We start from the raw sequence: 60,948 nt of genomic DNA, 5'->3' as shown, positions 1-60,948 counted from the left end.
TCGTGCCATGTGCCCCTCCTGTCCGCACCTGAAACATGCTGTTGTCCCAGCCCGACAGACTCCTTTGTGCCTCCTACCGCACTTCGCACATCTAGAGCTATCCCAACCAGAACTCGAACCCTCGCAAAAACCCATGCCAAACTTTACCCTATTCCAGAACTCTCTTTTCTTTGACCCTTTCAGGCCTCTCACTTTCTTTTTATTCTTTGCAGCAGCCTCACCAAAAGGGAAACGATCACTATTCTCTGGGTCAGGTTCTACACTCATATTTTCTGTCTGCCCTGGCTGCTCACATGCACTCTCTTTATGTTCCTTTAAGCTATCTGGACAAGCCCATCCTGCAAACTCTGTAGTAAACTGCTCCCAGGATAAGCTCTCTACCCTCGGGTCCACATACTGGGTGAACCATTTCCTTGCCTTCTCACATTTCACTGTGACCCCTGCCATCTGAATGGCTCTACTCTCACTGACGCCCAACTCATCTGTTATCATCTTGACCATTCTAAGATACTCCAAAGGGTCATCACCAGTCTCAAATTTGGGACCATCCAACCTCACATAGTCTGTCATCTGCACCATACTTTCCCCAGGTGAACTAGGCTTGGGTGTTTGGATAACTGGGGCTACTGATGTTGGAGGAGGTGCAACATGCTCTAGGTTAGGGTTTACTGACCCTGGGTAACCAAAGACAGGTGGGAACATGGGATACTGTAGATATGACGGGTAAAAGGAAGGATAGGGCAGAAAGGTGGGATATGGGTTATACCTAGGAAACTCTGATGTACCTCTCATCGGGTACTCTGCCCCCCACTGGTAGGGTGGATACTGAGGTGGAACAAACCTCGAGGCCTGAGTGCCTCCTTGGGACTCACCCATATCTCCTCCCAACCTACTCCTGCCAAAGCTACCATCTCTACTCTGCTCATCCTCCTCTATACACCCTGACATACCACTCTGGACAACTCCCCTTCTACTCTCATCAACAGACCTTCTAGGGTCCCTTGATGTACCTTCTCTGCTTATACTATCTGATGTTGCCCTTTGCAGAACGGGGAGATGAGCATCCATGTCCTCATCCTCCGGCGGAGCTCCTGTCAATCTAACAGATCGACGAGTTCCTCTCATCCTGCCTCTGACAAGCACAACATCACACATATATATCAGGAAATGATCCATGTGAGAATACATGAATCCACAACACATATAAAGAACGTATCATTAAACATGCAACTCATCATGGCATTTCACATCAGCATGCAAGACAGGACTCCACATCCTATCCTAGTGGACATGATTTTAACTTATTGTGCTTTCCTTCCTATACAAAACAACACCTCTTTCCGATGTGAGATAGCTCAACACACCGTACTCTTGAGGCCCTATGCTCTGATACCAATCTGTAACGACCCGGAAACCGGTACCCCTCAGTAACGGTCCGAACCATCACTGGCACTAGGATCCAGATCGGCTTAAGGCCGCCGGGACCCGTAGCAAGCCGACTATACTCTCTGTGTACCTGATAAATCCCAGACATGATACAAATAGACTCAACAATCCTGTAAAACTCTGTAGGTTTAACTGCTGCTACTCAGATATGTCAATCTGAAATGGCCCTCAGGGCCTATACCAGGGACTACTATCTGCTGTGGGTCATGGAAATGAAACCCTTTTAATCTGTAACACATTCCACTGGTATCTCATCGAAGCCATACATTAAGCCTAACTCACACATTTCTCATCAAGAAACGTAAAACAGGATTCATGTACAGGGAATTAAGCATACATCATGCAACAGCAAAAACACTAGGAAAAGCACAAGTCTATCCGTATATGACAGTACAGATCTAGACATTACATGACAGTTAATCTTTTAATTACATCATGTCCACTACACTATTACAGCATACATTCAAGCACAACTTTCCTCTGTACTCTTGCTGACTTTGATTTCCCGTAGCTATCTCAGGACCTGCAAAACTGGGGGTAAGGGAGTGGGATGAGCTCTAGAGCCCAGTGAGGAGGAACAATAAAACAGTTCATTCATTACATGTTCGCATGAAATGCATCACATCACAATCATATCAGCTCAAAGATGAACTTGTCACCAGTAGCCCTCAACTACATGTTAGAATCCAACAGTGCCAAGGAGACAATGTCATCACCTGGTCTTCCACTTATCTCTGCTCTGATCTCAAACATAACCAATTGTGCCAGGGAGACGATGTCATCACCTGGTCTTCCACTTATCTCTGCTCTGACAGCCCAGCTGTCTCACTCACTCATAGTACCAGGAGCGACCTGGACTATCCAGGGGCGACCTGGTATGGCTATCTCATGCCATAAATCTGTATCTGCTCTCTGTCAAGGGCTAAGGATCATCCAACATTCATCCACAGGAACAACAACATATGCAATGCATCATATTCGTGAATTCTAGTGCAACACAACCTAAGATATAACATGGCAGTGTATGATGCATGGAGCATGCTAGAATCGTGTCATTTCTCAAAATAAAATATTTAGTTTAGTTCCACTCACCTGTAGCCACTGCTTGGCTAACTCTGGGCTACCTCTACCTCTGAAACAGCTACGACGACTGCTAAACACCTCGGTTCCTCGGGTCCAATCCTACAATGGAGGACGCAAATGAGGCACCAAACATACTCTATACAACTGAGAAACAACTCCCCAAAACCCCTCTAAACCTCTGAAACTAATCACATAACTCATGCAAACGAAGGCTGGTCAGAACACATTCGGCAGCAGGTTCGGCGGCCGAATGTCCTTTCCAGAGCCGAAACTCATGCATGTTCGGCGGCACCTTCGGCGGCCGAATGTGCATGACAGATCCGAAAGTCCATTCTTTCGGAGGCAACCTTAGGCAGCCGAAACTACCTCCACAAGGGGTTCGGCGGCCGAATCTTCACTTCGGCGGCCGAAGCTGGGTTCTCCAGAAGGCAGAACCTTGCTTCCTCTCATGCACAACTTCTCCAACACACTCTAATATACAAAACTCAGCGTCTCAACTCACATATACTCTAGTATATGCACAAAGGGGTCCCAAACTACCTATTAACCCCAACAAAACAACGAACACAACACATCATCATGCGTTCACCATTAACACATCAAAACTAAACTCTAAAACCTAAACATGCAACGCTACCCTTAACCTCTTTAAAAGCTGTTAAAACCATAAAACAAGTATACAGACCTCTCTTACCTCCTGAAACTAGTAGAGGAACACCTTGAACACAACAAATCCCCTTCACAAGCTTCAAACCACCAAAACCTCTCTTTTCTCTCAAAACCTTCAAAACCTCTTGCAAACGAGCAACCCTCTGCCTGAGCTGATTAAAAGCTTGCAGATGAGTCAAGGGAGACGTGGCCTAACCTCTGGTCATGAGCTGGAGGTGAACACCTGGCCAAACCACGGACTGAGGAGTGTGCACAACTAACCGACCACCTCAGCTTCGGCTGCCGAAACTGCATGCAAAACCATGCAACTTTCGGGGGCCGAACATAACCTTCGGGGGCCGAACATTGGGCACTTTCGGCGGCCGAACTTAACCTTCGGGGGCCGAACATGACAAAAACTCCTTTGGCCAATTCGCCACGAAACTCAACTCGTTTCCTACGCTAAACCTTACAAAGTCTTAAAAACAGTTAGCAACTCTTTCTAATACCGTACTAGAAGTCTCTGACATTCCCGAATTCCATCGGATGGTAGGAATTCCGATGTCTGACTTAGCCGGGTATTACAAGTAATCTTTGCACTCAAGATGTGGAGGCATTACCTCTATGGGGTAAAATGTGAGATCTTCACAGATCATAAAAGCCTACAGTACATCCTGAGTCAAAGAGATTTGAATTTGAGACAGAGGAGATGGGTAGAGTTGCTGAGTGACTATGATTGCAAGATTCAGTATCATCCGGGTAAGGCGAATGTCGTGGCAGACGCTCTAAGCCGGAAGTCACTAGGCAGTCTATCCCACATCACGGCAGAGAGGAGACCAGTGGTGAAGGAGTTTTACAAGCTCATTGAGGAAGGTCTACAGTTGGAGTTGTCTGGTACAGGTGCCTTGGTTGCTCAGATGAAAGTGACACCCGTGTTTCTGGAGCAGGTGGCTTAGAAACAGCATGAGGACCCAGAGTTAGTGAAGATTGCCAGGACTGTTCAGTCAGGCAAGGACAGTGAGTTCAGATTTGACAATAGGGGGATCCTCCGCTATGGGAGTCGATTGTGTGTACCAGATGACATAGGGCTAAAAGGAGACATTATGAGAGAGGCTCATAATGCAAGATACAGCATTCACCCCGGAGCCACCAAGATGTATCAAGATCTAAAGAAAGTTTATTGGTGGCCAGCTATGAAGAGAGAAGTGGCACAGTTTGTGTCAGCCTGCGAAGTATGTCAGAGGGTGAAGCTGGAACACCAGAAGCCGGCTGGAATGCTTAACCCGCTACCTATTCCAGAGTGGAAATGGGAGAATATAGCTATGGACTTCGTAGTGGGGTTACCGGCGACGTCCAACAGATTGGACTCCATATGGGTGATTGTGGACAGACTCACCAAATCTGCTCACTTCATCCCTGTCAGGAGTGGTTATTCTGTGGACAAGTTGGCGCAGGTGTATGTAGATGAGATAGTCAGACTGCATGGGGTTCCTGTTTCTATAGTGTCAGATAGAGGGCCCCAGTTCACCTCCAGGTTTTGGCGGAGTCTGCAGGATGCCATGGGTACCAGGTTGGATTTCAGTACTGCCTTCCATCCACAGACAGACGGACAGTCAGAGAGGACCATCCAGACCATAGAAGATATGCTCAGAATGTGTGTGCTGGACTTTGGCGGTTCTTGGAGGCAGCATCTACCTCTGGTGGAGTTTGCCTACAATAACAGCCATCATGCTAGCATTGGGATGGCTCCATATGAAGCTTTATATGGAAGGAAGTGCAGATCACCTGTTTGCTGGGAAGAGGTAGGAGAGAGGTCCTTAGCAGGACCCGAGCTAGTAGAGATCACCAGCAGGGTGGTGCCCATGATCAGAGAAAGAATCAAGACAGCTGCAAGCAGACAGAAGAGTTATGCAGACATCCGCAGAAGACTAGTAGAGTTTCAGGAGGGGGATCTGGTATTGCTCAAGGTGTCTCCAATGAAAGGAGTGGTTCGGTTCGGGAAGAAGGGTAAGCTGGCTCCGCGGTACATCGGACCCTTTGAAATCTTGCAAAGGATTGGGAATGTATCGTACAAGCTGGACTTACCTGCTTCAATGGAGAGGATCCATCCGGTTTTCCATGTTTCTATGTTGAGGAAATTCGTGTCAGATCCGGGCAAGGTTCTTAGTGAGCCTGATGTGGAGATCCAAGAGGATCTCACCTATGTTGAGCAGCCAGTACGGATCCTAGACACCCAGATCAGAAAGCTAAGGAACAAGGAAATCCCGATGGTTAAAGTCCTTTGGAACCACCACAATATTGAGGAGTGTACTTGGGAGACACGGGAGTCTATGCTCCGGCAATATCCTCATCTCTTTTAAGGTTAGTCTTTATGTGTTTTATGTGTATGATATGTTGTATGCCTTGCATGTGCTAGTTGAGGAACATTCGGGGACGAATGTTCTTAAGGGGGGGAGAATGTAATACCCGGCTAGACTCCGGTACCGGAATTCCTACCGTCCGGTGGAATCTCGGGTGTCGGAAGCCTCTAGTAGGGTAAAATCATGCTTCTATGAAAGGTTTTAATGTGTTTTATGTTTGAAGTATGAAAGAAAATGAGTTTTTGCATGAAAATAGCATTGGAGGAAAACCCAGGTTCGGCCGCCGAAAGTCAAGTTCGGCCGCCGAACATGCATGCGTTTTGGAGGCACGTTAGGCCCCCGAAAGCATGAGTTAGGGAAGTTCAGGTTCGGCCGCCGAAAGTCAAGTTCGGCCGCCGAACATTGCATGGATGCGGAGGCACATTCGGCCCCCGAACGTGGCCTGGCCAGCCACTATAAATGGGGCACTTAGCCGAAATGGGCGAGCTTTCTCCCATTTTCGGCCACAGCGAGCTTCCGACCTTCCTCTTGCAAATCTAGTGTTCTTCCTCCAAATCCCCACCATTTTTCTTGAGTTTTAAACTCACATTGCAAGTTTTGAGCATTTAAACCAAGTTTCAGAGCTTTGGGAACTCAGGAGCTCATTTTCGTGGATCTCCAAGTTTAGGTCGTCTCCCTCTCGATCTTCAAGAGGTAAGAGCCGATCTTAAGCTCCTTATGTGTTTTAAATAAGTTTTATGCAAGATCTATGGGTAGAAATGCATGTTAGGGTATATGTTGAGTTTATGGGTTATATTGATGATTTGAGCAATGTGTGTTGATTATGTGTATTTGAAGTGTTGTAGTTGGGGTATTTGATGTTTTGAGGCCCCTAGGAACTTGTATGCATGTGATGGTTGAGATGTATGCATGATTGGAGGTTTTGGGAGGCAAGAGGTTCGTTTGAACCAAGTTTCTGCCCTTTGGCAGAAACCAGGTTCGGCAGCCGAAGGGAGTTTCGGCCGCCGAACCCCCTTTGTGGAGGCAGCATTCGGCTGCCGAAGTTGCCCCCGAAAAGAGACTTTCGTCTCTGTCTGGGACTTTCGGCCGCCGAAGGTGCCGCCGAAAGTGCCTGACTTTCGGATCTATCCAGGACTTTCGGCCGCCGAAGGTGTCGCCGAAAGTGCCCTGTTCAGCCATTTCATGCATATCTCTATGTGATATTTTCAGGATGTTTTAGGGGGTTTTTGGGGAGTAGTTTAGAGTTATGTTCAGGTATGTTTGGTCCCTCATTTGAGTCCACCTGTGTAGGTTCGGACCCGAGGAACCGAGGACCCCAGCAGTGAGTTCAGCTGCTTCGGTGTTGTCAGAGTCAGCCAGAGGTGAGTGGAACTAAACTCAATCTTTTAAATTAAATGTTTTATCATGTTTCATGCATCATGATTATGCAATAGGATGATTGCATTAGTTTCCACGAATATGCCGCATTGCATAAATTGTTGTTGATGTGGGTGAATGTCGGATGACCCAGTTAGTCCATGACAGGAAGACCAGGCCCCATGCTACAGGCCTGGCACAGAGTAAGAAAGACCAGGCCCCAGTCTACAGGCCCCAGTCTACAGGCCTGGCACAGAGTAAAGAAAGACCAGGCCCCAGTCTACAGGCCTGGCACAGAGTAAGGAAAGACCAGGATCCCTTCCTATGGTCTAGTACGGTTATGGGACTTGAAGACCAGGAGCCAGAGGAGGCCCTGGGAAAATGGTAAGTAATGTATGTTCTGACAGGAAAGACCAGGACCCCATTCTACAGGCCTGGCACAGAGTTAACTTGGACTAATTGGTGACAAGTTCACCCAACCCTTATGTGAATTGTTTGTGTTATGATGCATTTCATAGAGCACAGTATTAATGCGTTTTTAATAGTTCAGCTCACTGGGCTTTTAGCTCACCCCTCTCCCTTTACCCCCAGGCTTGCAGGTACAGTATAGAGCGGGAGTCCGGATAGAGTAAAGAAGTCATGTTTATGTAATAACTAGCAATGGACATGATCAAATTGTAATGTAAAAGTACAGTATAGTTATGAGATGATGTTATGGATGTTAGATGTGTGCTTGACCATAGATTGTTGTTATCCCTTGTTAATTACATGATCTTAGAGATTTTTTTATGATGTTTATGTAAACCAACTCAACAGATGTTATGTCACCCATTGAGGGCACAGATGAGATCCCACAGAGGGATCAAAGTTATGTTTATGTTTATGCACAGGTTGAGTTTGGTTGATGTTCATGGAAAGAAAAGTTTTAATTCTTATGGATGTTGTTGATCATGTATGGGATTATACAGGTATACAGGTTTTATGTCAGGCTTGCTACGGGTCCCGGCGGCCTTAAGCCGATCTGGATCCTAGCGCCGGTAGCGGTCCGATTTGCGGGTCGTTACATCTTAGCCCGCATAAGAGGTGCCAAAAGGACACGTTGGAATTCACCTTATTCTGGGCTCGTTAAACTGGAGCGAAAGTTAAACGTTGAGTATTAATCTCTTTCGGACTAGGAAGAACTAATTTGGTTTCAGAAGGCTCATGAGAAATGGATTATAGAGGATAATAGGAATACATCGTATTATCATGCTAGTGCAGTCATTAAAGGTGCAAAAAAGGGGTATTTGTTTTAAGTGGTGTATAAATCCACAGGAGTTGAATTTGCTTGCCTTTAGATTCTATAAAGAGTTGTATACGGCTAAAAAGTATACTACTTATTTGCCCACTATGGACCATCAGTTTCCAACCCTATCTGATAGTTTGCGTTTTAGCTTGGAGTCGGATTTTATGTCATATGAGTTTAAGGATGCTCTTTTTTCTATGGATCCCTTTAAAGCTCCTAGCTTAGATGGATTTCATGCTGGCTTCTTTCAAAAGTTGTGGAGTGTGGTGAGGGATTCTCTGACTAATATGGTCCTTGCGGTACTATGGGGATCTGCTCTTCCGTCTTCAGCAAGGGAGATTCTTATTACGTTAATATCCAAAGTTTCAACACCAGAATCACTCAATCATTTTCGTTCGATCAGTCTTTGTAATATTGTGTTTAAAGTAATTATCAAAGTATTGGTTAATAGGATGAAGCTTGTTCTACCATTACTAGTTGCGCCTATACAAAATAGTTTTATACCCGAATGACAGTTATATGATAATGTAGTTATTTTTCAAGAAGTATTTCATAGTATGCAAAAGAAAAAATCTAGAATGCAATCGATGGTGCTTAAAATGGACTTCAAAAAGGCTTATGATAGGCTATGATGGGACTTTTTGATAAAAACTCTTGCTCAGGCACAGTTTTCGGCAAGTTGTATCTCTGTTATTAAAGTACTCCAGGTCATGTCATATACGGGTTAGTTGGGATAACCAAATGTCAAAACAATTCTCTTTTACTTGTTGGGTTCGTCAGGGGGATTCTTTATCCCCTTATTTATTTATTTTGGCTATGAAGCGGTTGGGCCACTTGATTGATAAAGCTGTTAATTCGGAAGAATGGTGCCCGATCAGAATAAGCCGACATGGTCCTTCTCTCTCTTTTTTATTCTTTGCTGATAATCTCTTACTGTTTAGAGAGACTTTTGTTCAACAAATGATGGTAATTAAGGATTGTTTGGAAGTATTTGAGCTTGCTTCAGAACAAAGGGTGAATTTTCAAAAATTAAAAATCTTTTTTTCAGCCAATGTGGATGACGTTAAAAGACAAGCTACATGCTCTGTTGTTAGAATATTAGAAGATGAATCCTTTGGCAATATCTAGGAATTCCAATGGTGCATGGACGTATTAACAGGCATTATTTTAATGATCTGCTAGTAAAAATGGACAATCATTTAGCAAGTTGAAAAATGAGAATGCTTTATTTTGTTAGTCGGGTAACATTAGCCAAATTTATCCTTTCTATGCTTCATAATCATTTGATGCAATCAGTTTATATTTCAAAATCTATGTGTGATGAATTTGATAAAACAATTAGGGGTTTTATTTGGGGAGATATACTTGGTAGGCAAAGAGTTTATCTTGTAAACTAGAGTCAGCTTTGTCTACCAATGAACTAGGGTAGCTTGGGGTTAAAATCATGTCGATCAATGAATTCGGCATCTCTGGCCAAGATGGGATGGATGATTTTGAAAGAAGATTGTGCATTATGGCTGCAAGTGCTAAAAGGAAAGTATTTTCACTCATATTCAAATTTGGAGCTGTTTGTCTTTAAGCCTACTAGCTCTGAAGAGGTGTGTTAACAACTTTCCATTATTGGAAAAAGGCTTATGTATGGCTATAGGTAATGGAATGAGTACATCCTTCTAGAATGATACCTGGATTGGAAAAGGGCCTCTTCATGATTTTTTAATCAAGCTCCTTCCAATAAACAAGCTATGGTCTCTCAATATTGGAAGAATGATTATTGAAATTGGAATGAAATCACACCATATCTATCTAGTGAGGGATGTAAGTTGGTGGAAGGCAAGTTTTTGATAGCTGATATTTGTGCTATGGATCAAATAGTATGGAAGCTCACGCATAATGGTTACTTTACCTTCAAAATGACATGATTTATTGTATGATATTTCCTCCTCCGCTCTCAATTCAGTTTGGAAAATGATTTGGAGTGTTCAACTCAACGTATTCGGTGTTTCATTTGTATTTTAATTCATGGAAAATTTATGATCAATATGGAAAGATGGAAGCGGAGCTTTTTACAAGACATGAGTTGTACCTTCTATGGAGCAGTAGTAGAGGACATTCCCCATATTTTTCGAGATTGTTTATATTTTGATTCATCTTCTGCACAGATCCTATTTTTAGGTTTGTGGTGGATATGAAAATAGAGGAATGAAGATGTGCTTTGTGGCATTCGTTGTTTGTTAAGCCAACAAATCGATTGTTTTCAATTACAATTAGCACAGAATTTCTGAGCTTGGTGTTCACAGAGCAATAGGGCTCCAAACCGTACCCAAATGTTGGTAAACATTGCTTGGCAATCTTCCTTGCCTAATTGGGTTAAACTAAACATAGATGGGGCAGTTAAAGGGAACCCAAGAGGGAGATATGCAGGAGGATCTTGCGCAATTGATGTAGAGTATGGTTGAAGGGTTATTACATTCATTTGGGTATTTGTTTCTCAATGGATGTGGAGTTTTCTGCTGTATTATTTGGTCTCCGGCTAGCATGAAACATGAGGATCAAACGATTAATAGTAGAAATAGACCCTAAAGCTGTCTTTGATCTAATGAAAGTCGACATAGGTAAGAATTTGTGTCATACTAATATATTGTACCAATATCGTCAACTGTAGATGATGTTTAGACGTATTATAGACAAGCAAATTGTGTTGTGGATGCACTGGCTAATCTAGCTGTCACGTCAACTTTTGGTGATTTGAGACAATTTTCGAGTCTATTTAGAGCTATTGCAAAATTAATCCAGGCCGATTTGTATAATACTTCTAATACTCGTCGAATTATCACCTTTTAAAAATCGTTCTTCCTATATATTAAAAAAAACATGAAATATAATTTTAAAATAAAATAAATTATATTATTTTAAAAAGATTCATTAGGTATCATCCAACATAAAATTATTATGGTTTTCTTGTATTTTATTATAAAAATTAAAATATTTATTTAATTTAAGAGTTAGAGCTAATTAGAATTTAATTTAGGAATGAGGATTAAATTTCGTGAGGATAAAATTTAAATTTAAAAGGAATTTTATTTATTTTGACATGAAATCATTATTAGTAAAATCATTGAGTATTAAATTTAGATGCAAGTATTATTTCGTTAAGAAAACAAAATTTTAAAAACAAAATTATCTAAAATTAAATAGAACGGAAGTTAATAGCAGGGACTAATTTGCTAATACAATAAACATCAGAGACTATAGTACTTTTTAAAAGCAGAGTTTGACTTGTGATTTTAAAATATATTGGGTTCTAATTTTGTACGTTACCTTTTTATAGGAAATTCAAATTATTTTTTATCCCAGAGTGGGCAAGCAAAATTTCATTTTCTAAAATAAAATTTCAGTTGGGTTTACGGCAGAAATTGAAATCCCTTTTTTTTGTAAAATAATACTTAAATTTAACAAATTAAGCCAAATTTAATTATTCGATTAAATTTATTATATTTGAAATGAAAAATAATAAAGTTTATTTATTAAACAAGATAATTATATTTTCTTATAAGGTAATTTTATTTGTCTTACTTTAACTTTAGCATGTAGATTAAAAAAACATAATGCACCTCATATTTATAGATTATTGATTATTTTTTAATATAAAGAATGAACAACGGGCAAGGGAAAAGAATTTACAAGCCCATTGACAATCATACCCTTTGGTTATTGATGAATATTGGATTTTGTATATTTAGGTTTGGGCGAGTTCATATTGAAAAAGTCATGATGTAACTCTACCAAGGCCCATTAGAATGGCCTGCACCCCAACTCACAATTTAAGACTCACTAAGGTAGACCGGACAGTGTTTAGACCCACGAGCAAGAGGTTCAATCCAATCAATTTCATGGATTCGCGAAACAATATACCTTAAACATTCGAGATCATATGCACACGGTGCTAAATAAAATTAAATGATCGCATAGTAATAGAAAAATAAAATTAAATGGTCGCATGATAATAAAAAATAATATAATATAAAAGTGTCAAATAAAATTAAATGATCGCATAATAATAGAAAAATAAAATTAAATGGTCGCATGGTAATAGAAAATGATATAATATATCTGTATGTACAGTCCAGCGTGACAATAATAGAATATACATGCAGAATAGCAGTTATACGTCTCTAAAGGATAAAAGGAAAAAAAAAAAATAGTGTGACAATAATAAAATGTAAACGCAGAACTGCAGTTTCGACATGACAAAAAAGAAAAAAAAATGTAAATTAGATCAAACTTACCAAAATATATATTTAACCTGCCCTTTATTGAATCTTATAATATCAGTTGTAAATTTACATTAATGTTTCAAATTTTATTGTGATCGGCAACAGTAGTGTTTATCCTCTATTGTAATTTGTAAATTTACATCAACGTTTCACATTTCGGAACATCAAAGTTATATACATCTTCTGAGCTCAATACGAGAAGAATCTCCTTTTTTTTTTCCCTTTTTTCTAAATCATTTTCATAGTAAATTCTGATTCCATGTACGTGCCACACTTCTCCGGAAGACGAGGCAAGGACATGAATGAAGATGGAAATATTTTCTCCTCTGCACTTAACTATTCTTCACCAGCAAAACTTCTTTTTCTGCATTAGAAAAGAGAGAGAGAGAGAGGATTTATAAGAACATGGATCAATATTTTGATGATCCAGCATAAATTTTTGCGAGAATATACTGTTCAACTTACCCGATATCTGTCTTCCTCTTGTCTATCTATATACGCAAGAAGCTCTTCTTGTCTGATTAAAGCTTCGTGCAAAGCCTGCAAGTAGAAAACATTCGTATTAGAAAGTAGCCAACACACTTCTACCAGTTTACTGTGCATGCAGTGAATGCTGTGATGTGTATTGCTAATTCCAGGAAACTTAAAAGTAGGTTTGTTATGGGGCTGAAGAAGATAACTCCCTTAGCATACCAAAACATGGAGCCTAAGGATACTGTACTTTTCCCCTTTGTCAAATTCATCCATGGAAGTTCACACCTGTGACCTCAATATTCAGTTGATTATATGGAAAAGAGGAGACTGTCTGGCCCCAAAACCACTGGTCATGTATTGCCAACACTCAATGGCGCCAACCCACTTCCCTCTTGAAAAGTTGTGTGCATGACAAGTTCACAAACCTAGCTACTTGGGAATTACATGGACCCCTTTTCTATATGATGCTCAAGATCAGCTTTCTGTGAGTTATTGTAATATAAAATCATTTTTACAACTTTACTCCAGCTAAAGCCATTGTTAGTCTACCTAAATAGTTTTTGATAAATGCCAAATCTAATTACAGATAGTATAAATGTATAATATAGTTGCTTTTCCAATAACACATTTGCAGAAAGAGAGACACAGGAAGAGAGAGAGATTCACTGCTTCAGTGCCTTAGGAGAATTCCACGGAACACAGTAAGATGACACTCATGAGATCATTTATAGCCACGTGTTTTGCCCAGGGAAAGAGTTGCCCAACGTGCTACCCGGTAATTGAGTTCTGAATCAATGCATCTAACAACTACATGTACAGTTAGGCACCTCAGTAATTGCTGAATAAGCTAAAGAAAGCAGACAAAAAATTTGTACCATTTGACTATATGACATGGGAAATTCTAAGGATTTTAGGACTACTTATTTTAGGAAAATATACGAAATGGACGTTTATTTTATTTAGAAGCTTAGTTTTATTTGACCTGTGATTTGTGATTCCTAATTAGAACTGCAATCATGATTCCTAAACCTTGTTTGATCAGGTTTGCAAATACTCTCCATACATAGGATTATTTGCTCTACTTATTTGTGATAGATTTTCTAATGACTATTGATTATTGCTTTGAGATAAGGAATTGAGGATGTGTCTCTTCCATTTGAGAATAGGAGACATGATTACCTTCTTTGTCGAAATTAGCTCAGCTTCTAGAGCATCCACCCGACAAACTGCAGCATTCAGTAGCTCCTCCTTCTCATAAGGCATTCGAAAAGGCTTCACTTGTAGCATGTCGACCTTCTCTTCAAGCTCACCCAGCCTTTTCAGCACAGATGAAAGCAGGTCCACCTGAGTAAATCTTGGAGCAGGAGAAGGGGGACGAAACTCCTCCTTAAGCACTGGTTCAAGAGTTGGATCAGTGGCATCAAGGACAGAATTAGGCACAGGGTTTTTCTTAGTCACCCAAATCGGCAATGAATGGATGACAGATAGTAAAGTCAAGAAGAATGCCATAAGCAGAGCCCAAATACAAGCGAAAAATCCTTCTGGAGTTTTTTCCACAATTGGTAGAGGCAGTGTTCCTACAGTGAATTTTATTGAACATTTTCAGTGTCCAACCAATATAATATCATAGCAAAACTAAAATTAAATCCCATTTAAGACAAGGACAATCTCATTAAAAAAAAAAAGAAGATGAAGAGGGCATAATGCTCAGAGCCTACTGCACTTAAACTTGATAACCTTTGGACGTACGAGGCTCTTTAAAGGAGACTTGTTTCTTCCATCCATCATCTACAGTCTTGTCAATCATGGGTACATATTCATCATATTCTGAGAAGCCTCCAGCAGCACTTGCCTTACCAATCACCTTAGCCTGTATAAACATCCAAGCAAATATACCAATGAGTTGAATTCAGGCATCTCTTCGCATTACATATGCGTGCACTCATATAGCCATTGATTTTTGTTGAAGTAATTTAACAGGTTCTGGTCATTGTACTTGAACCAATTTAAATAAAACTTACATAGACGATAGACCCCACCATACTTTGGAACTGTTAACATCCTAGAATAGCAATCAATGAATAGATGAAGTTTTACTTCTTATCAAACATATCACGAAATACGGATAATATGATTTGTGACACAGCTATGCATTTATCAATCTGTTAATGACATTTCTCCAGATACCTAAAACTTTGCATTAGTAAATAAGACTGCATGCACATGAGGAGATGATTCAACTTCAAAAATAAATTGGAACCTGAAAAATATATGTTACAAGAATTTCAGGGTAAAAGTACATGATACCACTTGAGAATTCTGGGTGAAGGGAAAAAAATTCAAAGATTATGCATGCATCATTAATGCACATCAATAGACAGAAGGAAAATTTGTGAGACAGAATTATCTAATAAAGAATATTAATTAAATTGTCTAAAGTCATTATTGTCTTGATTTTGGCAACCAACGACCAAATCATTAACCTACAAGGGAGATCATCCACAATACCTAGGCATAAGACTTTACTACTAAAAAAAGAAGGAATTGTTGCATCAAATATAAAGATGTAATTTTCTGTGATTTCAACTGCAAGCATGTCTTCATAGTCCAGAAATTCAAAAAGAACAGGCCAGAAACTCCTAAACTGCATACATGGCAGGTTCACATCCATTGCTAAAAAACAGATGGTTGAAGTGTAGAAAGTTCTAGTTTTCCACCGAGACATGCCACATGCCACCCATGCAACCTTATCAAGTAATTAGTACACAAGAAGTAGAAGACAACAAATTAAACTGCAGTTTTAATCAAGAGAACTTTTAACTCTTCAAACTCACAAAAATAGAAACCCTCAAATAAAACCCAAGTAAACTGGATGTTCCCAGCATGTATTAAATTCTTTGAATTGTCAACAAATTCTTACTTCTTCGCAGACAGGAGCCAAACTTGGGAGCAAATAGCTCCTATTTGGTTTAGGAGATGCAACATCTTCCACTTCAGATCCTGACTCTGCAGTAGATGTATCACTAGTTTTTATCTGAATTGCAGAAGAATGAAATCCACATCAGAGAACATGTGATTTCAGTTTTAATTGTAAGAAAAGAATCAGGCTCTATGTGGTGAAAGAAAGTCTGTAGGATAATACCATGGAATAACGTTGCTTATCAGAAGCAATCACCCTTCCTTCACTGTTTGATATTGTTACTATTTCTCTGGAATATAGTGCTTCACCGTTCTCAACCATCTGCATGCAAACAAACAATCTTATTGGTTAAAAATATGCAGTATATTCACCCAAGAAAGGGCAAAAGATATAGTGAAACAAAGTCATACAATAAAACAATCAATAATTACAACATAATCACAAACCTTTAGAATATTTGGATCTTTCCATGGCCCCTTGTCAGATCTCATACAACTTCCCTGATCAGCACAAGAACAGCTACCTCCCAGAAATTCTGGCAACTCCCTAGACGAGTTTGAAGATACTTCAGAAGTTTTACATGGTACAATTAAAATGGGAACAACCAGCAAAATCAAATCATAAAAAATTTAATTACCTTGCATCTATTATTTCAAGTAATTTGTTCTGGTACTTGTTGCCAAGAACCTGAGGTCATTTCAAAAATCAGCCAATGCAATGATTTCTCAAGTATAGTAGATAATTTAACATAAATGAGAAAAGAACTACTCACATGAATCTTGCTAGCTGTTTGAGAATCGAGAAATGATTTCACCGTGTTCCAAAGCAACTTAAAGCCAGGACCAGCATTTATTATAAACATTCGGCAAAGTGTCTGCAAAATTTGGAACTTTAGGTGGATATACTCTCAATTTTTGAATCCCAAAATAAAAGGATTGTCAATTTGTCATTCTCAGAAACCTTTTAAGAATCTGAAAGCAATTTTACCTCAGGGTAGTTGTCACCATCAATCTTTTGCAGCTGTATGACGAGTTCCCGTGCGGACTTGGTAAAGTTTTTTAAACCCTAATGAGCAGATTCATTTGAGCAAGAAATACACGACTAGTTATAATTCTACTATGCCAAACTTGAAATGGTGCCCTACTGCCCTAGCAGAATTTAAAATGTTAAAAATTTAAATAAATAAAAAAAATAACAGAGAACATACCACGCCTTGCACATCCAGAATAGTTGTACTTGAATCTATATGTCTTTTTGCAGCAATAGAGCAAGCAGGAAATTTAATTGCAAAACTCTTTTCAAACTCCTGCACATGATATTTCAAATATCGTTCCATAGTGGTTACTTGCATGAGTTTGCTGGGATCAACTTTCCCTAGTCTTTCAATGTATACAGGCCTACCCTCTTTGTCTACACCATGATAACACTGAGGGTAGTACTTTAGGACTTCATTCAACTCATTGAACTCAAAATCCTGGGAAAAGAAAAAAGATACCTTACAACATAAGGGAAATAATACCATATCAACTTAATAATTTTGAGAGAGAGAGAGAGAGAGAGAGAGAGAGAGAGAGAGAGAGAGAGAATAAAAGGCAGAACTGCTGAACTGAGGAATAGCCAGGAATATAGTAACAAGAAATACATGACATGGTAGCAAAGATTGCAATAGGTTCAGGGAAATAATAAGATGATATTACCTCCATAATTGTGTCAGTGCCGAAGTCTTTCCTCCACTGAATCATATTGGCCCACATTTGCTTTGCTTTTTCAATATCAAACTTTCTTGCTTTTAAGAACCTGAAAAAGGTTGATTCTCGACCATGAGGCTGAATAAATAGGGAGTAATCTGATGCAGCCAAGCAGATATAACTTGTTTTATTTTGTATAGAAGAATAAAAGCTGTCAATTTCACTATGAACATATTTAATTACCCAATTCTTATCTAAAAAACAATAAAGTTCATAAATATTGAACATGAAATTATATACTCATAGAAGCTAAATTGCAATTCTGTTAATTGAGATTTGAGAGGAAAACCAATATAAGCAATAAAACTATGATTGTTATCACTATCCAACTGGAACTCCTACACAGCCTGTGTGGAAGTCACAAAGAAGATGGCAAGAGATGATAGCTGAAGTCATGTTGAAGCTTTAACTGTTAAATCATAAAAGACTACTTGCAATGTTATACCAGGTATACAACTGCAATCTAAAGACATGCCATGGGTATTTGAAAAATAACACCAGATGGTGTTTTTTTCCTTTGTTGGGGGGGGGGGGGGGGGGTGAGGAACTAATTTTTTTCATCTTGAAGAGTTAATAAGCAAGCCTTGGTATGTTTGTTATGCTTACAAATAGAGAAAGCACTCGACCTCACATATTGCGAAATGTAATGTAGAACGAGAGAGTTCTGGGAATTAGGGGGGTGAGGAACACATTCTCTAGAGAAAGAAATTCTCAAACTTTTATTAACTCTCAATCATAATCATAATAATTTCCTAGAAAAATCCCTAGGTAACATATGTATTTATAGCAAAATAACTAGTCCTATTATCAAGAAATCTCAAATCAACAAAAAGCTCAAAAATAACTACACAGTAAACCTAATGGAATTCTCAAATAATAAAAATCTAACTTTCCTAATTCAACAACAAATATAACTCCTAAGTTAACTTCAATAACGCGTCAAAATGTTCAGTAAGCTTTTACGCAAATTGAATATTAACTATAATTGAATATCAACCCAATAGTTCATATCAGACTCCCAATTAAACATCTGAGAAACCACGTGATGCTGAAACGTTTATCATCTTTTGCACAAATTAAAGAATTAACTTTGATTGAAAATAGCGTCAGAGGTTTGGATTTTTAGTCATTACCCCAATTAATAGTAGAGTCTTGCAAATAACTAAAAGAAGCAACAACTAGAAACACTGCCATAATCCCAAAAGTGATCCAAGTGAAAGACAAACTTCAAGAAAGCAAAAATGCAACAGCGACTGGTATTTTCATTCATAAAACAAATGAGAAGAGAAGGAAAATCACCTCAGCAACATGTGATAATCATCATGTCTAGCAGGAAGCAAGTCATCCGCATAGAGTGCCTGTCTAAATGCATCCACAGCCTGCAACTCTTCAACATCCCGAACATCCTCAATTGCCGCTGAAATCTCTTCACTACATTTGCTCTTCCTTTTATGGAGAGAACGTCTGATTTTTTTAGATGCCTTCATTGCCTTCCTCTTTAGATTCCCAATTCTAGTCTTCCTGTCATCCTCCGAGTTCTCAAAATCTGATTTCCGTTCTCTCCTTTCATCATTGCCGGAAAAGCCCTCGAAGCCTGCAGAACATGGACGAAGGTCGAAAGATTGTACTCAAATTCAAATGTAAAATTGATTACGAATCAATTCTTCACTACCTTGGACAAGAATTATTAGACATGTATAGTTCCCACATTTGCAATTTGAGTTAATAAATTAATTTATACGCTATATGAACTGGAACCTAAGCTTACCAAAAATGCCAGAAGAATTTTCGGTGCATAATTTACTACCATTAACAGGAAGCTTAACAAACAAACTCTATAACTAACAAGTAACCGAAAATTTAGAACCCTAAAAATCCACAAAAATAGAAGATGAAAAAGAAAGTTATTCGGTGAAGAATTGAATGAGTCAAAGAAGGAGGCGCTTACAAGGCCTTGCGAAGCGATCCAATGGTCCCGACATGTTGATTTTCAGCTATGAAGATCGAATGCGATTACAGAAAAGAAAACAATCGCCACAAGCAAAAAAAGAAAAAGTAGTAGAAGAAGAAGAAGATAAGTTGACCACCCGAAGATAAAACGGAATTGCTAATACGGATCTCGCATCTGCAGAATTCAATTTTCAATATCTAGCGATCTTTCGTTGGCTACAGCTCCAGCTGGAAGAGTAAAAGAAAGCTGTAGCAGAGAGAGAGAGAGAGAGAGAGAGAGAGAGAGAGAGAGGAGATTGAGGTGGATTCGATAGTAAACCGATGGAAAAAGAAAGCCGACAGACGGTGCCGAATAATGGCTGGGATCTTTCTTCTTGTCCAGCGGTGGTTGGTACGGATGGGTCCTACATCCGCATGCAGTCAATAACGGGATGCGTTCAGGTTTGCTTGGCGGGAATTTTGCTATCTTCATCTTCTAGCCAGTGCGTAGTATCAAGGTTAACTTATTTTTAACTTTCTTCGATTGATTAGTCGGTTTGTTTTTTTGTTTTTGGTTTTTTTGTTTTTTTTTTTTCCCAAAGATAATGATTTTTCAATGTCGTTGTAGTTACATTTCTTTCGTGTGTATATTAATTATTTTATTTTTTTCAAATAGAAGGTGTATTAATTTTTAGAAGATTTTTAAGTTTATAAATAATGAAACTAGCACTCATCTATTTAATCTAATATTAGTACATCTCAAGAAATTTAAGAGGTTTAAATTCTATTATTTTAATTTTTAATATTTTTTTAAAGAAAAAAAATTAATAAATTTATTTGATTATAATATTTTTTTCTTATAAACTTAAATTTGGTTATAATATTTTTTCCTTATAAACTTAAAAAAAATAAATTACAAGGCTAAAAAAAAATAAATTAAAAAATAGCGTTTCATTTTGACGCTTTCAGAATTTATAATTGGTTTAACTAAATATTTTATTTTATTGCGCTTATTTAGTTTTCAAATTTTGCACGTATTTTATTTAATTTTTAATAATTTTAATGATAGCTATTTACAAACATTTTTTTATTAAATATATTAATCGTTGGTTAATAATGTACAAGCATTTTAATTAAATATATAATTTTAAAATAATTTTAAAATAATTTATCAGCACAAACCGCTTGTAAAATACTTTAGCCAAACATCTTTCCTGGGAGAAAAACGAAACTTAGTAGTATGCTGAAATTTCAAAGGAAAGACGGCTAGTATTTCTGAAATCACTGCCTTGAAACTATTGGAAAAGGTGACGCACAATTTTTTTAAAAATATTAAATGGAGGGAAAATATTAAAATTATTATTTTATTCACAAATAATTTATGAATGAAACAAAATAAGAAATAATCGAGTAATTATTATTAATATAATATCTATTTCGAGCACTGAACAGCAAAGTGCAAGAACCCATCGTGCAATTAAATAGCTAATAAGCTTCAGCATCCAGATCAGAATAATAAGCAGAAATGTTGCATAAGCAATGTTATTTATATACATATCCACGAATTCTGTTACATACACATTGGTAGAAAGAGAAAGGAACATGATTGGTTACTGCTGAACGCAGCTGACCTCATCAGCTTCCAACAATGGTTTCTATATACAATTTCTCGTGGAATACCTGAAACATGAACAAATACTCCGTTAAATTCATTCAATCCAACATGCGTGTGCCGAATTTTTCATTAAAATTAAGGGGGTACTGATATTCTCACCTATCATGTGTATTTCTTCAAGTTCCTTTTAGCCCTAAATTGACCAAGTTCGTCCCTCCATTGAGCTGCAGAACACGAATATCATTAAAATGTAAAAAGATGAAAATTGTTAATAATTTCTTTTTTTAAAAAAAATTGTTAATAATTTCTTTCTTTCTTTTAAAGGAGCGAAATAGTGGAATGGCAAGATCCAAGTATCCAACTGTAGCACATTAGCACTGCCCAGGAAAAATATTAACCATATACCATACATATGATGTCAATTGTAAAAATCGAAATTCTCAAACTTGAAAAGAAAATGTGTTCTATCGAGTTGATATTCACAAGAGGCATTGCCGTTGTGCAGTTCTTGTGAGCAAACTAATTTAACTTCATTTCAACAAATAATGGCACCCGAGACAAACTAGGCCACCCGCGTTGTTCAATTAAGGTCGTAACCTATTATACATTGCAAATGCTTTTGTTGTTCAATTAATGTCGTAACCTATTATACATTGCAAATGCTTTTGATTCGGTCTTTTTTTAATTTAAGATAAATTAAACTTTAATTCCAGAATTTTAACGTAATTAACACATAGATCCCTACCTATATTTTTAAAATCGAATGCTTAAATTCTTATATAATTAATTTGTCTAAATTGAAGGTCCTTTCATCCATAAATCTGTTCGTCAACAGGTTAAAGTTCAAATAACCAGTTCAAATACCTAAAATACCCTCATGAAAGTTCAAATACCTAAAATACCCTCATAACCACTTAAACCCTGTAAGTAATTTTATATTGTATAAACTACACTTTCGTTTCTAAATTTTAAGTAATTGACGAATCAGTTCTTATATTTTTAAAATTAAATTATTGAATCCCCTATATTTAATCCATCTAAAATCACAATTCTTCCATTTATTATACATATTAATTCAAAACTAGTGGATATCAAATTTTTTCTGAAAATTTCTTTTCAAAATACTCTTTATAAAAATTTATAACTTAAAAGTTATTTGATACCACTTAAAAACAACTGAAGTTATAAATGTTTTCTAAAAATTTTGAAGTTATAAATATTGGAGTATTTTAATAATGAAAATTGAAAAACAAAAAAAATTAAAAATTAGTTAAATGAAATATTATAGACAAAAGTTAATAGAAACGTAAGTGTTTTATAAAATAAAAAAGTAAAGAATCAAAATGTTTAAAAAGGGTAATAAAGACATTTCCACACTTTTAACGGTAAAAATGGATCGAGAGACCTCTAATTTGGACAGACTAATCATAGAGAAATTTAAGTGTTCGATTTAAAAAATGCAGAACGATCTGTTAATTATGCTAAAACTCAAAAACTAATGTGTAATTTACCCTTTAATTTAAAATGTAAGAAGGAACCTCAAAAGAAAATCCCCCTACGTTCAAAACTTAAAACTTCGTTAATATAGGAAAAAAAACGGAAGGAAACATACCTGCATCTTTGTAACGTTCCTCAATGACGGCAGAAATCATGTTGCGAACAAGATTAAACTCCTTGGTATCAAGACAAGGCTGACCAGTGGGCCTGCAAACATATTGCTTCCTATCAAACACTTTTCTTTCCTGGAACAAGGTTACCATGTAACAGATACTAATGCACTTTATAAGATTATTAGTTAAACTATGATCTGTTTGTTGTGATTATTAATTCAAGCGTAAAGGCTATGAGAGCAAAATGAATATTTCATGTCCAAGACAACATTTAATTAACAGCAGTTATATTATCAAATCTTAGAAGCGTGGCACTAATAATCTCCCAGCAAACACTCCAATTCTATGAAGTCATAGCTTATCACTGACACTACATCACAAACAGAACAAACTCGTTTAACTACTATTGGTAATTAAAACCTCTTGCAGTGGGTATGCAATAACAATTTTTCTTTTCCCATCTCTTCAACCCCAAAAGCAAATATAAGGATTTCAAAACTAACCGATCTAGTTCAGTAAATAATAAGCCATCTGAAGCTGGAGACTGTGCTAGCTTTCCAGATTCAATGACTCTCATCCCATCACTGTATGCCAGGTACCTATTGACTTGAATTGGTACCTGCACATAGTATGAAGAACAGGCACTACTGCAGATCAGTAAACCACTAATTTCAGCTCAAGGAAAAACTACAAACTAAAGAAAAATGAGATATCTACAATCCTAGATTAAAAACCAAACTCAGGAAAACTCAATTAGTTAATTGGTCTTATAAGGAGAAAAAACTAAAATTACAAATGACAACATGCACAAAGTACCTTGCATCTCACTGCAATATTGATGGCATCTGAAGGACGAAGGTCAAAGCTGACACATTCTTTCTCATTGCCCACCTGTGAGACAACCAAGCAGCAAAGTTTTAGGCTCATATAAGTTGAGACAATAACAGCACAAAATATTCAACTCAGAAAAGAATGCAAGTACTTTTGTCAGGTATAACTGAGCAAAATATGCCTCATGCACCCTCCTAGTAACTCTAACAAGTCTGACCTGCAAAGGGAAGACAGGGATCACAATCAAGATTTCTATGAAGCAAAGGATGGGTATAACACAGCAGGATTCTTCGCTATGACAGCAAAAAGGAACACAAGCTTCATATCTCCTTCATAAATTCGCAATTTTCCATGTTAAATAAGAGGGCACATGCAGATTGTTGGTGCAAATGTTCTGACTTCTTATTCCCTCTCAGTAAGTCATGTTTACTCATAATAAGTAAAGAAAAGAAAGGAAACACGAACTTACTTCATAGCCCATTTTCTCAATCATTTCTTTCACCACTTGATACATAGTTGGTCTAGACTGGAAACCAAAACGCATATGGGCAGTTGCATAAGTTCAACTTTGACAACTTTATTAGTTCAAAAAATATAAAGTTCCTAACATAATAAAGGAGAAAATTACAAACATACTATTTGCACATTGCGGAGAGCTGCCATGAGCAACACACTGGGCATCTCCACTGCAAACAAAAGCGGATCTTCAAAATGAATCTAAAGAAAATTTCATGAATGAAGGTCCATTTTCTTCTGAAGACAACTGAATGAAAGCAAACAGTTAGATGCACATACAAACAATGATAGGGAGAAGAAGACCAGTCCCATCTTCCATCTTCAATACAATTGCAGGATGAGGTGCATAGTCTGGCAGATGCCCACATTGAGGATTGTTATGGACACATCGTAAGTGCCTGCCATCCCTCATTTTGATCATGAAACCATCCGCTCCGCTCTTCACTTCAACTGTATGATGAAAAGATTAAAAAAAAAAAAATCAAGGGAAGCATTAGTAATCCATGAATGCAATGCCCATCCACAAGCAGGTGCTTCAATAGATCACCAATGTATGCATATACAATAGAATTTAAAGAGCAGAACCATAATTCATCTGTTACATATACACACCAGCTTCAACTATGCTAGAGTTGACATAATCTCCATCGTTTTCATTGAAGTTCTCCGATGTGCCCCCATTATTCGAAGATGAACTCAAACAACACTGCACTGCATAGCGCCCTTGCGCATTTAGTTGAGGAGAAAATATAGTCACTTTAGATTTGTAACCATTGATCCCCTTGAATCTCCATAACCCATTTCTAACAAGCCTAGCATTCACCAAAGGAACATTCACTGGCAGAGTGTAAACTCCAGCTTGTTTTGCACGCACAGCAGGGCAAATAACCGGTCCTTGCGATGACGCCATCTCAACTCCTTACAAATCCTACCCAATCAATAATGAACGTTAGAAAATCCATAAGGCATAAACCAGCACATAGAAAAGTAAGAACATAAAGATAGGTAGTCAGAATCATATAACAGACATCAACGGTTGAATTGAAAGTGAGATAGAATTACAAGGCAAGCAGACCAGCGCTTCTCTTGATTATTTTCATAATTAATTCGAAACTGAGAGGGAACAAAAAAAAAATAATAAGGCAATAAAAATTCGAGTTAGTTACACAGTTTAATAACAACATAAAGAATGGATTAATGTTTCCCAACAACCAAACAAAGAAGATTCCATCGTCTCAATCCACAAAGCACCGGATCATCCCTAACAGAGAACTATTAGTTTAAGAGCATAGCATCGCTAAAACTGAAAGATCATCGAGACGGAAACATAACCACACCTGAAATCCTCCGAAATAACAGGTCTCTGTCGACCTTATAGAAAGATCAACGGTCAAAACCCCTGCAACAACCCCTGATCACAACAAGTAACAATAATAAAACCCTAAGTAGATTCAGTATTTTCTCGAGAATCAAGAATCAGGCCAATTCAATTGATTCCTGTGCGAGATTAAAGTAGTTTTCAAGTAGAATATTGAGCGACGCGATCGAAGGGATGAGGGAAGAAGAGAGAATTTGGAACGTAATTTATTAAGATCTAACAGAATTTGAAGGAACCGACAAGAAAGGATCAGATAAAAGAGGAATGAAAAATAAGCGAACAGTGAGAAGATAAGAGAATAAAAAAGAGAATTATGGGAGTCTGTAACTGGAATCAATCAAATAGAATTTCATACTCCTTTTTTGGTCTTTAATGTTCTCCTCAAATGACAGTTTTACCCCCTCATGGACTGTTTATTTGCATTTGGAGAAATTACTAATGAGGTTCTTAATACCATTTCATTTTCAAAATTAAAAAAAAAATATTAGTTGATCACTTAATTATAAAAAATATATTAAAATATTTATAATATTTTAAAAAATTTATTAATTAATTTTTTTAATTTTTACCATTAAATATTTAATTATTTAATTTATAATTTAAAAATTTATTAATTAATTTTATAAAAAATTTATTAATTAATCTTTTTATATTAAAAATATTTTAAATATTTTATTATATTTCACCATTAAAATTAATAAAAAAATTAATTAATACTTTTTTTTAAAATATCAAAAATATATTAATGTATTTTTCAAAATTAATAAATTAATTAGTAAATTTTTCTAGGGATTTAATATAATTTTTCCTTTCAAAATTAATAAGGATATATTATAATTAAATTTACAGATTAATTATTGATTTATTTTTTAGTAATGATTTGATTATCAAATTTAGTAATAAAAGCTGAATATAGTTAAGTTGAAGGTTATTAGGCTACCCAATTAATTATATTTATTTTTAAGAAATAATAAAAATGTTATTACTATAAATTATAATTACATGTTAATAAAATTTTTACCACATTAAATAATAATTTCAATAATCAAATTTCAAACTTATATCTTTCTCACCCTTGAAAGGAGGTAGATCTTTATTTTGAAACACTGTAAATAGAAATTACTAACTAAAAAACTAAAATAAGAAAGATGTATTTGGTTATCTAACGAACAGTTATAAATTGTAATTATATTAATTTTTATTAATAAAATATCATTAATATATAAACTATAATATTAGTTAATAAATTTTTAAAAATATTTTGCTATTATTTAAAAAAATAATATTTTTAATAATTATAAAATATTATCACTAATAAAACTTTATATTCATGATATTAAATGATTTACACGCGTTATTTTTTAAATATATTTTTTTAAATAAAAAATAAATCATTTATCATAAAAAAATGATGGAAAGTTAAAACGGCATTCTAATTTCTATTTCTTTTAGTTGAATTTTATTTTTTTAATTAATTATTCTTTTAAATTTAATTTATTTAGAAAGGCTTTCTAGTCTAAATTAATATAAACGCTCTAGATTATATTTTTATGATTTTAATAAAAGTATAAAGTCTGAAAAAACCTTATAGCATATTAGAATTAAACATGTATTAAAATAACTAATAAAAAATGATATTTATTAAAAATTGAATAAAGCATACTATTTTAATTGTATTTTATTAATTTATATCTAAAACTAAATTCATTTTTATTTTTTACAATAGAAAAAAATATTAATTTAAATGGGGTAGTGTGTCCATACTAATCATGCTTTAGGTGGGCCTTACCAATTGACCAATGAAGTGGGACACCGATGATAATATACCGTAATTTGGTGTGGGACACAAGGGTATAAAAGACACATCACGAAAATGGATAAACAGAAACTGCAGCGCTTTTCTTTGAGTGACATCAAAATTGGCTATCCGACAGATTAACACCCCCTTGGCCCAGATGACTGCCACGTAGCAATTATCGCAATGGATAAGCCCTCTCTCCTGATATTTTTTAGATATTTTTTCAAAAATTGATAATGTTTATACTAAAAAAAGTGATATATCTATAATCGACTTAAGCTCTGCTTTATTAGGCGCAGGACGTAGACGCGATCAATTTTCGATTTAAATTGAAAAAATTAATCGAATCGGATTTATTTAAAAATTTAATTTAATTTTTTATATATTTTAATTTGATTCGATTTTTAATTTTAAAAATTTTAATTATTTTAGTTTAGTTTAATTTTAATAAAAAAATCGAAAAAATCAAATCAAATCGATTAGTAATAATAATATTTTTTTTAATAATATAAAAAAAATTAAAATATTTTAATTAAATTTTCAAATATTAAAAATAAAGTGTAAAAAATAAAAAAATTATTAAAAATCAAAACTGATCAAATTGAATTAAATCGAACTGAATCAGTCCGATTTGATTCAATTCAGTTTCTAATTAAAATCAATTCGATTCGATTTTCATAAATACTAAAATTTTAATTTTCGATTTATTCAGTTCGATTCGATTTTAAATCAAATCGACCGAATGATCATCCCTAGTAGGATTGATTAATTTATTAATCTCATAACTCCATTCATATTTATTTTATTTATTATTTTATCAATTTAAAACTCATTTTATAAACTTAATTAATTAAATTATTAAATACGTAAACTTAACAATAATTATTATGCTGAACAACTAAACTTGAGTTTGCCTTTTTATTTTAAACTTGTGCTAAATATTAATAAGTTAGAAATTTAATTCCTTCAAAATATAAGTTAAATCAAATTAAATTGATTAAAATTTATATAAATTTTAATAAAATTAAATAAGTAAATTAATATCTCAAGTAGTGAATTTATTAAACAGTTGCAGTGTTTTAACAAATTGAGTTTATTTAAATTGAGTATTAATAAACTTAAGTTAAGCTCCTTTAATAATTACTTTGGAATTTAGCTTATTTAGATAATAAATTAAATCAAGATAAATTCTTATCAGATGAATTTTAAAGAGTTTACGAGCAACTCATTATACTTAATCGTAGAGTGAGCAATATTCGGTTCAAATCGAAAAAATTGAACGAATCGAACTGAATTGAAAATTTAGTTCAGTTTTTTATATATTTCGATTCGATTTGATTTTTAATTTCAGTTATTTCAGTTCAGTTCGGTTTTGATCAGTAAAAATCAAAAAAATCGAATCGAACCGATTAGTGATAATAATATGTTTTTTCAATAATATAGAAAAATTAAATTATATTAAGATTAAAATATTTTAATTAAATTTTAAAATACTATAAATAAAGTTTAAAAAACAAAAAAATTATTAAAAATCGAAACCAATCAAATCGAATCGAATCGAACCAAATCAGACTGGTTCAATTCGATTTGATTTCTGATCAAAATCAGTTCGGTTCAGTTTTTATAAACACTAAAATTTTAATTTTCAATTTAATTTAATTTTAAATCAAATCGACCGAATGGTCATCCCTACCCATCGAACATTTATACAGTAATATCCTATGATTGTGGGATAATTTTTTTTATAATTATATTTACTGGATGCAAATTCAAGACGCAATAGTTTTAAAAATAAAACTGATTGATTTTTTTTTCTTCCTATACTATGTTTGGTTTAATTTTAATTTTTAAAATTTTATGAGATTTAATTGAATTCTATATTTTATATGTTTGGTTTGAAAAAAAAATTAGAATTTAAATCTAGGGATTAAATTCCATAGAATTAATTAAAATCAATTTCTTCAAATTTTAATAGAATTTGAAATGAATTCTATAAATTTTACTAAAATGTCCATAATAAAACTTTTTCTTTTAATTATTATTTATTTTACTAGTTAATTAAATAAATAATTGAAAATTAATAAATATTAAAAATATTATTGATTATAAAATAAATAATTAAAAATTATTTTAATAAATAATTAAAAATTATTTTAATAAATAATTAAAAATTATTTTAATAAATAATTATATTTTTTAATTTTTATGTTATTTATAAATATTAAATAAAAGTAATAGATGTTAATAAACATTTGGCCATTTACCTTAACTTTCGATTTCTTAAATTGATTGAAAACTCTTTTACATGAGAGTACACACAAATATAATTTTTATATTATTTATTTTGATTTTATCAATATTTAGAGAGTTTACATTATTATTAGTGATTAATTATTACATGTATTGTAATTTAAATTTTATCAAATTAAACAGTAGAATTCAATTGAGTTATATATAATTTTAATCATAAAATTAAATCAAATACTATTTTAATTAACAAAAACCAATTATGCAGAATACAATTATATTTATAATGGCAAAAAATTATTCAAACAGAATATTCAGTTTAAGTGAATAAACATGTTATTTTAGGGCATAATTCATAATTGAAGAAGGTTTTTTTTTTTAAATAAAAATTAGAAATTGAAAAAATAGAATTTGAGACCAGTTTAAATTCGTAAAAGCTAATAATTAAAAGTGGCATAATTGCTTTAGAATTGCAGAATTATAAAATTGAATTCTTACTAATATATATTCAAATGCTATTGACCGGCGAGATTAGGGGACGGATTTTTATGGATGCTCCATCGCTGTATCCATTCTATATTAGAGGAGTTCCCTCTATTCTAGTTTTAGTCGACATAATACATTCCCCATTCCCTTTTCGGGAAAGAAGTTCCCCCTTTGCTACTTCATCCTGCTCTTAGACTGGGCTCAGTCAATTCGCCTTCTTTCTTAACTTGTGGAATTGGTTGCCTGAGTCCTTTTTGCCCTTCCAATTTTCACCAAATTTTATTAGTATAGAATGCTTCGTAATGAAGTTTGAAATGTGTTTGAATTTTAAAAAATATCTATATTAAGTTTGAGTACTTATTTATGTAATTAATTAAATAAATATATTTTAAATTTTGTAATAATATGTATACTTTTTGACATATTAAATATTAAATAAATAAAATCAATCAAGTATAGATTATTTTTCTAAAAATTATATTTCATGTCAATTACTAAATTAAAATTTATAAAATTAAATCAACTTGATATTTTTCAAACATAATTAATCACATTTATTACATGTTTAATAATTTATAATAAATTTTAATCGAATTTAAAATGAATTAAAATATTAAATATATTAAATGAGTTCAAAAAATGATGATTTTTTTATGATTATAGAGTCTTGGATATTTAGATTATGACTAAACTCACGTTGGAAGGTCAGGCCGTAATCTATCAAAATCCAATACAGAGGTCTGTCCTCCATTATGCAGCTTAGGCCTCGCTCGAACAAACTGAACGGGGTAGGACTCAAGTCCAATTGAAGGAGGTCCAGCCCAATCAACTTGATGAATCCCTAGATATATGGGATCGTATTCACATGGCGCAAGAGAGAATTAAATAGCTGCATGACGATGGGAAATGACATAATACGTCAGTCCCTATGTACAATTCACATGACAATCACAATATATACAGGCGCAGAACACGATTACACGTCATTAGAGGACAAAAAGAAAAAAAACAAAAGAAGGAAGGCATGAACCAACCATAAAAAGTTTACATAAATACACCTTGAGCATACCCTCTATTGGATCTCAAGACATCAATTGGCGCCGTCTGTAGGAACGAAGGATTGTCATCAGAGTTCTCATCCTCATCACACCCACTGAGATCCACATAGCCAATCACGATGAAAACCACACCGGAAACACCCCAAATGATTTGAACTTTACTCATGAGGGACCACAGTTCTCATTCTCTAACCTTACTACCCCATTGAATCAACCACCCGTGTTGTTTAAACCTTCATCAAGTTCGATAAAGACCATGCTCCAAACAACCTTATCTGATCAGGAATTGCAGAACATGGCTCTCCAGCTACAAAATATTACTCATTGGCTAGGCCAGATATTACAGTAGAAGGAACTCAGCACCCCGTTGAGCGTACCACTCGTAACCTAAGAGTTCAACATCAACGAACCCCAATCCACCTTAAAGCATCAAACCCCTCAACAGAGCAGCAAGAGGATGGATGATGGAGATAGAGAAGCCAGCAGAAGGAACAAGCCCATGGCCAAAGCAAAAGGCCGAGTAGTAAGGGAGCTTATCGAGAATGACGGGGCTGAAAGTTATTCCTCCAAACCAGTACAGAGGTTGGAGAACAAGGAGTTATAAAGAAACTACCGCCTGGAGAAGAGGCCCTAGAGAGAGGAGGCAAATGTAGATCAAAAGCTAGAAAGGCTGAAAGAACAACTGCTAGCAGAGTTAGGGGTACAAGACAGCAGCAGTCCCCTACTACCAACCTCATCCCCATTTGTGAGATGAGTACAGTAGGAAACCATCCCTAAGAAGTTCATGATGCCAACAATGGCCATCTCTTATGGGATGGAAAACCCCCAGAAGCACGTCACTATAAGACGTTCATGGAGCTGCAAACCCACTTAGATGCCTTGATGTGTAAGGTTTTTTCCACCACTTTAACCGAACTAGTTCAGGCATGGTTCAACAGCTTGGAGGCGGAGAGTATTAAAGAGCTTCATAGACCTAGCTAGTGTGTTCATCAGCAGGTTCATTGCTGGGTTTCCAGCTGAAAGAAAAATAAGCTATTTGGAGAAGGTTTGACAGAGGAGGAATGAGTTTCTAAGAGAGTATGTGGCCAGGTTCAACTCAGAAGCTTTGCAAATACCCGAGCTTGATGAAGCAAGAGCCGTAGAAGCCATGCAGAAGGGTACCACCTCTCCAGAGTTATTTGGATTGCTGTGAAGAAAACCACCAACCACCTTGGCAGAGCTAATGAAAAGAGCAAAAAAGTATATAAGACAAGATGATGCCTTAACCACGAGCAAATTTGCTAAGGAGGCAGGAGATAAAGGAAGGGATGGGGAGGATAAGAGACCAGATAGGTTGGACAGGAGGCAAGATCGGGGACTTGAAGTACTGAACAATAGATTATAGAGAGAGCCATACGCGATAATTCAGCCTGATCCCAACACCAAACCCCATTGGCATCTTTAAGGCCTTAAATGGCTTCTACCACTTTTTAGTACCGCACAAGCATGATAGTATTTGGTATTGCGGTCACCATTTACAATCCATTATTCTCTAGATTTCTGGAACTATAAAATTTCCTCCTGATCCAAAACCACATCAAGATCTTTTAGCAACTTCTGTTCCAGCTGAAGTAAGCCCATGTGGAAATGGGCATAACCCAATCGCTTAATTCCATTAATACGAGCCAATAATCTTCTCTTTCAAGCATAAATATTTCCAAATATTTTATCGCTTTCATGAACTCAAACTACCACCCAAAGATCGGAGACGGTCACTAATCGATCCATGAGAGGGCCCTAGATATTTAAGCCAAGTAGCTTGAAAACGAAACGGTCCACCATTAGTTGACCTCTGAGAGTCACTTAGTGTAAGTAAGAGAGGGCAATGGTCAAAGGTAGCTCTTTCTAAGTGTTTAATACTAGCTTGTGAAAAAAGAATATACCAAGCAACATTACACAGACCCCTATCTAAATGAACAGCACGAATCGTAGCAATGGAGCATCTACGACTCCATGTATACTTGCACCTAGCAAAACCCAAGTCTAGCAACCCATGTACATTTACCCAGTCATGAAAGTTATCATATTTAGTAGTAATATCAGAGCACACACTAATAGTTTCATCCAACATTATTACACAATTAAAATCACCCAATAAAAGCCAAGGAGTATCCGGGGAGATTTGCGAAGAGGAAAAACCCAAAAAAAGTTTATGCCATAAATGAACCTTTGGATTGTCATATATAGCTGTAAAACACCATGAAGCACCACCCAGACTATTAACCTGAAATGCATAAATTGTGGATAAGTGGATAGGAGAGAAACTAGACCCACTGAGTTATTCCAAAAAAACCCCAATGTCGCCACTAAAACCAACAGCCTCCACCCTAAACCAATGATCAAAACCCATCTTAAGACAAATCCTATCAGCTCGGAAGCCATTAGCCTGAATCTCCACCAAAACTAAAATGGAAGGATGGAAATGAGCACAAAAACCATGAAGGATACGTTGGCTTCTCTTGCCCACAATACCCTATACATTCCAGTCTAAAATAGACATAATACTAAGCATCAAGAGGGGAAACAAAACCACCATGTCATAAAATAACCTAAACCATTACAACTATAGATCATAAAGAAACAGGTATGAAGCCCCTTTCTAAAACACTATTACAAGCATCCATCAAAACAGTATGACAGACCTGATTAGAAGCACCCATATTAATAATAGGAACATTCGAAATATCCTGCAAGATCCTCAGGTCATGAGAAGGCAAGTTACAATCACCCAGATCATCAATCAGAGAACTGTTAGACACTCTTCAGCAATCAATTATACCAATGTTAGCCTTACCAACTACCACCACATGATCATCAAGTTCAGCTGCGGAGATAGACTTTTTACCTTTAGAATGAGAACACGAAGAAGTACCTCCAATATTAGCAGACAAAACAACAAGGGTAGCTAGTACAGAAGGAGCCATAGGAACAAATGGAACTAGCCCAACCTCAGGAGTAGTAGACTCTTACTGATGCCCAACAGGGAAGGAAGAGCGAGTACCAACCAAAGTTTTGGATTGAAGAGAGTTCCTTGATGAAGAAATCAAAGGAATAGGCACACAGGCAACATTATTGTCACTAGCATCATCAACTGGGACATTATTTAAAACATTAAAATGATCAATAGCATAAACCTGTTGAAAAGAGGAGCTGGTTCAACCATGATTACTTGAAATAGCCAAACCAACCGGTTTCACAGTCGATGGAGCACCAGCAGGATGAGGAAAAGTGTGGCGTGATTTCTTAGCCAGAATCCAAAGGCCAAATCTATCAGCCACCACTGCCAAATTTCTCTTACCAGAAGAAGCTGCACTAGGAGCCTGTCCTTTATATGAATCTAGTGAATGATGCGTCGATCCCCCACCTATATCCATAGAAGCAACCCCAAGAGGGGGAACTGGAAAAGCCTCCCTAGCTGACGTTTCCTTAACAAGGCAACTATCCGTTCTGTGGCCATAGCAACCATAAGCAAAATAGACTAAATGGATCCCCTCATATTTAATACGCCTAACTCGCCTATGGAAGCGAAACTTAGATAATAGTGGTTTAGAGAAATTGACTTCCATACAAATACATGCATACTTCCCTCGAGCAGCTTGTAGTGTTGCCTCATCAACCTTGACCGGGTATCCAATATTTCTACCCACGTGCAAAAGAAACCCTTTATCATAATATTCAATCGGGAGATTAGGTAAATGAATCCACACCAATGCCCTACCAATATATTATAAAAATGTCGAAATAGTAAAGGAAAATAGTAAAGGAAAATTTTTGTTACTGATTAGTAACGGATTAATAATGGATATCATGTAAAGGACAACAATAGTAACATATTAAATAATTCGTTATTAATCTGTTACTAAATTCTGTAACAGATACATATCCATTGCAGACTTGGTTCAATGGCCCAAAATTAGTAAGGGATGAACAAATCCGTTACTAAATTGTTTTCTATTCAGTTATTTAGTAACGGATAAACTATCTGTTACATAAGTTAAATTTAGTAACGGATGTGTTCGTTACTAAAATTGAAATCCCTAATATATGAAATCTTGTATTTTCCCTTTCTCAATCATACAAATTGACTTCTCTTTTCCCGGCATTTGAACAAAATTTTCCAAAACCTCTCTTCCCGCTGTCAACGCCGTTGCTGCGTCCGCTGGTGGTGGCTGCTTCTTCTATTTTCCGCCACCGCTCCCTCTGGTCATCGTCGTTGCTTCCTTCGGTCCAGTCCGTCTGTCGTTCGGTGCTGCTCCTCGTCCTCAGTCACGTCGCTGCTGCGTCCGCTGCTAGTGGTTGGTTCTTCTCTTTCCTCCGTTGCTCCCTTTGGTCATCGTTGCTGCATCATCTAATTCTCATCGGCACATCCGCTAGTCCAGTCCTTCTGCTGTCCGGTGCTGCTCCTCGTCCTTAATCACGCCTCTGCTGATTTTCGCCTCTATACTCAACGTCCTTAGTCACTGCAGGTTTGAATTAATTTTGAGATTGTGATTTCAAATGCTCTCTTTTTTGTGTAAATTATTAAAATGGGTTTTTGAATTTTATTGATATGTTAATGTGAGATTATTGAAATGAGTTGTTGAATTTTTTTGTGTGATTATAATGTGTTGTTTTCTTGCTGTTTGTTGTTTTCATTGTTCCTTGTTGTGCATTCTTGTTGTGAATTTTTCATCAAGTGACTTTAGTTGCACTCTTTCTGTTTAATGCTTTGGATGGTTGGTTGGTCTTTGTTGTGGCTGTTTTTCGTGATTTCAGTAGTTTTTAAAGAAAATCCATAAAACTGATAACTAGTGGAAATATTAAGGTCTTCTGAAATTAAATATAGAAGAATGATATTTTGAGCAATATGTCTTTCATTAAAAATTCTAAAAGCTAAATTAAAATTTAAAAAATTCAACACAATGATCTACTCCGACGAATTCACCTCTTGTGATAGTTCCAGTATTGTCAAAAGCCATTACCTTGACCTTGGCCAGTGTTTCGAGATAGTCTCCACCTTTGATCAAAACATCAGATGTTGCAGCCTTTGTAAGTGTGCAGAAAGTTGCAATAGGTGTGAAGAGTATAAGACCACATGGGCATGCACTTACTAACACCACCAATGCTAAGTGAAACCAGTGATCACGGTTGTGAACTCTTAGTGTCAAAGGAACTACTACCAAGCTAACTGATATGATTAAAACCACTGCCAAATTATACAAGGAAAAAAAAATCTAAAGATGACATGCTCATCAATGATGACATCACTGCATTAGCTTGAAACCACATTGTATTTCAGAATCAAAGATCCCTATTTTGCTAATATTATTAATAATATACCTTTTTTATTTTTTGAAAATTTTATAATTTTAAATAGGACTCCAATTCCATTACTATTAAATTAAAATTGATTGGTTGAATGAGTATTTATTTCTCTTACATGCTTGCTAAGAACATACATACCTTGTGGCTTGCTCTTGATTCAAGCCATTCTGCAATAGTGAAGAGAAAGACAATGGTTCCGGATGAAATTATTTTTTTTCAAATTATATTACTTAAATACAAGTACATATCAATTTAGTTCTTTTTAGATGAGGATGTCGTTTTGACAGTTATGACCAACTCTTTTCTAGGTACAAGAGGTACAATATGCATTCTGATAGAGGATGGATGTATGCAAGACTAAAAGATGGTCTACTAAATCCTTTATTCCTTGAAGGATTAAATGAATTCATATCAGCAGCCAAACAGTTTCCAGACTGTTTGAATGGAGAACTAATTAGGTGTCCATGTAATCGATTAAGTGCCAAAATCGCAGTTTTGAAGATGAGAATACAGTTAGGTTTCATCTGATGAAATATGGGTTTGTTAGAGACTATTATGTATAGTATTTGCATGGCGAAATTCAAAACTATAATGCGATACATAGAAGAAGTAATGATTCGACTGACAACACTTGCAATGTGGAATATCAACATGGTGAGTTCTCTAATGCTTATGAGCAACTAGTTGTAGATGCAGCAGGGCCTAGTTTCTCCCCATCAATAAGTAATGAGCCTCCAAACCAATCTACTCAGAGATTGTATGACATGTTGGCAGTTGCTAATAAGGAATTTTGGCCAGGTTGTGAAAATCATTCGCAACTGTCAGCTGTGGCAAGGATATTGAATATCAAATTTGAACATCATTTTTCTGAACGTTGCTTTGATAATATTTGTCAATTCATCAAAGAAATTTTACTTATTGATAATTTATTTACTGATAATTTCTACTCTATAAAGAAATTACTTGAAGGCTTGGGATTACCAATTCAGAAGATTCATAGTTGCTTAAATGGTTGTATGATTTATTGGGGTAAGGATAATGAATTGCTCAGGTGTAAGGTGTGTGACCATCCGAGGTACAAACGATTGCGAGATGGCCAGAGCTCTAGTAAAACCCAAGTTGCTTATAGTAAAATGTATTACATGCCAATCACACCTAGACTATAAAGGTTGTACGCATCTAATGCTACAGCTAAGGATATGACTTGGCATGCCACTCATGGGACTAATGATGATTTAATGCACCATCCATCTGATTGGCATGGATGGAAAGCTTTTGATAACAATTGGCCTCATTTCAGTGCTGAGAAACGTAATGTCCGTCTAGGACTGTGTATCGATGGTTTTCAACCCTTTGAACAATCTGATAAGCAATATTCATCATGGCCTGTCATATTGACACCGTACAACTTACCTCCATGGTTATGCATGAAAGGTGAGTATATGTTTCTCACTATACTTGTCCCAGGGCCTAGAAATCCAAAAGATAAGTTGGATGTGTACTTGCAACCCCTAGTAACTGAGCTGAAAGATTTATGGGAGAATGGAGTTGAAACATATGATGCATTCAATAAAGAAAATTTCAACTTGCGAGCTGCTTTAATGTGGATTATAAGCGATTTTCCTGTTTATGCAATATTATTTGGATGGAGCACTGCAGGACGGACCACTTGTCCTTATTGCATGGAAGATAGTGATGCATTCACATTGACAAGAGGAGGTAAGCAATCATGGTTTGATAATCATTGCAAATTTTTACCTCCTAGCCATTCTTTTAGAAGAAATAAAACATCTTTTAGGAAGAATGTATCTGTTATTAAGAAAGCTAAACCATCAATTTTCAGTGAAGAAGTACTGAAACAGATTGACGAATTAGGGTTTAAGAGGGTTTTAGATGAAGATGCAGCTGAAATAAATTCCCGTCTATCAAAGCAATGCGGTTGGTGAAAAAAAATATCTTTTGGGATTTACCGTATTGGAAAAGTAATTTGATTCGGCACAATCTTGATGTAATGCACATTGAAAAAAATTTCTTTGAAAATATAATTAACACTATAATGAGTACTGAGGGAAAGACAAAGGATAATGCTAAGTCAAGGGCAGACCTCAATGTGATCTGCGTTCGGCCAGAGTTGGAAATGGATCAAGTCACTGGGAGATATCCCAAAGCTTGTTATACTCTAGATAAGCAAAGTAAGCAAGTGTTATATGATTGGCTGAAAAATCTCAAGTTTCCCGATGGATATGTTTCCAATATGGGGAGATGTATTGATATGAAGAAGTTGAAGGTGTTTGGGATGAAGAGTCATGACTGTCATGTTTTCACGCAGCGGATTATGCCAATTGCATTTCGTGAGTTGCTTCCTTCAAATGTTTGGCAGCCCTTAACAGAGTTAAGTAACTTTTTTAGGGAATTAACATCTACCGCTATAAGTGAGAGTGATATGTTGCGGTTGCATGGTGAAATTCCTTTGATCATATGTAAGCTTGAGCATGTTTTCCCTCCAAGCTTCTTTGATTGTATGGAAAACCTTCCCGTCCATCTAGCATATGAAGCATGGTTAGCAGGTCCAGTGCAATATTGGTGGATGTATCCTTTTGAACGGTAAGTTCTTTTAATTTCACTTTAATTAAGTTATTTAATAATGTTTACTAATGTTGGTCATATATTTTATAGATATCTGCGACGGCTTAAGAATAATATCAAAAATAAAGCTAGAATCGAGGGATCAATATGTAATGCGTACCTAGTAGAAGAAGCAACTTCATTTTGTGCGCATTACTTTGAGCTGTATGTCCAAACTAGACATCGAAAAGTGCCAAGGAATGTTGACATTTCAGAAAGTAATGAAAATTATGAAGGTAATCTATCAATTTTCATGCAGTCCGGTCGACCAATAGGAAAAGGGACAACCATATACCTTATGGAGGATGAGTATAAAGCAACACAAATGTACATATTATTAAATTGTCCAGAAGTGAAACCCTACATTGAGTAAGTTATCGTAAATAAGTAATTTATATATTATTTTTTAAATTACTTTATCTAATTAAGTTGAGGTTTTTCCAGCATTTATATTGATCAACTGCACTCAAAAGATCCGTTAATCAATGATTCTCAGATTGACATCAAATTGGAGAGTGAATTTGCAATATGGTTCAACAACTTTGCTCATGATTCGTGCAGTAATATATCCAACAAGTTTATCATATCGCTTGCAAATGGTCCATTACGAAGTGTGACATCATATAATGGATATATGGTGAATGGATATAAGTTTCAATCAAAGTCATACTGTGCAAGTAGAGTAACTATGAACAGTGGGGTGTGTATTAAGGGGTCAAATTATAGCAGCGAAGAGAGCGATTACTATGGATAATTGCTTGAAGTTATACATTTGGAGTATCCAGGTCTTCCAATCAAGCGAGTTGTACTTTTTAAATGCAATTGGTTTGACCCCACTCCAAACGTAGGCACAAAGGTTCATAGTAAATATGAACTTATCGATATAAATTATAAACGATCATTTAATAGATACGAGCCTTTTGTGCTGGGAGTACAAGCAATACAAGTGATATACACACCATATCCTAGCCTAAAGAGAGATAAAATTGAATGGTGGGCTACTGTAAAAGTTAAAGCACGTTTTGTAATTCAACTTTCAACACAAGAAAATACACAACCTGATGAAGAACCATTTCAACAAGATGAAATGGAACACACTGCCATTATTAGAGAAATTGATAATTCAATACAACAATTAAATGATCCAACTGGTGATGTTATTGAAATTGATGATGGTGAAGAAAATGATGAAGATGAAACTATAATAGCAACAGAAACAAATGATGATGATGATGATGATGATGATAATGATGACTTAGATGTAGATAGTGAATAGAAGGTATAACATAATTGATATCTATTTTTACTCTCAGTTATTAAATATGTTAATTATATGTGATTTGTTTAATATAAATTTGTACAGGATGAGAGGACGAGGATGTGGATCTTCATCACGGGGTCGAGGAGACCATGGCAGGGGTAGTGTCCACAAAAGTAAATCAGAAAATGTCAATCAAAATTTGGTACAAGACACTGCTTTAATTCCTAGACCACCCCAAAGTGAGAGATCCACACAGGGTGCTGCATCATCCACTCCTGCTTCAGTGCACACATCTGCTACTGCCTCAGCTCCCATAGGTTTGCCACCTATTGTATCTATTCCTACATCTGCATCTGCTTCTGGTAGTTGTGGACCTACAGGACACAGACCATATATTTCCTTGGTAAACTCAGTGTGAGTAAAATTTATAAGTATTTGTAACTATGCACATCATTTTTATGCTTATTTCAAAATAATAATTTTGTCAATTATTCATTTACAGCATGCAGCCTTCTGATCCGATTGCTAGGCGGATTACCTTAATCTTCAAGGAAAAGTTAGTAGCAGATGGCTTTTGTTGGAAAAATTTACCAGAAGAGGTTAAAGAATTCTATTGGCAAGAATTTAAGGTAATATAAATTTTACAGTACATGTGATTATTTTTACTGTGCATTATTTGTCACTAAATGTGAGTAATTACAGAAACACTTCTTATGGGAGGAGGCAATAGAGCAGCTTATGAAGATAGCTTGGAGGAAGAAAGCTGCCGAGCGGTATCGTAGCCTTATGTGTAGCGTAAGGAATGGGAAGGAGAAAAGGCTATCACTGACAGAAGGAGTAATGGATGCATGCAATCCGCTTGGGGGGTAACTGAGTATAAAGAGAAATGCAAAAAATTCTCAAATAACAGAAAGAGTGAAACAGGTGGGCAAAGCGCTGGCCCATCAAGACATTGTGGAGGATCCATATCTCAGTATAGGCATCAACAACAGATGGTATGTACTATTCATTTTCACTTAAATTTTTTGAAATACTTTAAATTTTATTCAATTTATTGTGAATTTATATTGAAGCATGTTATTACTATTTATATTTTACTTGCAGTGCGAAAGACTAGGCAGAGATCCTCTACCTCATGAGTTATTTGAGACTACTCATAAGAAGAAGGGTACTCAGAGTTTGTTGATGCACGCTCAAAGGCCATTCATGTGAGAAAGTAAATAAATTTATAGTAAATTATTTGATTTGTAGTTTATACTGTTATATTACATGGTTTTTTTTTTGAAGGACCGCTTTCTGACTTTGAAAGAGCAAGCATCACAGATAGATAATGACAGTAGTCAGGCATCCTACATTGATGAGGCTCAGTTATACTTTGAGGCAGTAGGTGGAGAGAAAAAAAGAAGGGTGTACGATCTTGGATCACAGGCTTCAGTTTTCTTCCCAAACAAGACTTCTGCTAGTACATCCTTCACATCAGCTTAGCAAAATCAGGATCTTCAAGATGAAATGGCTGATCTCAGACGCAAGCTACAGGAGCGTGAAGATAATAAACAAGTATTACGTGAGCAAAATGTGCAGATTACCTCTGAGCTCTCACAGGTGAAGGATTTACTTATGCAGCTTGTTAGTCAAAGGCAAAGCAGCCAACCTTAAGCTCCCGGTGAGGGAACTTCTGCACAGCCTCCTGATCAAGCAGATGAAGCTAATGATGAGGACGAGGACGAGGACGATGACGAGAACACTACACATTTATAGTTTCTTTTTTCATTACACATATGTACTAAGATAATAAATAATTTTTTAATTTTTTTAGTTTAAAATTGCACAACTTGATACTTGGATATATGTTTGATTTGATTTACATAATATATGATATTGGATTTCAGTTCATTCATGATATGTATGACATTTGGTTTTTATATTTTGTTATTGAGATGAGTTGTAATAGGTGAGTGTATTTACAGGTTAAATTGTTTGATTAGATTATATAATTTGTAATATTTTATTATAATTTTATAAATAGTAACGAATTAAGTTATTACTGATCTGTTAAAAATAGTAACGGATTAATAATGGAAAAAATCTGTTATTACCTTTTCACAATTAGTAACGGGTTTCTGTAACAGAAAAATCCGTTACTAAAAAAATCCGTTACTAAAATAAACGAAAAGAAAACTAAATTTAGTAACAGATTTTCTGTTACTAATTTAGTAACGGATTAGAAAACCGTTACTAATGCATTAACAACGGGGTTCACTGTAACGGAAAATTTCCATTACAAATCCGTTACAAAATAGTTTTAGTAACGAATTTTTAATAATTAATAATGGAAATTTCTATTACTAATCCAATAAATTTTTGTAGTGATAGCTGCAGATTTTGGGTCAAAAATTAGGCTGCCATTACCAAAAAGTAAGATAATGATCTCTAATTACCTATGGGCCATCCAAAAGCACCCGTTCATACTCAGATTCATTGGTAAATCATACTATAAAAAAACCATTTACAAGATCAATCAAGTCAATTGGCAATTTAAGCACCCACATTTGCGGTAATCTCTTCTGAAGGTAACTGAACTCGATAAAATGACCAAGCAACTTAATAATGAGGGTAGATTGCCAAGGGTGCCGCAATAAGCGTTTCTCAGATTTAAAGACCCTTATGGTGGGGCAATCATTATTAGCTGGTTCCTCACTCTCACAATTGGAGTCATCATCAGACAGATCAACAGAACCATCTTCTAAATCCCACATCACAGAATCAGCAATCCGTCGGCCTTGCAAGATATCCTTAAAGGATGATTTGCGCCCTCCCATCAACTTCCACACCCGAATCAAGTCCATTCTCAGGAGAAGGCGCCACTACTTCCTCCACCATACCATCGCGAGCAAGTTTTGCTTTCTCTTCTTTCAACAGCAGCTCCAAAGGAAAAGCTTCCATCGCGTTACTAATAATGACTTCTTTATTTCAAGCATATCAACTATTCTTCATTTTTAAGAGAACGAGTCTATAGTTCACATCTGTTATGCCCATTTCATCCAATAGTAGCAAAAACTCCCTAAACACCATCTTAAGTTCTCATTCTAAATGAAAATCTAATCTAAATTCCTAAATCCCAATCCATGCTGCCTCTCGGCTCCTCGCATCCTTTTCTTCTCTTCTTCATTTTTGTCTACTGCTATTATTTGTTACTCTATTGAACTTTTCTTCTTCTTCGACTTGTTTCATAGAGAAATTGAATTTTTTTAAATTATTATTTGCAAATAAATCTATAAGAACAATCTTCTACTAAAACAATTGAAATTTATTAGCTCGGTTTGGTTTGTTCGCTTGACCACAGCCACATTATACACTTTAGTTTGTGCCATTTAGTTCTCTTTTGGACGGGATTGAAAAAAAAGAAACCTGAAGCCGATGCAAGTCTGCAAGCCAAAGCCCATTTAGAAAATAGGTTGGGTTGGGCCATCATCACTCTAAAAATATGGGATTTGAATTAATAAAAGAAGGACCCCACTTTCAATGGACAAAAAAGAAATTAACGAAAAACATAATTAAATTTATCTGTTTTCAATTTCAAATAATTTATTTTTTTAATCTTTATTTCTGTTAATAATAAATTTCTTTCAATTAAATAATAATTTTTAGTTAATTAGAAATTATTAGAAAAAACAAATTACATCTTAGTTTCTGAAATTATAAAAATTAGAAATCCATCCTTATATTTTTAATTTAAGAGATAATCACAATTTCAAATTTTATTTTGTCAATTAATAGTTTTTTTTTTGTGTTATTTAACCTCTTATAAAAATATATTTAACTTCAAATAAATAGATTATTTTATTAATAAAATAAAAATTAAAAAATATAATACTTTTAAATTAGAACAAATATAAAAGGAGAAATTTTAATTTAGCTTAAAATTAAGTGCATGTGGTGAAAGGTCAATAAATTAATTAGAATTACAAAAGTGTAAAAAAGGGTTCCTTAATTAATTAAATTACATAGAATGTTATATCTGAATCATTAATGGATCAAATTTGGTCCATCCTACTGGAATATTTTAATTTTACAGGATGACCAGACTTGCTCCATTAAAACTAAGTTTAATTAACCTTAATTTCCTATTCAACAAAGCAGGAACATGCCCCACAGTTAAAATCTGTTTGCTTAAAATACTGTCCTATGTTCCTCCGCCAAAATTAGGTGGCGGCCAGATGCCGCCTCCTCCTCCTCCTCCACCATCTGCGGTTACGTAAGACATGCAAGATAATGGCACCAGACAGAGCCCTCGGCTTCTTAAATCTGTCTTTAGCTCATCCTTTCCTTCTTCAGTTGAACCCTGAAACTAATTTTATTTAATTAGTAATTCCACATTGGAAATGTATTCTAGAAAGGCACAAAGCTTAAGTTTACTTACTTCTTGCGTAATTCTAGTGCTCGCCTTGTTCCGCGATGACTTCATATAAGGAACGCTTAGTGTCTGTCGTAACAAGAGAGAATGAGAAAAAAATAGATAAATAGAAGAAAATGGTTGATATAATTTATTATTATTTTCTTTATAATACTTAGACCGAAATAAGACTTTTTATTAGACTAGATATACATAAATCCACAATAAATATATAAATTTTTGTGTAAATCTTATTAATATAAATTTATATAAATATAATAACATATAAAATATAAAACTGTCCATTGATTAAGTCACGTGTTCACGGTCCGATTGGTCTTATTAATTAAGAAGAGTCTATCTCAATATCGACCAGATAAATCAAACATGAACTTAAAAAATCAAGATATAAAGCTGACCCCTACAAGTCTGTTGTCTCTTCCGAATATTTCCAGAATCATAAATATACTTATAGTAAATTAGACTCATAACACGCACGATAGACAAGAGATGGACTGGTCGACTTTGAATTTATTACTCAACTGTTTATTATTAATAAGCCGCTTAACACTTCTATGAGAAGATTTCTCTGTTCAATTCGTTGGGATGTGACACATAAATATGATAAAGACTAAAAATATATATACCACTGGTCTAACCCTAAATCAGAATATTGGGATATTATTGATTTTCGGTACCTCCACTATTTTTATTTTCTCTCAAAGACTTTAATTTTAGCAAACTCAAGTTTCAATTTATTAAATTTTATGTATTTCATGCACTTATCTCTCAATCAATCCCAGTTGATTAATTTTTTCATTAAATCGGACTATCATTTAAGTGCCCTAATTGGTAACTCCGGAAGATTGATTCTTTCTCTAATAAGTTTTATAGAGCATAAAGGTTGAAGACAACCTTGTAAAAGTTCTGCCAGTTAGCAATACAAGTTCCCTGAACCCTGCAAGTGCAGTTTCAACTCTCAATAATAATAAATTTTAAGCAAGTCAATCATAATTAATCATAGAAGTATATTTTTTATATGTGATAATAATAATAATAATTTTAGTATTATTAAATTAAAATTAATTTGTAACTCACTATTAATTTTTTTAACAATATATACTATAATAAACTAATGTATTTGAATCTTCTTTATCTCGATTTCTCACAACAATAGAGTTGCTTTCTTTTTCTATTATTCTGAAATTATATTTTACTTTTCTTTTTGATACGATGATTTATTGAATAGTTTTCTAATATTCTAATTAATATGTTTTGAAAAAAATAAAATTTATTATTTGTAAAAAAACAATATTAATATTGAAATTACCATAGTCGAGAATATTTAGTTAGACTAACGGGGTGAATGAGTTGTGATAATGAATCGTTTAGAGAGAAAAAAAAAAAAAAACCTGAAAAGGAATATTAGCATTAAAATTAGCAAACCCTAGGATGTCTATTCCAAGTATGGTGGATACATCCCAAGGCAATGTGACATTGTTTTAGTGTAATAAAGGAAACAATGTCAGACTACTAGAATTATGTAACCTAACCAAGGAGAATGTTGGGAAGCTGAAAATACCTCAACCTGGTTTTGAAGGAATTTTATGTATCCAATAGCCTCCATTAGTACGGATGCTGTGTCTGTCTGCAATATTCTCCAAAATCCACACACGCGTTAATATAATATATTATATTATATTAATATATTTTTAAATCAATTATTATTTAATTTATAAAATAAGGTTTAAAAAAAAACTCAACTTCAGACACTTCCCAATTTAATTCCAGAAAATTATTGAAATTCCTAAATGATTCGTTCATCATTGCCTAGCTCATTACCTTGCCAAAGGGTGCAACAAGCTGCTGCAGAGCTGCAATTCTATCTCCTAATTTCTCTTTTCTAACCTGTTCGATCAAAGTTCTAAATGAACAAATTATTTTGTGCTCCACATATGAAATGGCTGTCACAGTAGCAAAACAGACCTTAAAGGGAGGGCAAGAAGCGCGTGTCTCCAATCGCGATTTCTTAGTTGCAGCTGCTTGTGTTGCCTTTGGCTCCATCAAGCTGTCGCTGGGCCTCTTTGCCTCCAATATTTCATTGGTAGTGAAGGAAGATGTCTTCGAAATTAAAAGACCAAAAAAACTTCAGTGGGAAGATCACTATAAAAGTCCTTTTAAATAATAAAGACGGATTCTTCTGATAAAGAGATTAGTGTTTAAAGCTGAAGGAACCTCTTGCATGTGTATAAAAAAGAGTAGCTTTTCTTATGGGGCCATAACTATTTGCTCAAGAAAATTTTTTTTTTAATAAAGGGTTTCAACTTTTCAATTCAAATTTCGACTATCTTAGGGTGGAGAGGAAAATAAAAGAAAAATGAATCATGCACTTATCATAAAGTTAGAGAAAAAAAGTATGATTCTGGACAACATAAATGGCAAAATTTAAGTTGTTTTTTCCATTAACACAACAAAGAAGAAGAACTCACTTGAATAGGGCTAGATGATGGGATATGCATATGCTCAAGATCGTAAGAAATGCTGTCGTTATACATGCCAAGATTATCATGAGACGGCTGCCCAATACTCCTACTAAACCTTGTAGAGTTTAAGTGATCCAAAGCCTGCAAGTTCATGTCAATGGCGCCTGAGATCGATGGCGGTGACCGGTTCAAGTTTGAAATGTTTATACTCGGATATATCTGGCTAAAGTTTCCTCTTCTGGGTATGGAACTTCCAGGGCTAGAACAGTCATGAGCGTTAGAGTAGATCTGTGCAGACGAAAACTGATGTACATTGATGGGAAAACCGGAAGAAATAGTCTTGAGCAAGAGCTTCTCGCTTAGATCAGTCATATGTTTTTGCTCATAGCTTGGGGAAGATAGATGGGAATCTTCAACAGTGGATGGATCGTTTAGCATATCTGTAAATCTGGGGAACGAATCTGGCAAGTCTTGTTTGATTTTTGCGAGCTGTAGGTCATGATCAGCAGACTGGTTGGTGAAGCACCCTGCAGAGTTACTATTCCAATGGATCAAGCCCAGATTCTGGATCGTGGAACTGTTGAGACTTGGGATTAAAAATTCATTCTTCTGCCTTGGATTTAAGTCTACTCCATTACAGTTAGGATTCAAGTTACTACTACTCCTGAAAAATTATATAAAAAAAATGTTTGGTCTTAGAGGAAAGATTTAATAATAAAAGGAATTAAATCAACAAACCCTAGAAACTATAAAAGCAACAAAGAAAACAAATCATAGCTGAAAATAAGACAAAGAGAGAATATAAAACACAATTTTTTTTTTTGTATATTCATTGAATCATTTTAACAAAAACCTAATGAACATGGAGTTGTTTTTCACCTCTAGGAAAAATTTCTGATTGGATGTAAATCAAATCAAAAAAGAAAAGTGGAAGCAAATCCAAAAGTTGATTCATGATGGTACTGAGAGCAGCTAAAATTGATTTAGAGAGTGTTTGAGAGAGAAAGAGAGGGGAAAGAGAGAACTCACAAAGTGCTTCCAGCTCCATAGTTAGATGATGGGGTAGTTAAAGAAGAAGACCCAACAAGCTGGAGTTGAAGCTGATGATGCTGGTGATGGAGATTAGCAGACTCCATAATGATACAAGATTTATTTTTCATATATATAAAGGGCTTGAAAATCCCAATATGTGAAATTAAAATTTAGCTAGGCATAGGCTGATCCAGGAATCTCTCACACTCAATTCAAAGAAACAGTTCAGGTGACACCCACATCACCTTGCTGCTTTTGAGTTGCTGGCCACTTTTCTTAGTTTTGCTCTTTACTCTTTCAAGTTTCCTTCTTATAAAGTAACCTTGAAAAGAAAGAAAGACACCATCAATAACCCATCTCTTTCTGACTTTAATTATTTATTTTCTGTTCTCTTCTCTCTCTCTCTCTCTCCTTTTTTTTTTTTTCTTTTTTGCAGCTTCTCTCTCTCTCCTCTATGTGTGGTGGGCTGGTAGCTATTGCAGTCTCTGCAATTACAGGAAGATGATTACATATATACTCCTTCTATGGTATTATTAGGATCTGTGCCTTCGATCCCAAGGCTTTCAAGAAAGGTGTTTGAAGAGAAATGATGACAACCATGCTCATATCTCTTTCTTTTCTTTTCTTTTCTTTTCTTTTCTTTTCTTTTCTTTCTGTGTCTTCTCCCCACATGTCTAAGGGCCGGTATCCTTATATATATAGATATAGATATTGAATTTTGGCAATGCATCAAACTTGAATAGGAATTTCAGGGTTCCATGTTGTATATCTATTGCTTATTCTTTTCAGTACTGAATGATAAAGTCCTATCTAGTGGTTGTGAATGATCCGTTCCTTGTGTTATCATCATCTCTATCTATCATGCTCCTTTTCATATCTCACCAAATGTGTACATAATTACCTTTTGATTCCTCTCTTTTGCTTTAATTTACTCTTGTAATGAAAATGCATTAAATAAATTAAAGAATAGTTTTTTAACATTAACCTGACCGATTAAAAACGTAAAGTTATGCTGGACACAGATTTGAGTCTCCACTTCGAATTTAGTAAAGTTCGAGTCTCCACTTTGAATTTAATTTGATGGTAAATACATCTGAGTAAATATGGGAGGTCTCAGGTTTACTCTCCAAGATCCTCAATTCCCAATTCAAAAAAAAAATTATAAATTACAATACCATAAATTATATATACCAAGATTTTTAATATATTTGCATGCATTTTCATTTGGAATGTATAATAATAGAAAATGACTTAACCTTAAGCACAAAACATAAAATTCTTTTATTTGTTTAATTATTTTTCATGAAAGTTGAAAATATATTATAAAAAAGAAAAAACAACGATAAAATTTATTGATTAAATTATTAAAAAAATAATTATTAAAATAAATTATCGATAATAAAATAATTTACCATCATATTAAAATATCGACTATTTTAAAAGCTCATGGAGTGTATAAAATTCATATTCATCATTATATTAATTTACATTTATCTATAAATCTATATAAATTTAGATATAATCTAATAAGTTAAAGAAAATAGTCTAAGAATCCAATAATTAAATTATTAATTAAGATAATAAATTAACCAGCAATAACTAAATAAAATATAACTACAATACTTATTTAAATCAAATTTATACGAATTATAAATATATAATAAAATTTTCATAAAATTTTATATATTTATATAAATTCAGTTTAAATAAATATTTTTAAAAATATGATGCTTATTAAAAGAAAAAAAAGGGAGAACATTTCCTCTGGGGTAGAGATCAATATGCTTAGTTTGTTTTTTGGGTGAGAAGAGAATTTGCTTAGTTAATTGTTGCAAGATAGGAAGTAATGAGATGATAGATGATAATCATGGAGGAATAGATTTTGTTCTCATATGCATTTGTTTTTTCAAAAAACATTCATCATGATGCTTGCTCTAATTATCTAACTTCAATCATTTCTACTAGTGGCAAACAAAAAGAAACCTAACCCTACACCCTGTATCTACATCTTTTTCATTAATTCCATCTTTTTTTTATACATATTTATACATATGAATTATTTATAATAATTTTATTAAAATTATAATTATTTCATATAATTAATTTTTATTGTAATAAATAATTTTTATTTTTTCTTAACTTTAATTTAATAATATTTTTTGTTAACTGCATGAAAATTAATCTATTTTATAAATTAAGCTTGAAAGGAGGCCTAAAATAATGATAATAGTATAATGTTCAGCCCCACAAAGGTTCACATCAGAGTGAAAAGTTAATGGGAGAACCAAGAAAATGTGAGGTCAGAGTATGGGCAAATCTTTTTTTTTTCCCACCTTAACCCTTTTTTTTTTTTTTTTCTTTTCTTCACCAAAGCAATTCTTCTTTATTAAAGCTTTTTAACCTTCCCCTCATTGCTCACCTTTTGTAAATTTGCTACCTTTCCAAGATTAATTATTCAGCTTAAAAGCAAAGCAGTTTATAATCAAGTTTTGCAGCTAATTTTACATAAACATAAAATCCCAGGTTGAGAATTATATTTATCATAAGAAAAAAAAAAGTTAGTCTTTAATTATATGTGTCGGAGTCCCTCTCTACTCCAGACGGCCATTTATTTTTTTCGGAGCGCATGCAGATAGGTCTGCAAGGTAACTGGGTTTGCTTCCCCATATCTTATCACGTCACAAGATTAAGCTTTTTTTTGTACGGATCCATTCGCGTAGCCTGTCCGGCCTACTTCACAGTTGGGTACACAATATGAGGCTGGTTTGCTTGATTAAGGCATGATAAAATTTGGGTCAGCGTTATTTTGTAGAGTTTTATCTTATCCCAGATGTAGAAAGTTCGGCGGTGATCAGATTCTAAATTTTTGTTAACTAAATTTTTTAAATGTTCTAAACATAAAAAAATATGAAAAATATTTTTCACGAAACAAATGGAGGTAGGGTGTCATTAGAAATTTTGATTATATTAGAAAAAGGTAAATCCATGAAAGTTTAAGATATCCTTTATACATTTATACTACCTGAATTATATTACTATATGAGTGATTTAATCTTTAACAATGTTAAGAAATGTTTTGTAGTTGGATTAACTTTGATAATTCATATCATATTTTTAATAAAATTATTCAGTATAATCAAATGACAGAAGAATAAAAATATTTTAAAATCTTATGCTATAAATATTATTCAAAATCTAAATCTGGCTATGAATTTAATCATGGTAAGAAAATGTCAGATCTTGCTCTTTAATTATATAATTAATAATATAAGCCATGTTCTTCTCAGTCTATATTGAAATTTTTTAGTATGAGTCGAATTTTTATTAATTTATTTAATTTTTTAATAATAATTTAAAAATAAATTTAAATCAAAAAATAGAATCTAATAGAAATAATAACTAAAAAAATTCTATCATTTTTTTACTTTTGTAATTGCATCCTATTCTTTTTTATGATTTGTCAATTAAATTTTCACACTTTATATTTATTTCAATTACATCCTATTATTAAATTTTTCATTAAAAACTAACGGAATTACTATAATATCTAACATGTTATTACTACGTCACTCTTTCGCACAACGTGACTCTTTCACGTTAATAAAATTTAAAATATAATTACTACGTCACTTTTCACGTCAGCAAAGTTCAAAATATAATTGATTACAACTTAAAATGTTATAGTTTAATCGGTAAATTTTTAAAGTTTAGGTGGCAATTAAAATTTTTTTAAAATTAAAGTTTTTTAATTATTTTTTTTAAATTAAAATTTATAATATTAAAAAAATAATTTATTTTATTATAAATCTTTTTAATTTTATCAATAAATATTAATTTTATTTTAATTTAATTCTAAATTGGGCCTTACTAATTATTATACAAAATATAATTTTATATTTTACATTAAAATTTTAAACAATTTATCACATTTATTTTTTTTTTGATATACTGACTTGAGCATGACTACGGTAATAATTCATTCTTGCCTCACTTGTTTTTAGGTCTAACTAATCACAGAGTTTTATTTTTCGATTACATCACATATTATAAAATATAATTAATATATATTATTGATCATATATTTTTTTAACTACAATGATAATTAGTATAGATTTTATAAAAAAAATTAATATATTAATTAATATAAATTAAATTAAATTAAATTAATATACTTAATCATCGATAAAATTTAAAAATTTATAATAATAATATAAATTATTTTTTTAATATTATAAATTTTAATTTAAAAAAAAATAATAAAAAAATCATAACCTTTAAAAAAAATTTGAATTGCATTTTAAATTTTAAAAATTTATAAATTAAACTCTAATATTTTAATCTGTAATTAATTGCTCTGGAATTAAATTAAATAAAGAGGACTAGCAGTGAGTTTTGAGGAAAGCCGGTAAGTTCTCTTTTGATTTTATCTGGATTTTTTTGATAACTTAGTATTTCTGTTAGTTTTTAATGAAAATTTTAATAATAAAATATAATTAAAATAAATATAAAAGTGTTTGGTTTAATTAACCAACAAAAATTATCATTACCTCAATTTAATTTTATAAAGTTTGTGATTATTGTTGGAATTAAAAATTAAATAAGACAAAAGTTGTGTTAGACAATAATAATAATAATAATAATAATTCTTAATAAATAATGTTAAAACGAATAGAATTGATCCAACCTCAAAAAGATGCGCATTATTGAGAACTTTACTTTGAGTCATAGGCAGTCAACCCTATGGTCAAACACCCACTCGCTTTTGCGGCCCCTCATTTTTTTTCTAATTTTTAAAATTTAGGCTAAATATTTAATTTTATTTATATATTTATTTAAGAGATTCATTTAACTAATTTTATTTATATATTTATTTAAGAGATTCATTTCAATAAATATAGTATCATTTTCAAACATTGCTGCTTTATTATTTTAATAAATTCTAAAATATTTTGCAGTAAATTAATATTTTTAACAAAAGACTAAGAATTTGTGAATAAGAAATATGGTCTTCTTTGTTGTCGTATACGGTGTTTTTAGGATATTGATAAAAAACAGGGGGTGGAGAAGGGTACGGTAAGGGAGGCACGTGCCGTATCGGCGACCGGAAAATGCTTTGAAGGGAATGAAGGTGTCGCAGTGGCGCAGCCAATGGTGTCGCAGTGGCGCAGCCGATGGTGTCGCAGCGACGCAGTTGGTGCCCTGCCACAAGGAAGCTCTCACTCCGCCGCGGATAAAAAAACACAGAATTTGTGAAATAAGAAATATGGTTTTCCTTGCAAGTGATCAGTCAAAGGCTTGGCAAAGGACGTAAAAAGTAAAGGTGTCTAAGAAGAAGACAAAAGTCATTGGAATCGGAGAATATATGCTTTGTGAAAGGCCATGAAAATCCAACACAATAGCTAGGGGGGCCATTGCTTTGCTTTGCTTTGCTTTCCATATACCCACTTGCCCATTAATATATTTCCATATATATTCTGTATGATTCTAATCTATTAGGGTTTGGTTTCATTCCTCTATATGGAAAACTGCATGCCACCATTAGCTTTACAAGTTTTCCCACACATTCTTGTCTACGCCTATTTACTTTTGTTTTAGGTTTAATTTCTGCGGGACTAGAACTACCTAGAAGGTATCTTTTCTTTTTTTTTTTTTTGTCTGCTTTCAAATTTTGTAGACTTATCAACATATACAAGGAAAATCAAAAAATAAAAGTCACGATTAATTAGAAGTGTTCTATTATTTTTATGATATAAATTATTAGGTATTCGAAATATCACATCGGACAGTAGGGGTGAGCATTCGGTCGGTTCGGTTTAAAACCGAACCGAATTGAATAAACTGAAAATTAAAATTTTAGTGTTTATGAAAATTGAACCGAACCGATTTTGGTCAGAAACCGAATCGAATCGAACCGGTTTGATTCGGTTCGGTTTGATCGGTTTCAATTTTTAATAATTTTTTTATTTTTTACACTTTATTTTGAGTATTTTAAAATTTAATTAAAATATTTAATCTTAATATGATTTAATTTCTCTATATTATTAAAAAAACATATTATTTTCACTAATCGGTTCGGTTCGGTTTTTTTGGTTTTTTCCTGATTAAAACAGAACCGAACCGAAATAACTGAAATTTCTGAAATTAAAAATCAAACCGAACTGAAATATATAAAAAACCAAATTAAAATTTCAAATCGGTTCGATTCGATCGGTTTTTTCGATTTGAACCGAATACCGCTCACCCTATCGGACAGTTCCATTAAGATAATAAAATGCTATTTAGAGTTCAAATTAAAAAATTTCTTATTGCTTAATTAATGTTAAAAAAGTAAAGCTATTATCTTGGTTTACAGAGAAAAAATTGAAGATACATTAAAATTTCGTTGTTAATAATATTGATTAATGTACGATAAATATGAATTTATAGTCAATTTTTAGTGATAAAATCTGTCGCTAAAAGTAATATTTTTAAAATAATAATTTACAGTATAGCCTTTAGGATTTAGCAATTTGAATGTCTAAATTATTATAATTTCATAATGAATTTCAATAAAAAAAATTATTTTAGTAATAAAATAAAATTTTTAAAATTAAATTATTTGTCATTATAGGGATTTTAGTGTAGATCTTGTTAAATCTCAAGAGAATATGGTATGAATTATTCTATTAAAATTAGTCACAAATTAGCCCCAGATTATGGTTATTATAATTTAAAAAATCATTAGAAAAAATTTTATCAACATATCAAGCAATATATCCCTAAAAATCATATTTTAGTGAATTTGGTATGTCATGACAACAGCCTCTCGAGATCAAATTAGTTTAATGGATGCAATGAAACGAAAATGTTTATTAAATATTCTGGACTAGAAAATAAATTATTGTGTGATTTTCAAGATAAATATATTATTTAATAAGAAAAATATCACATGAGAATAAGAAAATAATTTTTTTATATACTATTTAAAATCTATTAATTCGACTAATTCAAATTTACATAAATAAAATATTTTCCCAAATTTTAAAGGTTTTGAGAATAAAACCAACTTCATGCTGTTGGTACTGAACCTTGATATCACTTCCCCTAAATAATTTGAGCTTGGCCCTTGGTGTTCCGTATCTTCTGTCCTTCATGCTATCTTAGACAAAATTTATTTCTAGCATTGGCGTCGGCATTGGCATTATACACGGACAACTTTTTCTTTTTACCATCTTTAGTGTTTCTTTATATTTTTGGATATCATTCAATGGTAGAAGTATAAATCTATCCTTGAACTTTTACGAGAGAATCAAATATGCCCAAAATCAAATTTTAGTCCAAATAGGAACAGAAGTCTTGATAAATCGCCAATTTAATCCAACCCATATTATAAATAATGTGTATATGATAATTAAAAAAAAAAAAAAAATAGTAGGCTTGTTAGCATTGAAGTCACCTCCATGATTGAGTAGTCTCAAGTTCTTCGAACCCAAGTCGAAGGCAGTTGTACCAAAAAAATAGTTGCATTGCTCCTCGTGCAACCCATTGAATATATGAAAGTTTGGTGTTTCTTCTGCTAGTAGGCCAACCCATGCCATGATGATAATATTAATGGTAAACGGACAATTCTTATCTAGATTCAATTTTTAATATAGATTCAAGAACAAACACGTGGGTTTTTTTATATAAAATTACATGAGATTTACAGGCTCCTGTCTTGAATCCATGGTGAACCATAGATAATTTTTTTCCTTGGGGGGAATCCTGTAGTGGCAGATTACTCTAGTATCCTAAAGGCGTAAGTTTAAGTTTCATTCTCCAAAACCTGAACATAATACTGTAATACTGTAATTCTAGCCATTATTCTAGCAGAATAATGTCAAAGACTACTCTGTACTTGCACAGTTTTCTTCCAGGAAAATAATGGTACTGACACTTACAGATGTTTAGGAAGAATGCTAGTCACTGGCAGGAAACTCAGGATACTTGCATGACAATCTCATCATAACTTTCTTTGTTTCTTTTCTGAAGAGGCTGATTCAAGTTCTATTCCATTCTCCAGTTCCCTCTCTATCCAGGCTTCAGTATCTAATTCAGCATTGATTATTTTATTACACATCTGATTTGCAGCTCCTTCACATCTCTTCCTCCTCCTCAATGCCTCTCTAATCCGATTACCCTCAATCTTACTATAAGAATCATGAATTGGGACAGGCTTAGAGCTTGAACCCAAATCAAATTTACCTGTTCTTGGTTGACTCTCGCCATCATCATTAACAATACTGCTTGCACCACAACTATCGCTTGTTTGACATGATAAGGCTTGTTGCATAACGAAGTTTCTCTCACCCAAGACCTGAGATTCTGTCACAGATCCTCCAGTAGAACGTGAACTAGCAATTGATACACTTGTAATTGTTGACCGTGGGCTACAGGTATCCGTCTTTCCAACTGAAGGGCCACTTGATACCCTCTCATGTGATGAAGGCAATGCTCGTTTCTTGTCTTGCTCCAACAACCTGACCATCTCTTGGATGACCTCTGAAATCATTTGTGAAAGAGAAGCAAATGAGAAACAGCAACTAACGACACAGGATGAAATATAAAATAACTGTTCAAAGTAACAGTATGGGAGTATAATCTCTCAAGGCAATGAAATTGGAATTGAACTGAAGGAATTAACCTTCACATGTTCCAAATCTCAACACTTCCCTAGAAACTTAATAGCGGCTTTCAGTTTAAATTAAAATTTTATGCAGAATAATGATAGGTAGTAAAACAGTCAACTGTTCTTGATAGACATTCATCATGAATCTCCATGATTCATATACAGAAGAAAATGGATGCAAACCAACATACCCTCTAATTGTTTAGGTGAAATATCAAATTCCAGCCACCAAACCTTTCCCTTTTCTGTAGGCAGTTTCACTTTTTGAAATTTAGCAGCAAGAAACATGGAACCAGCTGCAATATAATGGGGCTTGTACTGCAAACACAATGTTGTAGAAATCCTGCAATTCCATTCATAAACATTTGACCATTCAGAATGATGCATAAATATTCCATGTTCAACCTATGCTGGACCTACATTCAATGATTTAAGGGTTACCAGTCATTCACAAAATTCCATGCTACTTTAGCAAGATCTGGGAATATCTTCAGTTTCTTTAAAGCATCAACAAGAGGCTTGTACGGGAGTTGGATATCAAGATCAAATGCAATTGTTGCCAGTAATAATCTCTCGCCAATTGTGATCAATTCCTTCTGATTATCACAAAATTCCTAGTACAACAAGGTATTGGATTAGCAAGCATGAAAGCAAAAAGCAGCATCACATAAAATCTTAAAGAAGCATTTTTGTGTGAGCTCACAATTCTTCGGATTCTTTGTGGAGCAGAAGGATCCCATTTGTATATCATCTCATAAGCCACAACCACAACATCCCTCAACAAGCGTGGGGTTTCTTCTATTTTGCAAGCGAGAAACATGCTTGCGGTTGCTATTGTCTGCAAATGTTCAATTATCATTATGACAACTTAAAATACTCAAACCAGTAACATGTACAACAAAAAGGTCCAAGGGCGGAGGTACTGAAAAACTGATATTATTCAAACAGATAGGAAGTAATAAAAATTACACCAGCAAAAGGCTTGAAATAATTTGAAAAGAAAAATGTGATCTAAGCATCTTGCTTGTAACAACCAGGTAAGAGCATAATGGAAGTTGGCCAATCTAACAAGGCAAGCATTCAGATATAGAAGAATCAAAAGAATGCACAAATATTATAAATTCACAAACAATAACTATACTAGTGAATACTAATAGTCATTAAGAAAAGAAAAGAAAAGACCAATACAACATCAGAACATGGATGCATGCTCGTACTCTGAACCTCTCTCTCTCTCCATGTGTCTCTGTGTCGTAAGGAAATGTTTTGATCATAATACATAACAAGTGCATCATCTCATGTGCAAATCCAATATGAAGGATGCTTATTTATGCACTGAATATTTAATTCACCAAAAAATTTAGTAATTGGTAATCCTAAACATAAAAGACCAAGAAATAGGAATTACTGTGCAAGGGTTTGATAAATACCTGCCAATCATTCTTTGCATGAGACTGGCACATGTAAAACCGGTGGCATAACATCAATGCACATGCTATCGTCACCTGAGGTCTGAAAGGCAGACATCATTGATCACCATCCAGGTGAATATGAGTTGCCAAAAACTAAAAGGAAAAGGAAAACAGTTTCTATTCCGTGGCAATTGCATCGTGACAAGGATAGCATCATAGTTAAGACAACTATAAAGCAACATTCTTAAGGGCTTTCTCAGGGTTTATCATCGAACATAGTTAAGGTTTGCACATCAACCATTTTAGTATGTTGATTCTCTCTTGGATATAGGATCACAGTTTCAGTATCTGCTAACAAATGACTCCAGAAACAACAGGTTGTCAAGAGATTTGCTACCAATGTGAAACTTAGTGGTTTACATGGCAACAATCATGCCTGCAGGTTTGATCAAGCAAAAACAGTAAGGCATGAAGAATATAACCACATAAAATAAGAAAGGTCTAGTGTAAACTGGTCAACTACAGGATACATGCTGGTAAGCAGTAGAAAAGAAATAAAACTGCAAGGAATTTGTATAAGAGCTTTGCTATAGACAAAACTCTACATGTTCTTTTTCATAATGATGAACAATAACAAGCAATCCAAATTCTGGTAGCACATTGAAAAATTTTCTGTAACAGGTGCAAATTTTATTTGCCTGGACCAGTAGGCATTTCTAAGAAAGTACACCAAACTAAAAAATGAAGCATATAACAGGAACTAACTGTCACTGGTATTGTTACGAATGTCTAAAATAGGTAGATATGCAATGCTACTGGAAGCACTCAGCCAGAGTACATCAGATATAGTAAAAACTAATGCAGGGCAAATAGCAAGTAATATGAGCCGAATGCCTATTCCTGAGCTTACACTTTAAGCTTCCTGCCAAGGTCTTGAATAAATAAGCAGTATAACTTCCGTAATTGAGACTCTTTCTCAAAGTCGATTCCATCCTTTCTAGAAGGGGAACAATCTTCAATTTCATGCCTACTGAAGTACCAGCTATGCATGTGGAACGGAGGATGCTTTTCCGATAAGCACTTGCTGGTTGCAATACCCTGTTGAGATGGGATGCCCGGCATCTGTGCTGCCATGCTCAACTTCGCTTCTCAAAAGCCTTCGGAATTGAACAAATTTTCTGCAACCCAGAAACACCATGATATCGAGGAAATAAAGAATATAAACTCAACAAGAATATAAGCTTCGATGAACATATATGAGAAGAAAAGAAAAAAGGAATCTAAATTTTAATGGTGCCCTGGAAGGAATCAGAATAGAGAAGACTAGAGGGTAAAAAAGCATTAAAACTTAAAAAATGTCGGAACAAATGGTGATATTTTCATAGCAAATTGAAAAAAGAACACAACCTAGAGGAAAAAACCCTAAAAACTTTTGGGATATATGCCATATTTGAGTGTCTGCAAGATAAATTCAAAAACAAAATCCCAAAATACTAGCAACCTTAAATAGGCTTCAAAACAACATAGATCAGGTCCGACAATGATCTAAACAACAAAAATCGATAAAAGCAGCTTAATTAACATAAAATCTAACCATAACAGCCAGCTTTCAATATTTTTTATAAAAAAAAAAAAAAAGGAAATATCTGCAGGCAACTTTTCAAATTGAAAAAAACAAAAAATCCAACGTTTTTCCCAAGCTAAGTATTTTCTCCGAGAGCGTAGAATAAATAGCAAAATGAAAATATCAATAGAGGCTTAGAAAATATCTCTACCTGAAGCTTGAGGACGGAATCGGAATGAACGAAGCACCGTGAAAGGAAACCTCGCTCTTTAAGTTACCGTTTGAAATCCCAATATTTGGGAATTTCGTTTTTTTTTTTATTTTAGTATTTCTCGTCCCGTTGACGTTGACCCCCTCTGGTATGGACCGCCCTTGGATATTATTTAGAGAGCGAGGAGTCCATTTGTGCACTCTCTCACGCGCGCTTTTAAAATATTTTTAATTTAATAGAGTTAAAATACATTAAAATTATTAAATTTTAAAAATAAATATATATATATATATTATTTTAATATAATTTACTCTAATTTATATTCAGTTTATAAATATGTATCAAATTTTTCGATACCTTATTGTGTAATTTTAAATGTTTTGGCTTTAATTTTATTTCATTATATTCTATTTTCAGCAATTTAATTTAATTTTATTTTGACTATTCAATCTTTTATTTGAATATAAATTTGGTAACTAGACTTTTCTCTATCTTTTTTAAAATAAAATTAGTATCAGTTAAGGCACGTTGTTAATACTCGTTGTGTACTCATAATTTTTTATATATTTATATTTATTATAACTTTTATAATTACACACAGAAGTTGTAGATTATATTAAAATTGTTAGATTTTTTTTATATATATAGTTAATAGTTAATTTTTAAAATTATTATAATCAGTTTAATTATTATCATATAATTTTAATTTTATGAATTTAGACTTATTATTTAATAATTTCATATTATTATAATTATTTTAATATTTTAATATTTTTATTAAAAATTAATTTGTCATTATCCGAGTTATATTATTATTTATTATTCTATAATTTTTAATATCAATTTAAATTTTTTACTATTTATATATATTCTAAAATATATATACTTATTTATTAATTTTAAATTAATTTTAAT

General features: G+C 33.9%; 5 protein-coding genes and 1 long non-coding RNA gene across 19 annotated transcripts; 2 read left to right on the top strand and 4 right to left on the bottom strand.

The window, feature by feature from the left end:
• Positions 1-12,471: 12,471 nt before the first annotated feature.
• On the bottom strand, positions 12,472-20,000 carry LOC110615929 (phosphatidylinositol/phosphatidylcholine transfer protein SFH8). 3 transcript variants are annotated; one of them, XM_021758154.2, is made up of 14 exons: positions 19,543-20,000; positions 18,894-19,188; positions 17,544-17,643; positions 17,054-17,320; positions 16,834-16,911; positions 16,619-16,720; positions 16,484-16,533; positions 16,293-16,392; positions 16,069-16,167; positions 15,847-15,960; positions 14,676-14,796; positions 14,106-14,503; positions 12,918-12,992; positions 12,472-12,816 (listed from the first exon to the last, which is right to left on the bottom strand). In XM_021758154.2, exons 1-14 carry the CDS (start codon positions 19,574-19,576, stop codon positions 12,796-12,798), a joined length of 1,854 nt encoding a protein of 617 aa, XP_021613846.1. In that variant the 5' UTR covers positions 19,577-20,000; the 3' UTR covers positions 12,472-12,795. The 3 variants fall into 3 exon arrangements, with proteins under 3 accessions (XP_021613846.1, XP_021613845.1, XP_043813003.1); XM_021758153.2 differs by having other exon boundaries at positions 14,664-14,796; positions 19,543-19,996; XM_043957068.1 differs by lacking the exon at positions 15,847-15,960 and having other exon boundaries at positions 14,664-14,796; positions 19,543-19,999.
• A 980-nt stretch (positions 20,001-20,980) lies between these two features.
• LOC110615687 (bifunctional nuclease 1) lies at positions 20,981-25,809 on the bottom strand. Of its 4 annotated transcripts, XM_043956991.1 has the most exons (13): positions 25,433-25,803; positions 25,308-25,356; positions 25,158-25,208; positions 24,708-25,023; positions 24,375-24,545; positions 24,216-24,265; positions 24,049-24,105; positions 23,731-23,796; positions 23,565-23,639; positions 23,252-23,367; positions 22,751-22,842; positions 21,298-21,362; positions 20,981-21,203 (listed from the first exon to the last, which is right to left on the bottom strand). In XM_043956991.1, exons 4-12 carry the CDS (start codon positions 25,003-25,005, stop codon positions 21,301-21,303), a joined length of 987 nt encoding a protein of 328 aa, XP_043812926.1. In that variant the 5' UTR covers positions 25,006-25,023; positions 25,158-25,208; positions 25,308-25,356; positions 25,433-25,803; the 3' UTR covers positions 20,981-21,203; positions 21,298-21,300. The 4 variants fall into 4 exon arrangements, with proteins under 4 accessions (XP_043812926.1, XP_021613393.1, XP_021613391.1 ...); XM_021757701.1 differs by lacking the exon at positions 25,308-25,356; XM_021757699.2 differs by having other exon boundaries at positions 25,158-25,356; positions 25,433-25,802.
• A 14,585-nt stretch (positions 25,810-40,394) lies between these two features.
• Positions 40,395-41,776, top strand: LOC110615416. The gene is made up of 5 exons (XM_021757257.1): positions 40,395-40,705; positions 40,794-40,920; positions 40,994-41,157; positions 41,202-41,286; positions 41,579-41,776. Exons 1-5 carry the CDS (start codon positions 40,395-40,397, stop codon positions 41,774-41,776), a joined length of 885 nt encoding a protein of 294 aa, XP_021612949.1.
• Positions 41,777-44,262: 2,486 nt separating this feature from the next.
• Positions 44,263-48,637, bottom strand: LOC110614694 (transcription factor bHLH110). 7 transcript variants are annotated; one of them, XM_021756317.2, is made up of 7 exons: positions 48,197-48,637; positions 47,174-47,831; positions 46,671-46,805; positions 46,527-46,592; positions 46,267-46,332; positions 44,712-44,774; positions 44,263-44,639 (listed from the first exon to the last, which is right to left on the bottom strand). In XM_021756317.2, exons 1-7 carry the CDS (start codon positions 48,325-48,327, stop codon positions 44,475-44,477), a joined length of 1,284 nt encoding a protein of 427 aa, XP_021612009.1. In that variant the 5' UTR covers positions 48,328-48,637; the 3' UTR covers positions 44,263-44,474. The 7 variants fall into 7 exon arrangements, with proteins under 7 accessions (XP_021612009.1, XP_021612010.1, XP_043813105.1 ...); XM_021756318.2 differs by having other exon boundaries at positions 44,263-44,633; XM_043957170.1 differs by having other exon boundaries at positions 46,527-46,805.
• Positions 48,288-49,026, top strand: LOC110614696. Its single transcript, XR_002487818.2, has 2 exons — positions 48,288-48,428; positions 48,636-49,026. It is a non-coding gene; the product is annotated as an uncharacterized LOC110614696 (long non-coding RNA).
• Positions 49,027-55,868: 6,842 nt separating this feature from the next.
• On the bottom strand, positions 55,869-60,179 carry LOC110615769 (cyclin-T1-3). 3 transcript variants are annotated; one of them, XM_021757862.2, is made up of 7 exons: positions 60,034-60,179; positions 59,169-59,436; positions 58,277-58,358; positions 57,550-57,684; positions 57,288-57,460; positions 57,038-57,189; positions 55,869-56,719 (listed from the first exon to the last, which is right to left on the bottom strand). In XM_021757862.2, the coding sequence occupies exons 2-7, from the start codon at positions 59,390-59,392 to the stop codon at positions 56,181-56,183; spliced, it is 1,305 nt and encodes a 434-aa protein (XP_021613554.1). In that variant the 5' UTR covers positions 59,393-59,436; positions 60,034-60,179; the 3' UTR covers positions 55,869-56,180. The 3 variants fall into 3 exon arrangements, with proteins under 3 accessions (XP_021613554.1, XP_043812937.1, XP_021613555.1); XM_043957002.1 differs by lacking the exon at positions 60,034-60,179 and having other exon boundaries at positions 59,169-59,915; XM_021757863.2 differs by lacking the exon at positions 60,034-60,179 and having other exon boundaries at positions 58,277-58,694; positions 59,169-59,307.
• Positions 60,180-60,948: the final 769 nt, after the last annotated feature.

Source organism: Manihot esculenta, chromosome 5 (genome assembly GCF_001659605.2).
Source record: "Manihot esculenta cultivar AM560-2 chromosome 5, M.esculenta_v8, whole genome shotgun sequence".
NCBI lineage: Eukaryota > Viridiplantae > Streptophyta > Magnoliopsida > Malpighiales > Euphorbiaceae > Manihot > Manihot esculenta.
This window is presented reverse-complemented; position numbering and strand designations above follow the sequence as displayed.

Excerpts from the sequence above, each read along its gene's own strand:
- LOC110615929 (XM_021758153.2), bottom strand. The coding sequence starts at position 19,576 with ATGTCGGGACCATTGGATCGCTTCGCAAGGCCTT. Across the intron at positions 16,912-17,053 it reads TTCTGGATGTGCAAGGCGTG|GGTTTAAAAAACTTTACCAA; the intron begins GTATGTTCTCTG and ends TCTGCTCATTAG. Across the intron at positions 16,393-16,483 it reads CTTGAAATAATAGATGCAAG|GGAGTTGCCAGAATTTCTGG; the intron begins GTAATTAAATTT and ends AAACTCGTCTAG.
- LOC110615687 (XM_021757700.1), bottom strand. The coding sequence starts at position 25,005 with ATGGCGTCATCGCAAGGACCGGTTATTTGCCCTGCTGTGCGTGCAAAA. Across the intron at positions 23,797-24,048 it reads TTGAGAAAATGGGCTATGAA|GTCAGACTTGTTAGAGTTAC; the intron begins GTAAGTTCGTGT and ends TTCCCTTTGCAG. Across the intron at positions 22,843-23,251 it reads TTATTTACTGAACTAGATCG|GCCCACTGGTCAGCCTTGTC; the intron begins GTTAGTTTTGAA and ends ATATGTTTGCAG.
- LOC110615416 (XM_021757257.1), top strand. The coding sequence starts at position 40,395 with ATGAGAGGACGAGGATGTGGATCTTCATCACGGGGTCGAGGAGACCAT. Across the intron at positions 40,706-40,793 it reads ATTTCCTTGGTAAACTCAGT|CATGCAGCCTTCTGATCCGA; the intron begins GTGAGTAAAATT and ends ATTCATTTACAG. Across the intron at positions 41,287-41,578 it reads ATAGGCATCAACAACAGATG|GACCGCTTTCTGACTTTGAA; the intron begins GTATGTACTATT and ends TTTTTTTTGAAG.
- LOC110614694 (XM_043957170.1), bottom strand. The coding sequence starts at position 48,327 with ATGAAAAATAAATCTTGTATCATTATGGAGTCTGCTAATCTCCATCAC. Across the intron at positions 46,333-46,526 it reads TTGTTGCACCCTTTGGCAAG|ACAGACACAGCATCCGTACT; the intron begins GTAATGAGCTAG and ends AGAATATTGCAG. Across the intron at positions 44,775-46,266 it reads TCCTTCAAAACCAGGTTGAG|ACACTAAGCGTTCCTTATAT; the intron begins GTATTTTCAGCT and ends TTGTTACGACAG.
- LOC110615769 (XM_021757862.2), bottom strand. The coding sequence starts at position 59,392 with ATGGCAGCACAGATGCCGGGCATCCCATCTCAACAGGGTATTGCAACC. Across the intron at positions 57,190-57,287 it reads TGGAATTTTGTGAATGACTG|GATTTCTACAACATTGTGTT; the intron begins GTAACCCTTAAA and ends ATGGAATTGCAG. Across the intron at positions 56,720-57,037 it reads TTCACCTAAACAATTAGAGG|AGGTCATCCAAGAGATGGTC; the intron begins GTATGTTGGTTT and ends AAATGATTTCAG.